The 72,089-nt window shown below is 40.8% G+C and overlaps 2 pseudogenes; one reads left to right on the top strand and one right to left on the bottom strand.

The window, feature by feature from the left end:
- Positions 1-31,721: 31,721 nt before the first annotated feature.
- Positions 31,722-35,353, top strand: LOC147456416 (uncharacterized; annotated as a pseudogene).
- Positions 35,354-55,161: 19,808 nt separating this feature from the next.
- On the bottom strand, positions 55,162-56,553 carry LOC147456415 (scarecrow-like protein 11; annotated as a pseudogene).
- Positions 56,554-72,089: the final 15,536 nt, after the last annotated feature.

Raw genomic sequence — 72,089 nt, 5'->3', positions numbered from 1 at the left:
ACTAAATCAAGTCCTCTCTGATGAGCCTTGTAATATCTGCCCTAGTGAGGGAGATGGAGGGTGCATCCAAAGAGTACTGAAACGGGGTAGCCAATCCATATTGAAGCCATGTAATTGAAACCAAGATTCCATCTCTGCATACCACCATGATCTATCTTCCTGCAATGCCAATTGTTGTGAAGGCTCTAGTGCTAATCAAGCATATCTTTCACTAGGGAGATCCCAATTGCCATGCATAAATGAAACTGAACGAGTGAGAAAGAGAGAGAAGGCCTTGTGAGAATCTTGTCGAGTTGAACCAAGACCGTGATTTCACCCTAAAGAAGTAGGCTCCAAGGAGAGAGAGAGAGAGAGAGAGAGAGAGAGAGAGAGAGAGAGAGAGAGAGAGAGCATTCATGGCAGGTACATGCATGCGTAGAACAACACCTCTACTTTTGCCCACCCCTCCACTTTTCATTTTCCCTTTTCATAAAAAAGCATCTAGCCAAGATTCCCCGTAGCAAAGCATATACTCCTCATCAGCTAGATCTTTAAGGTCTCTTGGGATGGTTTTCTAGGATGTTAAAACTCTCTTCTTCTTCTTCTTCTCACAAGTCATTAGCTAGTTCAACTTGAATACCCGTGTGCGGCCTAAGGTTTTGATCTTGAGTCATGGTAGGCATGCGCAAAAGTAGATAGCTAGAGAGAGAGAGAGAGAGAGAGAGAGAGAGAGAGAGAGAGAGAGAGAGAGAGAGAGAGAGAAGAAGGAGAGGTTTAACGTCCTAGGAAACTATCCCAAGAGACCTTAAAGATCTAACCGACAAGGAGTTGAACTCAAGACATGTTATTCAAGAGAAGAAGAAGAAGAAGAGAGAGAGTTTTAACATCGTAGGAAACTATCCTAAGAGACCTTAAAGATCTAGCCGATAAAGAGTTGAACTCAAGACATGTTATTCAAGAGGAAAATGGAATAACCAATCTACCACACTTGGGTGATAGAGTGAGAGAGAGATCTATCATTGCTACACAAAATTCAACCACCAAGCCCTCGTGCGTGAGAGAGAACTCCAAGGTTAGGAAGAGAGAATTCTCTTAGTGCTACACAAAATTCAACCATAAAATTTTGGATCCTATAGAGCTCTAGTGCAAGCCAATATGCTCTATTTTACCAATTTCTAGTGGAGCATTGTCAAAGATGTTGTACATTCACAAGCATGTATATGAAAGGGGTTCTTTTCCTTTGTACTTCTCCTTCACAAAGCATGGTTCCTTATTATAAATATAAGCTTAGATGCAGCCTTACATGGACAAACTTCTCAATTAAGTCCTTAATCACAAGAATGTTTTGTGCAAAAACATTTCTGGGGGGAATGGTGCATATGTTGCATTTATGTAAACGGAGGATATTTCCAGGCGAGCAATTTTTGGTGAGCGCTTTATAGGAATCAGGCGAGCAGATTCCTAAAAATATTCTCTCTTCCTCCTTCTCTATCTCTCTCGTGCAATTTTGCTAGTCTCCACTCCTTTTTCTTCTGTGTGTGTGTGTGTGTGTGTGTGTGAGAGAGAGAGAGAGAGAGAGAGAGAGAGAGAGAGAGAGAGAGTAGAGATAGGAAATGAGGTATTAGGGAGGTTGAGACATAGACAAAGATATGCAACATAAACAACGGAGACAAGGGTACTTGAAACAATAGAGACAAGGGTACTGTAAACAAGAACATCCATTAATCATAGAAAGTTACATTTTATTGCACTTGCATTACATAGGCAAGAAGCGTTCATCTTCTGGAAGGCCCAGTTTTAGGAGTATCTGTGCTAACCTCGTGTGGCAAAAGAAGATTCACCACGTTCCCTAGTTGTTACATCATTTACTCCTCATCCTCCTCTGTGAGATGGGCCCAATCTTCTTCTAGCAAGAAAAAGCGAATTGTTCCTTCTCGTTCAAGTTGAGCAAGGTTTGCATATTGAGTTCTGTGCGGCAATGATAGAGGCGATACACATTGACTATTGCTTTCAGAGCCTCCCTAAACCAGTTGGCTCCATACAACGCCTCTCCGTTGGGAATGGCTTCCATGGCATTCCATGCAGACTTGATTTTTTTCTCAAGACCGTCGAGCATCATGAAAAGTAAGAGAAGTGCGCTACGGTAGCTAGTGGATGCTTTCACAAAAAATAATTCAAGAATTGCCAATTTATAGAAATTTTGGGAATATTATATTATTAATTTATTAACGATGTGACACATAAACAACCACTTTCCAAATTTGAAAAAAACTACAAAACAATGTACCGAAATGTGGCCATCATAAGATAAAGTTAGAACCATGTTGACTTGTCCATTTTGTGAATTGATATACAAAAAGTGAGAAATGACAAATGCTATGCATCCATGCCTGGATAGGTCTTTGGCTCAGTGCCCTAAACATATCAGCATCTACCAGAATTGGTTGATGGATAAACATGTTCTCATTTTGGCTTAACCCTAGCACACGCAGATAAATAAAATACAAATGTTTACATGCAAGGTATTGTTTTTGCTTTGACACCCATTCCATGAAGTCTGGACATGTGCATGATGGCTGGTTGCAAATACAAACATTGTACAACCCGACATGGCCATCTTCACTTTTGGTATCTACTTTGAAGACCTCATTAACACCATCTCCCACACATATCTCTTCTATGACCTTGGCATTCAGCACTAGTGGTAAACTGATCTTGTGAGCTCCTCAGAAATGAAAGTCCAATATCGTGCATGCACACCATCTCGCACTGTGGCTCGTGCATTGCCTTAAGGAGTGGATGTATCTTTTAACTTGAAAGGAGAGTTGGCCATATTTTGTGCAGGAACTATGGGTGTTACATTAGAGATTCCTTCTTTCGTGAACTCCACTTGATACCCCCTTCATGCAATATTTGCACCTCATCCGTAGATAGGTTGGTGCCCACATGCACGGGCTAAGTGTGTGGTGGATGTTGAGGCTGCGGCTCAATGTTCTGGTCTACTATAGGCAATGCAAGACATGATCCGGACAAAACCAAAACCACTGGCACACCACACCATTTGGATGCTTTCGATATCTTTCAAAAAATGGGGCTGGTATACCAAGGCTTGAACCTGCAATACTGCTTCCACACTTCCACACCGTCATCCTCCTCTTGGCGTGCCTCTACACGTGACTCTACTACCTTGTGGAGTTCGGCGTATGGCTCACATTGCCTCATTGACCTTGCATTCCACTACATACTGCCCACCCAAACCTATACTTCATTTTGGGTTTTGTGATATCCCTTCTTGTGCAAAGTTGATCTTACGGGGTCTTCCACACTTCTTGCGATCTTTGGTGACCGATTTGTACTTAGGCCTATGCGATGCATCATCTTCCACATTGATAACCTCAATTGGCTTGCGTTTTTGCCTTGATGTCTCCTTACATTCTGTCAATGGAGTCGGTTGTTAATACATTGGAGTGCCCTCGGTAGCCTCATTCACTGCTCTTATTACTTGACTAGGGCGTTTTTCATGGCGTTCTGCAAGCTTCTGTATCGATGGACCCTTCCCAATGTGTTTTCCACGGCTGTATGAAATGGCCTTTGTGCTCTATAAGATGGAATTTTCAAGGTCGATTGTACATGCATCATATAATGAATGTGTTTATGAAAACCCTCCCCTGCTAGCCAGCTACCATGCTTGCTCTCCACAAGGTTTGTGCGTGGAGTGTTTGGTCCACCAGAGATTATTTCTACACATTCCATAATGCCACCTCAATGCGCAATACGAATTTCCCACCAACTAAGCCATGAATCCATACATGGAATGTTACGGTCTGTGCAATGACCATTACGCCACCATTGGCATATCAGATGAGCCTCTGTTGCTGCAGCCTCTTTTGTTGGTTCTTGCCTTCACTTCTCACACATTTCTTTGTGTGTGTGTTGAGAAGCTTGCACCACATACTACATTGTGTGTTGATTCAAGCTTTGCTTCCAATGGAAAAGGCAAGAACGCTCTCAACCGCTCATTGTATTGGTCTTGCCGCCAGCATTGAAAACAATTCGAATTGCTTTCCAATTTTCTTGAGCTTCATCCACCATGAAGCCAAAGAAAATAGCTTTGTCACACCCACATGATTGCATTACATCATTGAGGCACTCCCAAAATAGACATTGCGTTTCCATCTCTTCCTATTTCATTTCACAAGTTGTAATAGTCAAAAGGTCCTGCATACTGCAAACAAATTTTTAGAGAGAGAGTCAAAGGCAACCCACAATGTTGTCAAGGTGCGCCATGTACCTTGGATCATAGACATGACAAGCCATAGTCACCCAATCGTTAACACATCTGGTGTGATCAAACTGGATCCACGCACGTCGGAGATTGCCATCCCTATCTTGTCTCATTCGGTTTGCCAGGTCCACACCGGATGGTGGACCAATTGTGGGCATTTTGAAGACATAACATTTCTCCCCCTGCGTACCTTGACCAAGAAACTTGCTTCCATGCAAAAAGTCATATGTGCACTCTCGCTTCAGCTTTAGGAGTGCATCAATGCCAAAAGATTCTTTGTCAACCCCTCTTCGTAAACTAGATATTGACCTTTGAAACCTAACAAGGTTCATGGTGTTCAAAGAAAAAATAACTTAGCATAGAGTTTTGCATTGAAATTAGAATCTAGGAAATGCACATACCAATTATCTTGCACCAATGGCTCCAACTCCTTAGCGATTGCAAATAGCTCTTACTCGCCTAAAATTCCTTCGTTGGTGTTGTTGCGAAGAAGTGTTGTACTTATAATTTCTTTTACCGAACACATTTGAACCTTCCTGGCTCCTGCATGTGGGTCAACAGTCAAAATCCTTTGCACCATCACCTTGGTGTTGTACGTTAGTGTTTTGGATGTGCTGTTGCGCACATCATGTCTATGTGTGCCACGATCAATCATGACTTTGGTGGCGGTCTCATCAGATAGCATGACATAGTATACTACACAATCACATGTTGCAATACCGAAAGCAATTACCTTGCAAAAGTGGCATGTAAAGCTCTTATCTCCAATCTTACAATATTGTATGGGTGCAGTTGCCTTTTGTATGTACCCGTTGAAATGACTTGTATTGGGAATATGATAATTAGCCAAGCGGGCACACTGCTCATTTTCATGCACTTCAAAGATCCTATGCAATGACTAGGATGCACTACACCCGAGAAAACTATATTGGGCGTTTGTGGCTTTGACCACAAATGAGGATCATACTTATGCTCCATTGCATCCATATGGTGCAACCTCCCCATGGTAGGTGGAAATTCTAAAACAAGATCACCATTGTATACCCTGAGTTGTGCTAGGTGAGCCTACATAGTGTGCTTGATGGGACACGTTGACTTTGTATTTACATGAAAGCCGTTCATCCTGTACATAGATAAATACACCCAAATTATTGAGCGTCCTTTCAAGAGGCAAATTCATCTCAATATCACCAACTTTGATCTCTACATCTAAAGTTGTGTAAATTGCATTGAAGAAATTATTTCTAAAAGAAATGATTCATAAATTATAAATTTACCATTGTAAGAAGGATAAGAAAGCTCTTTATCAAGGAAAAATAAAGAACAAGCCATAATAATAAGCTAAACAAATAATTAAGCATAAGATCACATTATATAAGCTAACAAATTGTTTATATACTCACATTTAGTAATATAGCCGTTATAAATTTAAATTTAATAATATTTTAATATTTTAACAAATTTATTTAAAAAAATATTAAAACTATATTTTAAAATATATATATATATATATATATATATAATTTAATTTTTGTGTGTGACTGTGTGAGCACGCTATATAATTTAATTTTTGTGTGTGACTGTGTGAGCACACTAATATGTGGCATGTGACCGCTTCCCAATGCGCCAAGGGTCGATGGCAGCATGTGTTTGTGTAGTAGAGGGGACAGTGTGCGGGCGTCCGGGTGTGTGGACTGCCTTTAGGGTGGGCCCGAGTGTGCGACGCGGGGGTGGTGTGTGTTGGAGCTATATATGGCTCACTCTACTCACACTACAAGAGGCTATTCATATTAGCGACGCTCACACAGCGACGCTCAAAAAAACAATTCCCGGCGTCGCTATGAGCGTCGTAAATTTGCGACGCTCATAGCGACGCCAGCTGGGCTAAAAAAATAACAGAGAGCGCCCAAAAACTCAGATCTTAGATCTGAGTTTTTCGGCGCCCTCAAGCAAGGAGCAGGTAATGCTCTCCCTCTCTCCCTCTCTCTCTCTCTCTCTCTCTCTCTTTCTTCTCCACACACACACACACACACACACACGAGGAGAGGAAGGAGAGCCAGGTATGCTCCTTCCCTCTCCTCACTCTCATGTTCCCTTCCCCTCTTTCTCTCTCCCTCTCTCTCTCTCTCTCTCACACACACACACACACATAGTGTTTTTGAGAGAGAGAGAGAGAGAGAGAGAGAGAGAGAGAGAAAGAGTACAAACATAAACAAAAACGCACACACACATACATAAACAAAGAATGCACACACACATTGAGAGAGGAAAAGAGAGAGAGAGCATGCATAAACAAAAAACGCACACATTGAGAGAGGAAAAGAGAGAGAGAACATGCATAAACAAAAAACACACACATTGAGAGAGGAAAAGAGAGAGAAAACATGCATAAACAAAAAAACGCATACACATTGAGAGAGAAAGAGAGAGAAACTAATTTAACGTCGTAGGAAACTAATTAAAATGAAAAGACCTAAAGATCTAGCCGACGAGGAGTTGAACTCAAGACCTATTATTCAAGAGGGAAATGGCATAACCAATCTATCATACTTGGCATGGGTGATAGAAAGGTTATACCATTTATCTCTTTTTATTGGCACACACATCTACACACGCGCACACACACAAGAAGAAGAGAGTTATAACGTCGTAGGAAACTATCCTAAAAGACGTTAAAGATTAGGTTAGATGTAGACTTACGTTAAATTAGATTTAGGTTTATTTAAGTTAAATTAGATTAGATTTAGGTTTATTTTTAATTAGATTTATGTTTATTTACGTTAGATTTAAATTTACGTTATATTAGATTAGATTTAGGTCTCCATAGACTGCGATGCCTGCATGAAGCGGGTGAAGAAAGCCCTCAATGGAATATAGGGTATTGCTGCCTTCACTCATGGTGGGCTCCGTCGATCCAAAAGTACTGGTGAAATGTCTTCAGAAGATAGGGAAGCAGGTGGATCTTCAGGGCGGCAAGAGTCACTACATCCCCGACAATGACCATCTAGACAACCTCTAGTCATTCAACAGCAACTTCAAAGTTAGTAACAAGAACAAGAACGGTCCAAAGGGCCAATTGCTGTCGTCAAATGTGGATGGAGATGAGGCAGCATCACCGCCGGAAGTTAACTCTCACATCTTTAGTGATGAGAATGCCAACTCTTGCCGAGTTATGTGAAAAATTATGTGTTAAATCAGTTTTAAGGTTCTTATAATCCCTGTTAGTTTAGTTCTTTGTTTTTAATATAACATAATTTACGTTAGATTTAGATTTATGTTATATTAGATTAGACTTAGGTTTATTTAGGTTTACCCACACACACACACACACACACACACACACACACACACACACACACACACACACACACACAGAAGAAGAGAGTTTTAACGTCGTAGGAAACTATCCCAAAAGACGTTAAAGATTAGGTTAGATGTAGACTTACGTTAAATTAGATTTAGGTTTATTTTTAGTCAGATTTACGTTTATTTAGATTTACGCTTATTTACGTTAGATCGAGTCCACGCAAGAATTACTTACGGTTTAGGGTTTAGAGTTATACGAACAGTGAAAAGATCTACTGTGAAAAGATGTTAAGATGCTGTGAAGTGCTACAGCTAGAGAAGAGGCAAAGAGGTTTTGTCCACTACATGCAGTATCATGTAGATGTGGGTCTGTAGATTTCTTGTACCCACAAATATAGGTATTGACCAATAAAGACGAGATTATAACCCAGTGGTTCTGATCTCCGTGCACCTCTAGACCGAGGTGTGCGGGGATTGGACATGACTAGAGAATGTGAGGTAGAGAGAGAGAGAGAGAGAGAGAGAGATAAGACGAAGAATGCCAATAGAATATTAAATTTGTTGTCCAGGTTATAAGATTTTTATCCTTATTATGAGTAGTGACAAGGATGTGGGACCGTCCAACCGAAACACCTATCTCTCAACGAGGGTCTTATGTCCTTGTAATCAATGCAAGCATGCTGTGCGACGGACAAGACGTGTTTCTTTGCAGCACGTTCGCGAATTTGGCGAGTTCGATCCATCTATTATAGATCGAGTTGTTGCCAATTATAACTCGTCGGACTCTGACGCTGGCCAACAAGCAGCAATCTTGCAACCCAATAGACGTGTTCGCAGGCGCTTTGGTCAAGCAGCATATGTGAGGCCACAAGATGTAGCCTCTGACAGCTCGGGGGATGATCATGCAGAGCCCATTCCCAACGAGGCAATGTTTGAGCCCGAGATTGATGAAATGATCGAGACGATCATGGATTCAGAAAGGCTTATCTATGATGATATGAAAAGTGAATCCGATACACCATTGTATAATGGAGCACCTGTGTCTATATTGAAAGCACTCCTGGTTCTTCTCAACATGCAGGCAAAGTTTGGATGGAGTGACACTAGCGTCACAACGCTTTTCAGGTGATCTATTACAATTAGCTTACTTTAATAAAACTCTAAATGTATAATGATCTGATAGATTTTTACACAATTGTACCGTATTTTTATGTTGTGTAGATTGCTTAAAGAGCACATAGTACCAGCTGATAATGTGATGCCAGATTCCCGAGAGGAATCAAGAAAGATTTTGCGAAACTTGGGGATGGATTACAATTTGATCCACGCTTTTCCTAATGACTGCATTCTTTTCAGAGGGGAATACATAGACATGGAGAAGTGTCTGAAATGTGATTCCGAGAGATATCAAGTAGATCTCCACGGAACAGAAAATCCGCAAAAGGTTTTGCAAAATTTTCCTCTGCTTCCTCGCATCAAGAATTTCTTCAAATGTAAGTCCATGGCCGCCCTAGCATCATGGCATGAGGAGAATAAATCTTCGGATGGTGTGCTACGGATTCCCGCAGATTGTACAGCCTGGAAACATATAGATGGAACATGGTCGGATTTTGCCAGAGAAGCTCAAAATTTGCGCTTAGGCCTAGCTATGGATGGCGTAAATCCATTTGGTCAAAGATCAACATCTTACAGTGTATGGCCCGTTGTCATCATCAACTACAACATTCCCCCGTGGTTGACTACGAAGAAGGGGCACCTATGGATAAGCTTGATTGTGCCAGGGCGATATAAAGTGGAGAATATGGATGTGTATCTTCGTCCACTATTGGAAGAGCTACAACAATTGTGGATTGGCATAGAGGTGGTGGATATGAGCCGACGCACAGGACAACGGAATGCTTTGATCAGAGGCATTCTAATGTGAACCATGCATGACTATCCCGGGCTAACAGAATGCTCAGGTGATCTATTGACACTCCTCACTCAGACACTGTAAATATTGTTTTTTCCCATAGTTGATCTATTATCATGTGTATACATGTAGGGATTCAAACAAGCGGATACAGAGCATGTGTCACATGTGGACCTAGACTGAATACACGTAGGGCGCCCTCACTGAAGAAGCAAATCTACGAAGGTCATCAAGAGTATCTTCCAGAGAATCATGTGTTACGCGACGGCTTTTTGGGAAGAGAGCCACCAAGGATGTCTGCACAAGCATGGTTAGAGCAAAAGGAGATGTGCGATGACGGATTGCCTCCAGGGATGAAGAGACTATCTCTATGGTACGAGTTACCATACTGGCCCCGACTCATGATCAATCACTTGCTCGATCCAATGCACATATTCAAGAATGTGGGTAATCTACTATGGGACCATCTGACCGGCAAGAAAGATACTTTGGGAGCCAGAGTTGACCTTAGAAATGTGGATCGTATGGAGCAATATTGGCCACAAACAGCGTCTGATGGATCGATAAAACTCCCTAAAGCACCATGGATTTTAACAGGAGCCCAAGAACGCAAAGTAAAAGAGACCATTCGATCTTTGCGGACCCCCACTGGCGTAATGCACTCACTCCGAACGTGTTTTACTAAAGAAGGAAAGCTTACCGGTTTGAAGTCACATGATTGGCATAAAATGTGTCAGGTACGTTCATAGTGGACTTTAATATCATTGCATAAAATGTGGACTTTAATATCATTGTTGCACATACTTTACAGTTTATTTTACCGGTTGCCATTGAGGGATGTTTGTCTCTCGACATCCGTAACACAATCTACAAACTTGCAAAGCTGGTGCAATGGATCTCACAGAAGTAGATCAACGTAGACTCCATACCATTCGCCAAACTAAATGCTGCGGAGCTTGTGTGCATGTTTGAGAAACATTTTCCTACTACCATGCTAACCATTCAGGTGCATCTTCTTGTTCACATAGTTGATGAGGTGGAAATAGCTGGCACAGCTCATTCCAGATGGATGTTCTTCTTAGAACGTTTCATGAAAACGCTTAAGGGATATGTGCGTCAAAAGGCACGTCCGGAGGGTAGCATGGCAGAAGGTTGGTTGGTATCATAGTCCCTAGTGTACATTGGAGAGTGGCTAGATGGATTTGATAAAGCCCGGGACACGCTATGGCGAACCATAGATGATGAGCGCATATCTGGGATTGTCATGTGCAATCTCGGTGTTGAGAAGAAGATGACGGAAGATCTAGAGGCTAAAATCAACCGATTTTGCATGCTTCACAATCCAGTGATGCAAAAGTGGGTTTCACAGTATGAGGATGCAAAGCAAGAGCGAAAAAGGGCACGAATCGAGTGGAGACGGGGAAGACGACCACCGATGCACTATCCGACGGTTCTGGAGAGCCTACCAACATTCATGAGCTTAAGATGGTTGCACAACCAATTGAAAAGCGCACAACAATGCGGTGACGAAGTGACTGAGGAAGAGTGGGAGTACTCTCGGGGTTGCGCGACCAAGGTAGGTTTGCAATGTACGACTAGCTAGTGACTTTATTTCTAAACGTTACCCTCGGCCACTCATAATCTTTGTTCGTTGTAGTATAAGTCATACACAGCAGCATGGTGTAAAGGTCGACATTTTAGGGTGGAACGGATTGACAAAAATCATTTTACTCAAGATTGTGGAATCATGGCAAAATTTGAACAGTCTAGTCGACGACGTTTCTCTGATGCAGATCCTGTGGTGGCGGAACTCACTTACTTCGGCACGCTACAAGATATTTTGAGGATCGATTACAGAGGATTTTTTGTCGATTTGTTCGACGTGCAATGGTTCAAGATAATCATGGAGGGTCGCAACGCTACTGTGCGTAGAGGAGAGTCTGGTTTTCTTTAGGTGGATTCTACTAAGAAATGGACTGACCTAAGAGACACTTTCTTACTATCCGAGCATTGTGAACAAGTAAGTATGTAAATAGTTAACATCCCCCTTTTACAAGTTATGTGCTTGAAAGCTCTCATGTAAGTTATGTGGCTCTGGCAGGTAATATTTCATCCTACAAAGTCTACATCAAACTGGTGGTACGTCATAGAGGTAAACCCTTGTAGTGCAAGGACGTATGAAGGCTACCATGTGCCAATCACAACGGCATCAATGGAGGAGATCAGATAAGATGCTCAATCAGAAGCCGCTGCGGTGGTGCCAAACGAGCATCAAGATGCTACTACTCTATATGGGGTGCATGCAGAGGAGCTACAAAATGAAACAGAGGATATGTGTTTAAACGGAGAGCTCTATATAGATATAGGAAGTTATGCTGAGTTATGCGAGGATGAGAGAGAGATCTCTTAAAGCCACAAATATTGTATTTGAACAATTTTTCTCCGTGTTGTAAAAGCTCTGGCTCTCTAAGTACCTTCCATGGTGTATAACGCTCTTTTCTACTCGCGCTCACATCTTTTGATTGAAAATTCTGAGTTTTCGACTTGCCTCTTCTATCACTCAATTCATTGCGTCATTGTATTTATATGCGTCATTACGTCATTGTATTTAATGGTCTTTGCGTCATTGTCTACTCTATTCATTCAATATTAAGTTTAAATATTCGTGTGTTTAATGCAGGTATGGATGATGAGAAGTTTCTTTCTTCTTTGTCACCGTAGCAGAGACAGTGGTACGTGGAGCGTCATCGCTCTGGCGCATCATCGCGCGTTCCTACTCCATCCGCATCTCCCTCTCTTTCGGAGCATTCGGCGCGCTCCGAAGCTTCGGCGTCGACGAGACGAGCTTCACACTCGTCTAGACACCGGCGCTCTAGTGGTGGCGGTGGCGGTTGTTGTGGGGATTCCGCCGCCGATGCCTCCACACCGCCTTGTGTTCGACGAGGCTCTTTACCCTCCCCTTCTTTGTCCGCCCCCACACCAGCCATAGCATCGCCATCTACGCCAGGTTTTGCGCGGCTGACTGTTCCTAGCAGCTACACACCTCTACCTACTGCGCCAGGAGCCACCCCACTCGACACTCCTCGCTTCGAGGCCCAAACGCCGGTGGAGACACCTGACGTCCGTACCCCCATCGACACGCCGCTAGAGACCCCTGCCGGGACACCCAGGTTCACGCGTCACCGGCCAGAGGGCTTGCCTTACTCCATCGACTTCAGCGGCGGCATCATCATGGATGATGACGGCAAGAAGGTAATCTCGCGCATGCGTGGTCTTTGCTCTCAGCTGTTTAGACACTACATACTAAACAAATGGAGTGGTGATTTAAAAAACAGAGTCATCAGCATACTTCATGATGAGTTTCCCGTTCCAACACGGGATCAGCGCTTCAATGAAGACCTGATGAAGATTCGAATGCACGAATACTGCAAACACAAGCGTTCCGAAGTGCAAAAAGCAATCAAGCATGGGTGGAACAGGCCAAATTGGCTGGCCAAAGAAGATTGGAAGAATGCGAAGAAAGCAGCGCGCGAGAATCCTGACAAGTGGAAGCAACAAAAGGATGCAGCCAGAGCGCGAGTAGAGGCAGTGAGCTCGCACCACTTGGGGAGTGGTGGATGGGCATCATTTGAGGCCGATTTTGTAAGTGTTTTCGCATTGCTCTTTATGTTCGATAGTTTAGGGTTTATGAGTTTTTTAATTCTAACATAATGAAATCTTTGTATGTTTTGACAGTGGTCGATGACAGGACGTGATCCCACATCGTACGAGCGCGAGTACGTAGTCAGGAAGGGCTTAAACGTGCTGATGGACATTCTCAGTTCTCGCGGCGGCATGGTTAGTATTAGGGTATACTCTTTTCTATTTTTTGTATTGTTTTATAAATGTCGTTATATGTTTATACTTACTGAAAGCTGTCTTATTGTCTTTTTTTTGCAGAATCCGACAGATACGCCGCTTGGACGCGATGAGACGTCTAACTAGATGACGTCAGTTTATCCGTAGCTAGATAGCATTAGTTTAGGGTTTCTCATAGCTTATGCATCATGAGACGGATTTTATACGTCTTTTTGAACCATGTATATTATTACATTTGTCACCACAGTTCATTTTGCCAATCAATTCTTTATGCCTATGATGTTGTACAATTGTCATTATTACATTCGCCAATCAATTCATTTTGCCTATGATGTGTACAATTGTCAATTTTACGCTTGTCAATTTTGCAAACAATGCGTCTTGTGGGTGACTATTTTGGGTCTATTATCTACCCTTGCACTTTTTTTAAAAAGTGAATCAAGTACAATATGCTTGATGGGTGGCAGGGCATTCAATGCCCTGTCACCAAAAAAAAATTCTCTCGGGCGTCGCTATAATCGTCGCTATTTATGGCTCTGTAGCGTCGCTATAGACTTCTGTGTAAACGTCGCTATAACCGTCGCTATGATCGTCGCTATATACGTCGCAATGAGCGTCGCTATATAGCGACGCTTATAGCGATGCCTATAGCGACGCTATTAGCGACGGTTTTAGCGACGCCGGGGGTTATAAAAACCCAGTGTATTTCCGTCGCTAACAGCGTCACAAGAGCACACAACCTCTTGTAGTGTCAACTTGGTCTCACCTATATATTTGTATATTGTCCTCAATATGAATCAGTCTTTGGGAGCGTACATGGTGTGTCTCTTGTCTCGTCTATCTCTCTTTCTCTCTACATCTCAACATGGTATCAGAGCGGTAACGATCACGCGCCGATTCAATTCATGGTGACAAAACAGTATGTGTATGCGATTCGCATGTAAGATTCAAAATTGATACAAATTTTATTTTTGAGCGTTGATTCTTGTTAACTGTGGTTGTTTTGTGTTAAGAAGAATATGATTAGTGTTTTGTGTGGCGTTTATTGCTAATCAATCTAATCATTGATTACGTTTTCTTGTTGATGACACCCTGAACTTTATCTCAATTTTTCGCGGTGTTCAGCTCAAAATTTGGAGAAACAGGAAAAGCGCAACGAAAAGTTTCATCCAAAACTTGTTCATCTCCTCGAGCTCTTCGATTTGAGCTCTAGATTTGTGTCAATCACAGTTCGCAGCAAAAAGTTATGCTGTTTTTACTGTAATTGAGCTTGACGCAGCTTTCTTCGTCCTACTTCTTCGTGAAGCGTCCGCGATCGTTTTTTCTTATTTTGGCGTTAACTTTTTCGAGAAGATTTAGCTTTTTGCTATTCGTATTGTCGCCGTCAATCTTGCGTCTCACGCCACTCTATTTTGAGGACTCTTTTATTATTAACGTCTCCTTTACCCTGCCCTTTTGGGTGCCGTCTCTCACATCTTTGGACGTTCCTTGAGCATCCTTCTTACGTTGTCGAGAAATTTGCCATCTTGCCAGGAAAGCACCGGGCTTATGGCTGTGAGAGTTTGTGAGAGAACTCGACAAAAACTATATGAAGGAGTTAAACCATAGATGCCATGAAGACTAGGGTTTGGAAAGAAGTACAATCAAAGAAGCCCACCCATTCTCTCTTGCACTCACACGCACAAAGAAAGAACACAAAAGAAAATGTCAAAATAACACAAAGATGAAAACATCAAGGCTATGGTCATATCGTATCATGGGTAATATGAAAGGGTTAACAGATGAGTTAATGGCATTCAATCTTGGCTGCCTAAATAGGCTACGAATTGTTCTTTGGAATTGTAGTTTTGTGCTTACCATAATATATATATTTTGTCTAGTGATTGGGATTAATTGTGTGTACAAATCCTCTTGGTTCATAGCAAGATAACTACGCTTACGTCAAAAGAAAAGTTATAGTTTATGAGAGGTAGTATGATGGGATCCGGTGATAGAAGTATTTCATTGAGCCTTTCTGGGCCAAAGAGAAACACTATATGTTGTTGAAAGTGTATTTTACGGCTAATCCATACGTTAATTCTAATAGATCGTACAGAGTGAAAGCAATAGAAATTATCATCATGTGGGTTATTCATCTAGGATAGTATGTGAGAAATGTAGATATGAGAGAAGTGAAGAGATGAGAAGTTTCCCTCCCAAGCCCTATTCTTACCCGTAAGCAATAAGGATACTGCGGGGAGAGATGTACCTGTAGCAAAGAGAACCTAGAGAGGATGAATTACTAAGAATGAGAGGGATAGGTTTGATTAAGGAGATGAGATTAGATACATATATATATGTTGGATTAGAGATGAAAATGAAAACAACAAGAAATCAAGAAAACGTCAATGTAGAACACATCTTACTTGAAACCCTTCGGCACCATTATTGATGGGAGAGAGAAGAAGAGGGGAGAATTCAACGTTGATTGATACGCCAAGTACAACACCTTCTTTGATTAGAGTTGATCCTCCAAGGATGGCGTACAAGAATGGCTAGTTTTCCTCTAGGAGAAAGTGTAGGCTTGGGCTTATGTTAATGGGGCTAAGTACAATTAGGCATTACTACTCACTCCCCCAAGAATTCCTCTCATCAATGGCTTGAATGCTTGAGTTCCTTCCAAAGAAGAAGAGGTCCCCTTTTATAGGTGAAGGGAACCCACAAGGGTTTACACAAGAAGAGAGGAGCCAGTGTGAACAGGAATTGGAAAAGTTGGAAATGAGCTGTCCCTGCCTGATGTGGGCAGACTGGGGTCCAGTATTTTGATCATATCTCTTCAACCGTAGCTCCAAATAAAAAAGTAAAAATATGGGCAAAAACTTCAGCTCATTAGCTACGATTTTCATTTTAAAATCATTTTCCAATTCGGATTGAAACCTTGTGTAAAAAATTCATCAAAATAGGGTCCATTTCTGGCAGCAAAAGTCTTCATGTGGTCCCCTTAGCATAGACTTTCATTTGATTCCAAAGGACACCTCATGCCATATGAAAGCATGACATTGCTCCTTGACAAAGTTTTGTAATCATGCTTGCAATAATGCATTAAAATAAGTGTATCTTTGAAGTCATGCCACCTAGTGTCCCACTAGGATTTGATTCCCTCCTAGTAGCTATTTAAAAATAAATATAAGAAAAATATGAAAAATACATAGAATATATATAGATTGGAAATTACTCTAGATATAGGATCTAGATAGGGTGTGAGATAATAATGAGATGGTAGAAAGAAAGAATCAATGCTTTTTGCCCCAAGTTAAAGAGGTGGAGCTATTGACACTTTTCCCATAGTATTTTTTGATGGTAAAGTAAGAATACATTACCCTTGAGAGAAATAATAAGATGAGATAGAAAGATTATTTTTATACTTACATATGCATATGTACATTATAAGAAATATAATTGTATATCTAAAAAGTTACAAGATAACTCTTGTAGCATGTGTTCCCACTATGTACATGTCACAGCACGACATCCACCCCCTCTAAACCTGCACATCCTCCGGTATGTGCCAAATTATTTCTTTGTAAGATCAGCCCTCTTGTACATCTTCCTTGCTTTCATCTTCACTGGATGATTCCAAAGCTTCATTTTCACTTTGATCTTCACCTGTGTTTTGCTCTTCCTCCTCATCAACATTTTCTGGATCATTGTCTCCTCTTCTCTTAAACATTTTGATCCTTTTTCCTGCAATGGGAATCTTTACTTCTGTGCCATCTAGTTCAGACAAGCTGTAAGTAGCATTTTCATGCACATGTTTTACAACATATGGTCCAAACCATCTTTTTGAAAACTTACGCATGACTGTGTGTTGGTTATCAAGGCTACTATCATACACTAAAACCCAGTCACCTTTGTTAATTGCTTTGCTCTTGAGCCGATGTCGCTTATCAAAGTAGTCCTTGTTTTTCAATCTTGCATTTTTGAGTCGTTCTTTTGCAGCCTCAATGTCTCCAGGTCTTCTCTCTAGTTGCCTTATGCGCAATGCAAGGAGATCTTCCCTACTAAGCCCCTCTTGCCAAGGTAGTATATTCCATGTGGGAATTGTATCCTCAATCGGCATCACTGGCTTTTGACCATGCATTAGCTCCGCAGGCATGTAGCCAGTTACTGAGCTATGTGTTGTACGATCAGCCCATAAAGCGTATGGTAACAATTTTGGCCACTCACCAACTCTTCCTTCGCAAGCCTTGGCCAAAGCTTTGATGATAGGAGGGTGCCCTCTTTCACTCTTTCCATTGCCTTCAGGGTTGTAAGTTGTAGTAAGAGAAAGCTTGATTCCTAATCTAGAAAAGAACTCCCTTGCTTCTTCGGCATCCAGTTCACCTCTGTCTGCAGTGATCTTTCCCACACAACCATAACGGCAAATCACCTCATCAAGAAGGAATTTGCACACAGCTTCTGTGGTTTTAGATCTTAATGCTCTTTCTTCAACCTGATTAGTTAGGTCCTCTCGTGCAAGAACCAAGTACCTCATTTGCCAGAGTCCTAAAGGCATCGTGACTAGATCCACAACCCATTTATAGTGCATGGCTAGTGGATATGTAGGGTGTAATCCATCACGATGTCGAACATTTGAATACATTTGACAAGTTACACATGACTCTACAAACTGAGATACATCTTTATACATACCCTTCCACCAGTATTTTTCTTTCAACTTGGAGAAGGTTGCCCACACACCCCTGTGTCCAGCCCATAGACTCTCATGAAACTCTTGCATGAGCTTTACTTGAGTCTCTTTTTTACATATAACCCGTTGTGGTGTAGCACCCTTTTGCTTAGGATGCTTCCACAAGTAACCATCCCTTAAAAAGTACCCATATGCTTTCCTGCGTATCCTCTTGAATTCTTGTTCAGACCAATCATCCTGTTTTGTTAGAGTACTCAAGTACCTTCCAATAGAAAGCCAATCACCTTCATAAAGATCTTTCAAGAACAATTTAAGTGAATTAGTCATGCAGACATTGTTACCTTTGACATGAGAGATAGAATAGAATTTTGTGCCTACATCATCTCCCTCATCAATCATTTGTGACTCATCTTCATACCTTGCCCTTGATAGCATATCTGCCACTGTATTGTCTTTACCTGCAATGTGCTTAAACTCGGGATTTAAGGACTTAATGTAGGCAATCCACCGCAACATAGCAATGTCTGGTGTTGAGCAGCTTGTAATCATCCCAAGAAGTGGTAGACAATCTGTTTCTACAACCACACATGCACCAATTAGGTACTCTTTTCCACTTTTCAAGGCTGTAACCATACCCCATAGCTCTCTCTTTATCTGTGGATAGTTTCTTTGGCGAGCACTTAGTACCTTTGCTCCAAATCTTACCACATACCTGTGTCCTTCTTTGTCATCTTGCCCTATTGCCCATCCAATCCCTGTAGGACTGGTATCTACTGTCACAATCACTGGCCTTTGACACTCATAGTCTACCTTTCTCAAAGTCGTTGCTGACTGGAGTAACTCCTTTAGCTTTTTCATGGATTTTACATGTGCTTCTGTCCATTTAAACTTTTGATTCTTTCTAAGCAGCTGATAAAGAGGATCAACTACATGTGCATAATGTGGAATCCAAATAACATAGAAGACACATGCTCCCAGAAACCTTCTAACCTCAGTGATGCTAGTGCATGTTTCTTTCATTCTTTGGATGGCATCTACCTTTGATGGACAAGGTTTCCTACCATATGGCCCGCACATGTGCCCCACAATGAGCACTTCATTGACACCAAACATAGACTTTTTCCCTGACAATGTAAGATTCACTTCTTCCAACCTAGACAAAATTTTATCACAATCATTTATGTGATTTACCACAAACCTGCGACATCCCTTGAGATCCAAAGCTTCAACTTTGTCACTTTCTTCACATCCTTTGATAGGCAAATCATCAATGAAAGGCATTGTGATGTGAGGAATAAAGTCACGTAAGACCTTATTCATCCCATTCATCATATGTGCAACCGAGTTGGTTGCTCCCTGTGGCAAGGTACACATCCTTACCAAACCCAAAGGTGTCCTCATGGTTGTCAAGTCTCTGCTTTCGATTGCAAGCTAAAATTGATCATACCCTGAGTAGAGATCCCCCATTGAGTAGATTGCTCTCCCTGAAAACGCCTCTGCAAATTCATCCACAATTGGACCTGTACCTACATTTCTAATTTTCACCTTGTTCACTGGTTGCATATCTTGGATGAAGCGTAGAGAACCATTCTTCTTTGGAACTGTGAACCACCTGTTTGAGTATGGAGCACAAGAAGGCTCCAAGATTCCCATTTTGATTTTCTCATTCAGTAGCTCTACTAACTTTGGCAAATGAGCCTTTGGAACCGGAATAGGCCGCAGATTCCAAGGCACATGAGGTATTGTGAAAATTACCATAGGAGCTACAATATAAGGATCAACCCATCCTATCTCATGTGGCTCAAATGCAAAAGCCTTACCATGCTTTGAAAGCATTTCTTTGAAGCACTTTGTCTCCTCCTGTGTTAGAAACTCCTCGCAACCAATCTGCAACTCTTGAAAAGACTCCTTTGCGAAGGTATGCCCGATCTTTTTAGGATTCCGCAAACTTGGTTGTAAAGAAGCCTGTTCAATCTTTTCCCTGTTGTTGGGTGGTAAGGGTGAAGCTATTGGTTTCACCTTCTTTGCTACACTCTTGTATTTAGTTTCAACATGGACTTCTGGGCCTACTGTTTGGCTTTCTTTAAAGGCTTCTATTACTTGATACATTTCCATAGAGCAAACTTCCACAACTTCATTTTCAAGATGCAAACTAGACCTCATTATAGCATCAAGCTCACCCATAGTATCTACAAAAGAAACTTGTTCACACAAACCCAAAACATTTTCAGTAGGCTCTAGCAACCCACTCTTTTTCATGCTTATTTGTACATTATGCACATATTGCTTCTCACATCTCTTCAAATCTTCAAGTTTTGTAAAACATACTAATCCATTCTTTGTTACCAAGGATCTCGTTGAAAATGCTTCACCTATTTTTGGATCAGACGAGACCCTTTTTCTTTCTGTACCACCGCAATCCCGCTTTACAATGGTACTTGGCCAAAACCCATCATTTCTCTATGATCATGAAACTCTTTGCTCACCTTTGGTAGAGGATGTTCTCTAAGGTTGTCACAATTTCTTTCATGGTTTACACAAACTGTGAGAAATTGGACAGCACGTTTACCATCTTTGCTACGTATCCTAGCATATGCTGAACCATCGTCCATTACCTTTGTTTCCATTCGAACTCCCACAATGCAGGGCTGTCCAAGGATGAGATGATATGAAGATGTATCCTGTACAAAGAAGTTTTGGTCAATCTTTACATCACCTATTGTTACCTTCACACCTGGACATGCTGCATACAATTCACGGGATGAATTGCTTGCCACTTTTACCATCCAGCCATGATCTGTGTCCATCGGCCATTTGCACTTGTTGTAGAGACTCTTTGACATTATGTTTATTTCTGAACCATGGTCAATCAAGGCAACAAATGGCTCTTCAAGATCACCTACCTTGACCAAAGTTTCTGTAGTATCCCTTGCCCAATCACTTCGTGAATAGTAACTCCTAGGAATATCTTCAACTTCTTCATCATCATTTGAGGAATACACTTGCTTCACTCTCCCACTAGATTGGTAGCATCCTACCACAGCTCCATCATTCTCCTTATTTTGCAGTTGCATCCCTTGTGTCTTTGAGGTTTCCCCTTCAACTTGTGGACGAGAAACTTCAGCAAGGGTTTGCCTCTTTCTCTTGATGATGTCAATGATCTCCTCATGGAATTCACGCTTTGCAATGCCAAGAACTTCTCCCAGAGTAAACTCAATCTTGCTATTCAAGATCCTTTCCTCCAAGACTTTCTTTAAATCTGTAGCAACCTCAATATCAGATTGTAGTTTATAAGTTGGGCCTTTTGTCTTACCTTTCGTTGGCTCTTTCTTCTTTCCTGTTGTAGACTCCTCCATGAGTACTTCAGGTGGAGATGCTCCTTGTGTTGAGGGTGTTTGAGAAGGCATTGAGTCGCTTCTTCCCCCACTTCTAGAAGCTCTTTTTGATGGTCCTTCATCAGCATTCTCACGTCTGCGCTTCTCTTCTACAATTGCCTCATTTTGTTGGCATTTTGTAATGTAGGCATGCACTGACAATGAGTCCACTGGATCATTCCATCCTGTTTCTAGACGTATGCAATCACCTGCTTCATGTAGAATCTCTTTTGTAAGCTTTCCCTTTTTAGCTAATTGCATGACATTTGGCCAAATTTGACCATGATGGTCACTCGCTTCTTCATCACAAAAATGTTCAATTTTTACTCCATAAGTAGCTGCCTCAACTGAAGAGGTGGCATGCTTGGTTGCCATATCTTCAACTAAGGTTTGCATTCCCCCCTTCCCAAAGTTAGTTCTCAAGGGTAGACCTGTCTCTCTTAAGTGGATTTTACCATCCTTAAAAAAGACAACATCTTTTGATAAAGCATCACTAAAATCATCACAATCCCTTCTTACATGGTTTGTACTATCACACCAAATACATCTATTAACAAACCCTTCTTTGGGCTGTTGTCTTTGCCTAGGAAGTGGCCCTGATGGTTGGCCTTTTTCTTCAAGCTTTGCAAACTTCACCTTCAAGTCACGCATTCCCTTCACAAGCTCATCTAGCATGGACTCATCAAACTTAGGAGCGATAAAAGTAGGCTTTACCATTTTGTCAGAAGTTGAGGTGGAAGGACTTGTAGTGTTTACTACCATCTTGTCCCTTCTTCTTTGTCGTTTGGCAAGTAGTGAGACAGCACCTTCAACCTCATTCCAGTCGGTCTTTAGTCCTTGCTCAGCATCTTTATCTTCAAGAAGAAGCTCCAAATTTTCTTGAAACTCTTTACCTGCAGCTTGTAAGAAAAGATCTGTCTTCTCTGCATCTAGTGTGGCCCTTTCTGTCCTAGTGAGTTGTGCATAGCGCCGCTCAAATTCCCTAAGTAGCTCTGTTATTGATAGTCCTTGCTTTGGCTTGACTACCCATTCTAAGAATGTCCTTTTGGTCACTCTCTCAGAGTCCTCCATGAAATATTCCTCCTTTAAAGCTACTTTGAGTTCTTCCCAATTTCTCCCATGCCCATCTTTAATTGCCCTAACATGCTCCCTAATTTCTGGAGCAACAACTAGCTCAAAGCTTTGAATCATCTCACCTTCTGACACGCGATGCAGCTCCATCTCCTTCACATACTCGCGTAAGTACTTGGTTACATCTTTACCATTGAACTGATCCATTCTGTTGATGACCGCTTGTATGGCCTTCGTTGCTGAAATCTCCCTTCTTTCAGTAGCATGTTGTTGTTGCATGAACATTGCAAATGCATCAAACATTTGCATTGTTGCTGGGTCAAAATGCATACCCTGTTGCTCAACATGATCACCCATGGTTACCCACAAACTCTCACCCCAGCAGATTCGCGTCGGGTTCACCAAAAATATGTCGAGAAATTTGCGGTCTTGCCAGGAAAGCACCGGGCTTATGGCTGTGAGAGTTTGTGAGAGAACTCGACAAAAACTATATAAAGGAGTTAAACCATAGATTCCATGAAGACTAGGGTTTGGAAAGAAGTACAATCAAAGAAGCCCACCCATTCTCTCTTGCACTCACACGCACAAAGAAAGAACACAAAAGAAAAAGTCAAAATAACACAAAGATGAAAACATCAAGGCTATGGTCATATCGTATCATGGGTAATATGAAAGGGCTAACAGATGAGTTAATGGCATTCAATCTTGGCTGCTTAAATAGGCTACGAATTGTTCTTTGGAATTGTAGTTTTGTGCTTACCATAATATATATATTTTGTCTAGTGATTGGGATTAATTGTGTGTACAAATCCTCTTGGTTCATAGCAAGATAACTACGCTTACGTCAAAAGAAAAGTTATAGTCTATGAGAGGTAGTATGATGGGATCCGGTGATAGAAGTATTTCATTGAGCCTTTCTGGGCCAAAGAGAAACACTATACGTTGTTGAAAGTGTATTTTACGGCTAATCCATACGTTAATTCTAATAGATCGTACAGAGTGAAAGCAATAGAAATTATCATCATGTGGGTTATTCATCTAGGATAGTATGTGAGAAATGTAGATATGAGAGAAGTGAAGAGATGAGAAGTTTCCCTCCCAAGCCCTATTCTTGCCCGTAAGCAATAAGGATACTGCGGGGAGAGATGTACCTGTAGCAAAGAGAACCTAGAGAGGATGAATTACTAAGAATGAGAGAGATAGGTTTGGTTAAGGAGATGAGATTAGATACATATATATATGTTGGATTAGAGATGAAAATGAAAACAACAAGAAATCAAGAAAACATCAATGTAGAACACATCTTACTTGAAACCCTTCGGCACCATTATTGATGGGAGAGAGAAGAAGAGGGAAGAATTCAACGTTTATTGATACGCCAAGTACAACACCTTCTTTGATTAGAGTTGATCCTCCAAGGATAGCGTACAAGAATGGCTAGTTTTCCTCTAGGAGAAAGTGTAGGCTTGGGCTTATGTTAATGGGGCTAAGTACAATTAGGCATTACTACTCACTCCCTCAAGAATTCCTCTCATCAATGGCTTGAATGCTTGAATTCCTTCCAAGGAAGAAGAGGTCCCCTTTTATAGGTGAAGGGAACCCACAAGGGTTTACACAAGAAGAGAGGAGCCAGTGTGAATAGGAATTGGAAAAGTTGGAAATGAGCTGTCCCTGCCTGATGTGGGCAGACTGGGGTCCAGTATTTTGATCATATCTCTTCAACCCTAGCTCCAAATAAAAAAGTAAAAATATGGGCAGAAACGTCAGCTCATTAGCTACGATTTTCATTTTAAAATCATTTTCCAATTCGGATTGAAACCTTGTGTAAAAAATTCATCAAAATAGGATCCATTTCTGGCAGCAAAAGTCTTCATGTGGTCCCCTTAGCATAGACTTTCATTTGATTCCAAAGGACACCTCATGCCATATGAAAGCATGACATTGCTCCTTGACAAAGTTTTGTAATCATGCTTGCAATAATGCATTAAAATAAGTGTATCTTTGAAGTCATGCCACCTAGTGTCCCACTAGGATTTGATTCCCTCCTAGTAGCTATTTAAAAAGAAATATAAGAAAAATATGAAAAATACATAGAATATATATAGATTGGAAATTACTCTAGATATAGGATCTAGATAGGGTGTGAGATAATAATGAGATGGTAGAAAGAAAGAATCAATGCTTTTTGCCCCAAGTTAAAGAGGTGGAGCTATTGACACTTTTCCCATAGTATTTTTTGATGGTAAAGTAAGAATACATTACCCTTGAGATAAATAATAAGATGAGATAGAAAGATTATTTTTATACTTACATATGCATATGTACATTATAGGAAATATAATTGTATATCTAAAAAGTTACAAGATAACTCTTGTAGCATGTGTTCCCACTATGTACATGTCACAGCACGGATTGGCAACGACGTGATAAAGCAGCTCGTCGGTATATTCTTTCTGCTCTTACTGATTCCCTTTTGCTTGATATGTATGAACTGCCTACTTCCCACGATGTATGGAAGTACCTTATTGAAAACTTTCAGAAGAAATCTATTACAGAAATACTTTATTTGAGAGGGTTGCTCAACAAGTTACAATATGAAGTTGGTACTGCCATGACGGGACATATTGAATCTTTCAAATCTATTATTAATCAACTTGCTGTTGTCGGTGATCCTGTTCCACAAAAGCAACTGATTACACTTCTCCTTGATACAGTGAAGGACTCTTCTTATGATAACATTGTTACTATTCTCTCTAATAAAGATGGTCTTGATTTCGACCAAGCATGCATGTCTTTAATTGAATACTCTCAACGTCAAGAACGTCGTAATGCTGGTCACAATACAGCTATGATTTCACAAGAGGAGACTGAGTCACAACAGATGGAACGTTCTTTTTATGCTCGAAGGAGTCCATTTCAACGAGGAAACCGCAGAGGTGGCCGTCGCAGTAATATTTTCTCTCGTCTCAAATTTCCTAATAAGCAATGTTCTTACTGCAACAGATATGGCCATACTGAAGATGATTGTTGGGCATGTCAATATGATGAAGAACACAATATTACCACAAAGCAACCACGTTTATCTAGAGACTCTTCTTCTTCTTCTTGTGAATATTGTGGACGATCTGATCACCCCACTCATATGTGCTATAAGCGTCGATTTGACACAGATCGTAATAGAGCATATTCTATTGAACATCAAAACAACATTGTACCAGAAACAAGCTGCGTCCTATGTTCAGTTGCTCCAGACAGAATACTTCATGTACGTGATGGATCACTTTTTATTGTCGATTCTGGTGCTACAGAAAATATGACATATCAGTCTAAGTGGCTTCATAACTATCATCCACTGCCAGTTCAACGTGTTGTTTATCTTGCTGATGATACTACTTGTCAAGTAAAGAGTATTGGAGACTTATATCTTGGCACCTTATCTTCTTTCACTCGAATTTTGCGAGGAGTATTACATGTACCAGATCTCCAACGTAATCTTCTTTCAATTGCTAGACTTGTTGATCTTGGTCTGTTTGTTGGATTTGATCATACCAAACAGTCTAAGTGGCTTCATAAATATCATCCACTGCAAGTTCAACGTGTTGTTTATCTTGCTGATGATACTACTTGTCAAGTAAAGGGTATTGGAGACTTATATCTTGGCACCTTATCTTCTTCCGCTCGAATTTTGCGAGGAGTATTACATGTACCAAATCTTCAACGTAATCTTCTTTCAGTTGCTAGACTTGTTGATCTTGGTCTGTTTGTTGGATTTGATCATACCAAATGCCGAACTGAAAAAGATGGACAGACTATAGCCACTGCTCCTCGAAACGGTAACTTGTTTGAACTCTCTCTCAATGATGGTGTAGCAAATGTTGTCATTGCTCCAGGTGATCATGATTGCAAAGTATGGCATCACCGTTTTGTTCATGCTGATTTCTCAAAACTCCTTGATCTTCAACATCGTGATCTTGTTCATGGCATGGAACTTAAAGCCCATCCCCATATGGGAGTTTGTGAATTTTGTGCTATTGGGAAACACAATCGTAAACCGTTTCCTCTTTCAAATACAACTCATTCTCATGACATATTGGATCTTGTTCATACTGATATATGTGGACCTCTACCTTCTTCGAGATCACAATATCGCTACTTCATTACTTTCATTGATGATTTCTCAAGGTAAACGACTGTATTTCTACTTAGACAAAAATCTGAAGCCTTATCTGTTTTCAAACAATTCCACAAGGCTGCAGAACTTCAAATTGGTCGTCGCCTTAAGAAGCTTCGTAGTGACAATGGAGGCGAATATGTTTCTCGAGAGTTTGTGAGTTACTGTGCTGACATTGGAATTCATCATGAACACACTATTCCATATTCGCCTCAACAGAACGGTGTTGCTGAACGAAAGAATCGCACTATTATCAATGTTGTAAGATGTATGCTGATTCATTCTGGCTTATCTCGTGTTTTCTGGGTTGAAGCTACTTTGACAGCAGTATTTATTCAGAATCATCTTCCTACTACTGCACCCTCTGGTAAGATACCCATCACAGCATGGACGGGTGACATTCCTTCTGTATCTCATTTTCGAACCTTTGGATGTATTGCTTATATTCATGTTCCCAAAGAAACACGAACAAAGCTTGATGGTCCTGGTCTTAAAGTTATTTTTATTGGATATTCTGATACTTCCAAAGGCTACAAATTCTATGACCCTTCCTCCAAGAAAGTAATTGTGAATCGTGATGCTACTTTTAACGAACAGCTTATGGGAGGCTCATGGTCCATGGATGATTCTGATGATACTAAATCATTGCTTCAGGCTTTTCCATTTCTTTCAGAAGATGAAACTCTTCCTATAGAGCAACTTTCCTCTTCACAACCATCCATTCCGAATGTTGCCAATGATGATATTCATATTTTTGTTGATCTGCCTATTGATTTTGAACATGGCTCATGTCATATTTATGATGACAATATTGCTGATAATGCTTTTTCTACTTCTGAAGATCCCGTTACTTATGATGAAGCTATCTCTTCACCACAAAAGGATCAATAGCAAGAGGCTATGGAAGCAGAGTACGATTCTCTTATCTCTAAAGGTACATGGAAACTAACTGAATTACCTCCTAGTCGTACAGCTATTAAATGTACGTGGGTGTATAAGACAAAAGTAAAAGCAGATGGATCTTTTGACAAGTTCAAGGCGCGTTTAGTTGCAAAAGGTTACTCCCAAGTAGTTGGTGTTGATTATCAAGAGACTTTTTCACCAGTTGTTTGCATTACAAGTGTTCGAGTTTTATTGGCATTTGCTGTTCAATTTGATTTAGAAGCTCATCAAATGGATGTGCGAATGGCTTTTCTTAATGGTGACTTGGAAGAGAATTTATATGGAACAACCAAAAGGGTTTGTTATTCCAGGTAAAGAAGACCTTGTTGCTCAACTCCATAAGGCACTATATGGTCTCAAACAAGCTTCGCGAGCCTGGTATACAAAATTTGATCTTTTCCTCACCTCTAAAGGATTCATCTCTTGCTCGTCAGACCCCAACCTATACATAAAACGCTAAGGTAGCAGTTTTGTGATTCTTGCTCTTTATGTGGATGATACCATCCTTGTTTCCAATGATTTGGGATTTCTTCAGCAAGTGAAAAAGTTATTGTCTTCTGCATTTGATATGGTGGATCTTGGAGAGATTCACTCGTGTCTTGGCATTCAAATCCAACGGAACTATACAAAAGGTATTTTATTTCTTCGACAGTCAAAGTTTATTACAGATACTATTCAAAAATTTGGTATGGAATCTGCACATTCAGCGAACACACCTTGTCTTGCGAGCTCTACGAAGAACACTTCTGACAATGGCGGTCAACTTGTCATAAATCAACCTTATGCTAACTTGATTGGATGTCTTCAGTTTGTTGGCATGAACACTCGTCCTGATATTCTGTTTGCTGCTTATTATCTTGGACAACATCTTGCATGTCCTTCTCTTAAGCATTGGTCTGCTGCAAAGCGTGTATTGAAATACTTGAAAGGCACTACAGATTTTGGTTTAGTCTATCGACGACAACTCACATCGGATTCTATGCAATCTCTTTCTCTTTTGGGTTACACAGATGCAGACTGGCAAGCTCACATTTATCTATACGATCTACTAGTGGAAATTGCTTCTTTATAAATGGCTGTCTTGTTTCTTGGACCAGCAAGAAACAACGTTGTGTTGCAGTTTTTACGACTGAGTCAGAATATGTTGCGGCATCACTTGTAGCTCGTGAGTTGATTTGGCTTCGACAAATTCTGGTTGATATTGGTCACTCTCCTCTTTCTAGCACACCCTTGCGGTGTGACAACCAAAGTGCTATTAGTCTTGCAAAAGACTATGTTCAACATAATAAGTCAAAGCACATTGCTGTCCATTATCATTATGTCAGGTATGAAGTATGCAAAGGAACCATTATGGTTGAACACTGTCCAAGTGACCAGATGATTGCAAAAATTTTGACCAAAGGCCTCAACGAGTCACGTTTCATCCTCTTGCGCTCGGAGCTTGGAGTTGCTTCGGCCTCACTCTTTCTAAATTAGCTTCTTTGCTATTGTAATAGCTTTGTACATATGAAATTGTAATCTTTTAGGTACCATGCACTATGCACACTCCACATTTGCACATTGTGATCTCTAAGTCACTTGAACATTTGTACATAGATACACAATTCACTTTCACATCATCATCGCTGGTTCATATTTTCACATTGTATAGGGGCTTCGGTTTTTCCCTTGAACTCCCCAAGGGTTTTTTCATCCAAAGCTAGAGACCTTTGTTTGAGTGGGGGTGTTGGAGCTATATATGGCTCACTCTACTCAACTTGGTCTCACCTATATATTTGTATCTTGTCCTCAATATGAATAGTCTTTGGGAGCGTACATGGTGTGTCTCTTGTCTCGTCTCTCTCTCTTTCTCTCTACATCTCAACAGTGTGCAGACGGGAGAAGGGTGTGCAGGTGGTCGGTGTGGAGCGGGGTGGTGTGGGCGGCCTAGGGGGACGCCCGCGTGTGGAGCGGGGGAGGGGGGGCAGCATGCGGCTACCACACGCCGGCGTGTGTCCCGCGTGGCCAAGGGGGGGAGGGGGGGCAGCATGCGGTGGCCTCGCGCTGCCATGAGGCCGCCGCCGCGACAGACCACGTCGCCACGGAGCAGTCACGCAAGCCACCTCGTGGCCATGTGGTTTGCCATGTGAACCGTCGGTAGCGGACGGTACACATAGCATGCCATGTTGGCCACATGGTCTGTGGCCATGTGGCCACGTGGCATACCACGTGTACTGTCGCCCAACGATAGTACACGTTGATAGGAGTTTGTTGGTTTGAAGTTTGCCGGCTCATGTATATATGGTGTGCTCGCTTTTTCCACTTTTGAGTGTGATATGGTTGTTTGTACGATGCTGGGCAATGCCAGTTTTTGGATGTGTGCTCTTGGCTATGGTCTACAGCTTGCCATTTGACTAAGTTTGCAAAAGAATTGATGCACCGAGTGAGAGTCATTGTCTATGCCGACAAAGCTCGGGAGTATCCATGATTCAACATTATGTGCAATCCTCATATAAGGCCTTAATGGAGAGAATCCACCTCGGCATCCCACTCCATTGTTTATGTCCGCCCTTCCATCATCTTGTAGAGTTCACCAAGAGTTTCAAGGGATCATTTAGGTTTTCAAATTTCGACCTACATTGTTGTGCTTATGGGCATTGGCGCCTTCAGTGGAGCCAATGAAGTGAACTTGATGAACTTGTCAAAGGACAATGAGATTCCCACTCGATGCAGTTACGATGAGGAGCTCAGGCATCGGACCAAATAATAGCAATGCTTGGGTGGGAATCAAACCTTGCCTAAATGATTAAGGAAAAAGGTGATTTAGCTCTTAAAAAGGGGGTCGCAATAATTGGAGGATGGCTACACGTGAAGAGAGGCGGCGCCAGAGAAGAGGAACAGGCAGCATATTGGCCGGCATGGAAAGTGGAAGGGGGAAGGTAAAGAAAGAACATACAGAGCATGAGAGAGGGAAGTAGCAGGTGGGTGCTAAAATCCGAAGGGCAGCAACCAAGAGCTACAAGTGGCCATGCTCAAGCAAGAGGGGGAGTCGCCATGGCGTGAAGAGGAGGTGCACCAGAGTGGGCTGCAGGGCGAGCAGGTAGAGAAGGGGCTCTCAAAGCCTGCACGAGAAGGTCAAAGAAGTAAACAGGGGGGAGCAGCTGAGACAGAAGGGGCACCAAGCTGGTGCTTGGGAAGCCGAAAGCTGACGGCCAGAGGCCGGGTGGATTCGACTGCAAAGGGAGAGACAGAGCATGCCCTCCTGCAGCTGATAAAACAAGGGGGGGGTTTAGCTAAGAAGAGAGCGAAGGAGTCTTGATGTGCTAACTAGGGGGGTGAAGTCTCAAGACCGCACCCAACTCTAAATTAGCTCAAGCTGGTGCAAACTAGAGGAAAGGCCTAGAGGTGGCTTGGAGAAATTATAAGAGGGTAGGAGAAGGAATTGTCCCGAGGCTTGTGGAGGGTATAAGGCTGTGGATCAAGAGCCATTGAAGGGGCATTTGCAAGGCTAAGACAGGAGGGGTCTCTATGCTCAGGGGGCCGTTTTCCAAGACACACTACAAAAGTTAGCCCGAAAGAGAGGGCGGCTTGTTACACAAAGGAGAGGGAGCCGCTCAGGTGAGTAGAGGGAAGGAGGGGTGCTGCATGCAGAGGGAGGCCTCCTGTAGCAGAGAAGGGGTATTGGCTTGAGGTTTTGCATTGCCGAGCATACAAGAAGGCACAGGAGCAATGCAACAGGAGGAGGTTTTTGTCCAAAAGTAACCATCAGTGTACACTCTCTAAATGTATTTAATCTCATTGCATCATCATGGAATTTCTATATTTCTGGTGTTTAACTGAATATTCTACATCTCTTTCTTGCTCTCGTATCCGTTTGTTTACCATCATATATGTGTGTGAGTATGCTATGTGCAAAGGGTACCGGAGCTTGTGGATATCAGGTGTGTGCAAGTTTACAAGCTTGAATGTGTATATACTCGTGGGGACACACACTCTCATGTTCTCTCTAGACTCAAGTGCCCTCACTTTGCTTGAGAGGCAATACCTTACTCTACCATTTTTCTTGTCATCGATTTGGTCCCGCCACTGAGGATCATGTCGTTCAGTACCTTCAGTAATAAGAGCAGGTGTTTCGACTTTGAGCATCCGACATAGGCATCACAAACTTCTGGAAACATGGCAGCAATGGATGTATGCTTCTGTGGAAGGAGGGATGAGGATGTACAGGCATGGGTTATTCAAGAAGATATGTTGCTTTTAGAGCTTGATATATTTGATGATATAGAGAGGGCTGATTTCATGTACAAGAGGTTGTACGAGGACGCTTGGCATTTTTATGAATGCCTTCATGAGCATGTGCAATATAGTTTGAAACTCATGAAGTGTGCTATTCAGAGTCACTAGCAAGAGGTCATGCATATTTTTGTGGCATTGCAAGTGAATGCATACAGTCTTGGATAACACAAGTTGAGCATGAGATGATGCAATTTGCAATTGACAGTGACGTAGCAAAAGCTGCATATGCTTCACAAGGCTTGTCTCCTGATGCTTTTATGTTTTCGCATATGCTTCCGGACGAGTGGCATTACAGCTGGTCAACCTTGAAGGTCTCATTGCTAATGTGCTATTGGAGGTTGCCAAAGCCTCAAGATTCAATAGAGGACTCCCTTGTCACCACTTTTGAGTCACTACAAGGTGAGTTTTGGCTATGTTGTGGAGCTTCTTTGAGGGAGACACTTGGGAGTCGGGCTTGTATGACTTGCCCCTTATGGAGAGGTCAGTGGTTGACATGGTGGAAGATTCATCTATTAGAGAGCCTATGCATTACAATGATGAGGTTTTTGAAGATGGATATTGTAGCGATTTTGAGTCTGATACATCTAGTTTTTTGTGTGAGGATGATTTATGTGATAGTGCCTCGCTCGATGATGCATCTGTTGATGAAGAGTCTTCCTCCTGCAATAACTCAATGGTGTTTGACTTGGCTCCATCCATGAGGGACATCAGGTCATTGAAAGAAAGATGGCTGGTGGGATTTGAAAATGCTGAGAGAGAAAAGCAGACTTTGAAATTCCCTAGGGGGAGTGAAGATGTAAGCATAGGAGAGGGAGAGCAAAGACTTGTCTCTTGTGAGGAGTGTGTACAACCAGTAGAAGAGAAGAGTGAGGATGCTTCAATTGAAAAGGTTATGAGTTTTTGTGATGATGAGAGTATGTGTGAAGAAGTGGTGCAGGTGGAGAGTTTGTGTAATGGTGTAAGTGATGATATTGGTTTTTTTTTACAGCATCTTATCAGAAGCAATTGTTGAGGTATCCCATTCGTTTTCCTTTGGTACTGGTATGTTGGAAGATGTTACCTGTGAGTTTTTTGATCGGTTGCTTGATGAGAAAATGCCTCTTGAGATGGTCATAGATGCTCCAAAGAATGGTGATACTTGTGCAGATGTTGTGAATGTGTTTAAGGGATTTGTATGCCTCTTAAGGCCACAACTTCTTCTCATGATATTATTACAGGTGTTTCCCAGGCCTTGGAATACGGTGTGGTTTATATTGGCCCAATTAAAAGTTTTAGTGCAAAAGATTTAAACAAGGAGGGAAGTCTTATGATTCATATGCATGAGGATGATAGAGTTTATGATATGTTTTTTGGTGTGATGTTAATGCATGGAAAGCTTTTGAAATTTTCTTGGGATCCAGGTGGAGGTTTGGTTACTTATTTAATGCATGGAAGGCCAATTGTTTTTGTGTGGGATCCAGGTGGAGTGAGCATCTACTAGTGTAGCTGTTGAGCATAAATGCTCCAGCAGGCTAGGGGGTTTGGCAAACTATGATAGGAGTTTTTTGGTTTGAAGTTTTCCGGCTCATGTATATATGGTGTGCTCGCTTTTTCCACTTTTAAGTGTGTTATGGTTGTTTCTATAGTGATGGGCAATGCCAGTTTTTGGATGTGTGCTCTTGGCTATGGTCTGCAGCTCACCATTTGACTAAGTTTGCAAAACAATTGATGCACAGAGCGAGCGTCATTGTATATATCGACAAATCTGAGGAGTATCCATGATTCAACATTATGTGCAATCTTTGTATAAGGTCTCAATGGAGAGAATCCACCTCCACTGGACTATCTCTCTAGATGGGCAGAGGCTATAACAGTAAAACAAATCAATGCAAAGGATGTGGCAAAATTTGTGTATGATGAAATATTTTGCAAGTTTGGGGTGCCAGGAGAGCTACTTTTGGAAAATGGACCAAGATTTAGAGCTAAACTACTGGACTTCTTATGCGCGAAGACAAAGATTAGGCACCAGCATACCACTCCTTATTACCCACAATGTAATGGCTTAAATGAAAGATTCAATGGTGAGTCGGTACAAATTCTTTCAAACATGACAGAGCACCAAGGAAAGAATTGGGATTTGGAATTGCCTAGTGCATTATGGGCTTACCGTACTTCAATGAAGACAGGTACAAGGTTTACTCCATTTCATTTGGTATATGGAAAGGAAGCACTATTGCCTGTGGAAGTAGAGTTGCGTGCGGTCAAGATGTTAGAAAAGTTGCTTGGACAGGCCAGTGATGCATTCAAAGAGAGGCTCTTACAATTACAAGAGGTTCAACTGGATAGGATGAGCGCATTGGAACATTATGGGCAGATGCAAGATAAGGCTTTAGCAAAGATAAATGAAAAGGTCAAAAGTAAGGGTCTCAAGTAACATGACTTGGTTTTGCGGTACAATAGTAAGCTGGACAAGATATTCCAAAAGAAGTTTCAAATTAAGTGGAAAGGCCCTTTCAAGGTAGTGGAGTGTTTTCCGAATGGTACATATCAGTTGGCTAACCTGGATGGGATTCTACATAGGTCAACGGTAAATGGATTGCATCTTAAATTGTATCATGCTAGATTGATGATGGTGGAGCAAGATGAGCTATCTGCAGAACAAGTAATGTATGTGAGGGATGAGGAGACCTATGACGCGACGAGTCTCATATCTCTTTTTACTGCTGTTGATAATGAATGATCTAGCAGCATAGGGGATGGGCAAATTATGTTAGGTGGTTTTTTGGAAGAAGTGATTGCGCATATGTACATGCACATGCATGGTGCATCGAATAAAGGATTGTCCATGTTCCAAAGCCTGGTGGTTACATGGGGGTCCACATGTGTACAGTGTGTACATAGTACATCAATTTTCATTATCACCAGTACCATTGTGTTTTTTCTATAATAAGGAGGAGTTGGTAGCACATAAAAATTCTCAAGGAATCTATCCGCAGGCCGACAACATGAGATAAGGAGGTGCGTCAGATGGCATCTAGTGGAGTCAGGAGGTCGAATGGGGTCAATACTAGCACGTGGGTAAGCGAGGAAACAACGAGGGTGTTTCCTTGTGATGATTATGCAGAAAGGTCATCATGAGGACTATATTTGGGGGCCACTTCATGTGGTTGCAGGATGCATTATTGGAAAAAGTTGAGTGCCAGGTGTGCGGATGGATGTAGAAGGGTGACAAAAATGCATTGTGTGGCCAATTTTTGGCCTGTTCGGGGTCCATTTGAGGTCATCAAAAGGCCAAAGGTGCCCAAGGGATAAAGTGAAGTGTGGACACTGAAAACCCTGGGACAAAATAAATAAAAATGTGGAGAGAAGAGGAGGAACAGCCGCAACTGAGTTTTTGCTGTTTTTGGAGCCTGTTTTGGCCGTAAACTGCTCATCCAAGGTCAAATTCCTCACTTTTACCTACTGTTTTGGCTATGTAAGTTTCTCATGTGATGAGCGAAGCCTCTGTTCAAATTTGTGATTGTATCTGGAATATTTCATCCATATTGTGTGAGCTATTTGTCCCATTGGTGTTGGCCCAAGCTCAATTGTATCTAAACATCAAAAATTCTCCTCTTCTAAGCTGAGTTTTTTGGGTGTGTGTGTGTCTCTCTCTCTGTGTTGAGTGGGCAAATGGATAGTCTCTCTCCTCTCACTCCATTGGTGTGTTCCATGTCTCGGCCAGGTGGGCTGTGTAAGTTGAGTGGAACCCCATAGTGTCTGTGTGTGTATTACCCCAAGAGTGTGTGTCAGGTGATTATACATGCGTTGTGTGTGTTTCCATCCCGCTCACAGCGCTAAGGCTAGGATGTATGTGTGTGTAGTGTGCCACACACACGCCAGTGCGAGGTGTGTATGTGTTGTGTCACACACATACGCCAACGCGAGGTGTGTGTGTGTGTGTGTGCGTGTGTGTGTGTGTGTGTGTGTGTTTTGTGTCACAAACACACACACACATGGGTGTGTGTGTGTGTGGACGTGCACCCAGCATACACACACACACATCCACCATACACACACCACGCGTCCATCACACACACACACACACACACCCACCTCCAACACACACACACACACATCTTGAATATTTAAAAATAAATTAAAAATTATTCATTTTTTTAATTTGAAAACTTTATAAAGAGCTTTAGAAGCTCTTTTTCATATCACTCTTAACTCTTAGCTCTTCATATTTCTCCTCATCTCTACTTTCTTATCTTACACTAATTTCTCTGTCAAGCTTTCCTTTAATCCCACTTTTTTTCCCTCAAGCTCTTAACTTCAATTTATTGTAAGCCATACCTTTATCTATTTTCTCTATTTTTTTACGTAAACCATGAGAACAAGAAATCAATCCAAAAACAACGGTGTTGTGGATGAAGTTTATGTTAGTATGTCGCAAGAAGTCCCTCCGCAATGCACTCAAGAGAGCAAACAATCTTAAGCCTTAAGCTCTCTAGATCGGATTGTGTCCATTGTAACTGGTGTGGGTGGAACAACGCAATCAAGTGGAGAATTTAGCCATCGTGTGGAAACTGCTACCACAACAGAAGACATAGTAAATGAAGCATTTGGAAATGTGGTTGACTAGCATAGCATCATCAAGATTTGTGTTTTCAACCCTTCATTCCGCTCACATCGAGAGAGCAATTTAGTGGCCACCTACAATCCCACATCAAGAAGGATCCAAAGGTGCATCAAATGAGCCCAAGAGGTGCCTCGTTTTGAGGAGTTACCACGAAGACATTCCCCATTCGAGTTGGTAGAGTCTCTACTTGAGGTATTGCATGTGTGTACATTCCATTTACACAATCAAAAGCAAATACCATATCGGCAACAGTGTGGGGTCCTTGAGAGGTTTGGTTGGAACCCCATTAGGTGTCATTCTCCTCTTCTCTCTTTTTCTTTCCCTCTACGCATCTCTACAGCTCTCTCTCATTCCCTCTCTTCAAGGAAAGCCTTGCACATTGGATTGTACAAGCAGTTTTAAGATGTTGTTACACTACGGTGGGCATTTGACATGAGGTGCACATATTTTTTCCTTGAAGGAATCCAACGAGCTATTCGTTGCACCTATCGGATTCCCGGGTGGATAGATGTTGGATAGTTTCGCAAAAAAGTTTACCAAAGTCAAGTTTATTTAATGAATCAATTTTAGAAGTTTTTCTCCTACTTTTTCCCTACCTGAGCCTTCAAGAGTTTATAACCATCTGATTTGGCCTATAAATGGAGTAGAGCTTGTAGCAGTTGAGACAGAATTGAGGAGTGCCAGTACAAGACAAGCCCCAGTGTTTTGGCTCCCAGGTCAGCCCTACCATTTTTGCACCAAACCAGCCCCAACATTTTTGGTTTAAATCAATCAACGTTTGTGGTTTCTAGCCCTAGCACTTGCTATTTCTATAGATCAACCCTAATTTCAGCCCTTTTCTTGGTGGAACCAGATTGGATTTGCACTCGCTAGTCATCCCATTGCAACCCGGTACTTCAGCAGTCCAGCAAGCCTCTCCTCATCCATTCTCTTGCTGGCATCAAGTACTCCATTGCTATCCATCATCAGCATGATCAAGATCTGTGTTTTCAACCCTTCATTCCTCTCACATAGAGAGAGCAATTTAGTGGCACCCATAGCCCCCAATCGAGAAGGATAGGAAGGTGCATCAAATCCACCCCGGAGGTGCCTCGTCTCGAGGAGTTACCGCGACAACATTCCCCATTCGAGATAGTAGAGTCTGCACTTTAGATATTGCATGTGTGTACATTCTATTTATGCAATCAAAAGCAAACACCATATTGGCAATGGCATGTGGGGCCCTTGAGAGAGTTGCTTGGGACCCCATTGGGTGTCTCTTCTTCTCTCTCTTTTTCTCTCCCTCTACACATCTATACTACTCTCTCTCATTCCCTCTTTTCAGGGAAAGGTAAAAAGAATCATCGTTCAAGCTAAAAGCAATCACTAGCACAAGGAAAGAAGTAAATATTTGCTGAAGTATAAAACCTAGATCTTCACCATTTCAATTCCGCTTCACCTGAGAGGAAGGGAGAAATGCCCTATATCTAGTACATGGTGTGAGAACCATCAGAAAATCAATGCATACCATGTCTACTATGTGTCTTGCTCTGCCTTCGCTCTCGATGCTAGCCATACTCTATATGTGATGTGTTTTGATCTATCTTACTCACTTTGTGGATGAAATTGGTGGTTTGTTGAAGGAGGTCCAATGTATGGAAGACTGTAACCCTCATTTGACCAAGGTCAAATGTGAGCCTCCTCTCCTTGCAAAACTCCTCCAATGGAGTTATATGGCATTGTAGTCCCTCTTGATAGTTTGCAATAAGCCCAATTTCATTCCTATACAAGAGAATAGAAACTAAGGTCCTTGTAATAGAAGATCCACCTCCACTATCTCTCTCAATGGAATCCTCTATTTCATCTATGTATAACCCAGTTAGTGTAGGGGAGAGGGGACAACCTACTTTATCCCCGCAGTGGTGCTCAACTGCTTAGACATACCACCAAACACGGCACTCTAGCAATGACATGCTCATGTAGTGTCATGTCTTCTAAATCATCTTTTGATGAGATCCCAACGTCTATGGTCTCTATAGTAGTTTGGTGCGAGATACCATGTCGAATGTCTCAAGGTGCGCACACACACAACCACCCCAAACAAGCCCTTTATAAAAAAGGGAGCACTCCACCGTGATTAAGTTGCTCAAGTTAAGCACTTTTTAAAAACAAGAAGGTATCCTTATCTTACAAGTAGAATCTTTGCTCTCTCTTATATAGAACTCAAGAACGGGACTCGCCTACTTGAATCACACAAGTCTCATGAATGTTTAGTTGTTTTATATGTGATTTATTTTGTTTTCTTGTCGAGAATAAAAGGCTTTGACATGCAAGATTTTTCTTTGTTGATTTTTGTTATGTAGTCACTCCCTCTTACTTGTGATATTTCTTGCTTTGACAAAGGCTTTGAAGGCGTTTGTACTAATTTGAAATTTTGTGTTAATTAGTTTATATTGTGATTAATGTTCAGGTTTTAGATTGGAGGTTCTCTCTTATTTTTGCACACGAGTTTTTCCTTTTTTGTTGTTCGGAGATAGGTGTGACTATTCATGTGGACAAGTCTATCTTGAGAAAGTAAACTAGCTTTGGCCAGGCGATCTTTCTTACTGTCTATTTTTCTTACTGTCTATTTGGGAGCGAGTACTTTTGTAACACATTTGTAATTTGTCCCTTACTATTGATGTGTACATCCTACCAGGAAAGAAAGCTCGTTTCTTAGCCATTTAGAGATTGGTGTATTGTATTTTTTTTAATCTCACAAACTATATTTGTTTGGATCTTCTTGACTCATGGTTTTTTGTTCTCGTTGTCTTAGATTTGCTTTATGTACTGAGAAGCCAATTGGTGTATACTTTAACTATTGTCGTTGGAAATAAGAAGACAAGGATATTAAGTTGGTTTTCAAGTTTCAACTTTAACATGTATATTAAAGATTTTTGATTAAATGCATCTTATACTACATATTGGCACTTGCCTTAAAACAAAGATCAAACTTTATAACTTGATTGTATGAACATTCTTAGCTTTTGCTCATGAGACGGTATTAATAGGTGGATTGGTTATACGTTTACGTGAACTTATGGAAGGTTAGTTAGTTTGGAACTTCAAATCAAGTAGATTGTAGTTTTTTTCAATGGACTTTCTTTAAATACCAATATATATGGACTTTCTTTAAATACCAATATATATGTTGAGTGAAAATTCTTCAAATCAAGTAAAGTGTAGTTTTCTTCAATGGACTTTCTTTAAATACCATATATACTGAGGAAATGTCTTTCGGATGAGAGAATTTCTTCAAAACATATGAAGTTTAATCCTAAATTTCTTCAAAACATACGAAATTTAATCCTAGATTTTACTTGTTAGTAAGCTTCTTTGGATTCAGAAGGTCTTGACGCTTTGAATTGATGATGGATTTAAAATGAAAGGTTTTAAAAAGCTAAAAAATAACTAATCATATATTATGCTACAAGTGTGTTCACTGAGTCTAACTCACTTTTCATTAATTAATTAGTCCTGGAGATTCGTTCTGCCAGCCTTCCCAAATTAAGAGCAGAACTTTCTCCCCAGTTCCCGCGTCCCAGCCTGTCTAGCGTAGTGGCTCAATGCTGCTCTCGCCCATCGCAGGCTCTCTCTCTCTCTCTCTCTCTCTCTCTCTCTCACTCATGAAGCAGGGCACACATTGCCGATGGTCTCCCACACTCACGTCTGCATCTCAATTGTCTTCCACTCCCGACAGCGAGTCAGTCCAAAGCGAAGCATGCCAAAAAAAAACCAGTCTGACGACCGTCCTCCTCATTTCTCAGGGCAAAAAAAAAGCAGTGTGGCGACCATGGTCCTCATTTCTCAGCGCTGCGCATATGGCCCAAGTTTGCTCATGCTCATCTCGACACTCGTTTATGCTCATCGCCACAGTCCTTCAAGCTCCTCCCATCAACCTGAGTGCTCCAGCAGGCGCCTCCGCGGTCGCAAATAGAGAGAAGAGAGAGAGAGAGAGAGAGAGAGAGAGAGAGACCCAAAAAATTGCCACCCTTACACGCGGCATGCTTTTGCATTTGCCTTAAAAATATCCGTGTCCTAGGTTTCTTTTTCGCTTTCCCAAGCTCAGAGGTATCTCCCTATATTCCTGTCAAAACAAATGCAAAAACGATTGGGGCCACATACTAGCAACATGATTTGATAACTTTTGTTTTCTTATATTTTGATTTACATTTTCTATACATTAAGTAAATCATGTTTGTGGGACTTGATATAATTTTTTTCTAAAAATATTTGATCATTTGTACTTATGATTTTTATGTGAAGGTAGTGTAGTATCTCTTGCAACATTGTAAGAAATTTTCTATATAAATGAATATAAATTAAATATATACACATGTGTGTACTCTTGTAGACGATACACATAAATATGCATCAAAATATTTTTTCCCATAGAGTTAATGTGTACACGTCAAAAAATATTAACATTTTGGCAGACTTTACGAGAATATGCGTATTAGAATCGTGAGACTTTTAGGTATATATATATTATATATATATATATATATATATATATATATATATATATATATATATATATATAATATATATATTATATATATATGTATGTATGTATGTATGTATGCTACATGGTATATACATTCAATTAACAAGAAATTAAATATATTCAAAATTGGGAGTGGACAATTATATACATTCAATTAATAAGATATTAAATACATTCAATTTTGGAGTGGATAATTAAACTAGGAATATGTTACCATATACATGTGGTAGTGATGTGTGTGAACACACTAGGACCGCCGGGGCATTTTTTCCCTCTTTAGGAGGTTTTTTCCCCCGAGCATTGTATATACGCCCATCACTCTAGGGCTATCTATCTTTCCATTGCACACTAAGTTATACACTCTCTATTGTGTGCCTTGAGCTTTCTTCGTCTTCTCCAAGTTGTGTGTGTTTCTCTGCAACCCTAATTCCAACAATTGGTATTAGAGCCGGTTGCGTCCTCCCGAGCTTAGTCGCCAGCTACTCCAGTACTCGCCTACTCCCTTTCTCCGATTTCCGCTCAGATTTTTGATTTGGGCTCATTTCGGCCTCCGTTTCCACTACAGGCGGTACTACACGAGCTATTTCATCATTTTGTGCAAAATTTTTGCCAGTGCCGTTCTCTACAAGTGCCTTATAGTCTTCTACGGTTTGTGCTATATAGCACATGTTGTTCCCACTCCGTTTCTCCTATTTTCGGGCAGTTTTCACATCAGGTGCAGCATTTACCATGGCTGACAACAACAACACAGATGTGTTCAAGATGTTTGATGATGAGGAAAGGTTGGATGGGGACAACTACCCTATGTGGGCTTATATGATGCAACATGTTCTTGTGTCAAAGGGCGTCTGGAACATTGTGCAGGGCATTGATGTACGTCCTGGTTCTAAGGATGTAGGCGATGTTGAGGAAGTTGCAGGTCTTGTTGCAAGGATTGTTGTTGTTAGACTTGTTTTGCCTATGGCCGAACAAGCTCGTTGGGATGTAAAGGATGCGCAGGCTCATGCATTGATTGCGTTGTCTGTGAAGTGCACCATTGTTCCTCACATCCGTTCAGCAAAATCTGCAAAACAGGCTTGGGATATTCTGGCAGGTCTTTATGCAAGCCGCAATGAGGCTAAAATTGCTTTGTTGCGTAGAGAGTTGGAGTCGAAGATTATGCATGAGGAACATGATATGGACACTTTCCTTGCTAGTGTCAAGGATATCAATGAGCAACTTATTTCTGCAGGTGAAGTTATTTCAAACAGTTCCCTTGTGCAGACTATTCTTGATGCCGTACCAGATTCTTACCAAATGTTTGCTAGTACTTGGAGACTTATGACCCAAGGAAATCCTGAAGTTCTCAAGTTTGATGCATTATGCACATTGCTGTTGCAAGAGTCACTTTCCAGAAAAAACACGACTAGGCAGCGTGCAGTTGAATAGTCTTTTATTGCTTCTCAAAGAAAGGGTGGTAACCGCAATGCAGCCACTTCTTATGGTTCTGCAAGCGGCAAAAATATTGTTCCTAATGCTGTTGCTGGCAGCACTTTGTCTGGCAATTCTGGTGATAAGGGCAAAAAGAAGATGCGTTGCCATTATTGTAAAGCTAATGATCACTTGATCAATCAGTGTCCTTGGGCAATTACCTGTACTTCGTGACTTTCATTGATGATTACTCCAGGCATGCATGGGTATTTCCGCTTAAAGCGAAGTCCGAAGTTTTTATGTGCTTCAAACAATTTCTGACTATGGCTGAAAATGTCTCGAAATGTACTATGGGCACCCTTTGTTCCAATCGAGGGGGGCGAGTATATGTCTCATGAATTTAATGAATTTTTGACTAGTCGTGGGATAAAACACTAATGTACAGTTCCTTATACACCTCAGCAAAATGGTGTTGCTGAGAGGAAAAACAGGTCACTGACGAAAATGGCACGATGTATGGTCAAAAGTCAAGCTTTGCCGCATTCTTTTTGGCTTGAGGCCATCATGTGTGCCACTTATGTACTTAACAGGTGTCCTACGAAAGCTTTGCAGTCTATTACTCCATATGAAGCATCGCATGATAGAAAGCCTTCTATTGAGCACATGCATGTTTTTGGCTGTTTGGCATATGCTTTGGAGCCACAAACACAGCGCAGAAAATTGGATGATAAGGTTGTCAAATGTATTTTTGTTGGTTATAGTGCTGAAAGCAAAGGTTACAGGTTGTATCATCCTCAAAAAAAACGTCTTCTGGTTTCACAGGATGTAGTGTTTGTGGAAGATTCTGTTCAGCCCTTGTTGTCATGTACTAGAGACAGTAATGTAAGCTCACAGGACATTTATGACACTTTGTTGCCTCTTTTCAGTGGTGGAAATACGAATGTAATTTCCAATGAGGAAAATGTACAGCCTATGGGGGTTTCTGAAAATGTTATAGATCAGCTTATTACTGATGCAGATGTACATAAAATGAGCAGGTTAGAGGTATGCCAAAATGGCTGGTGCACACTTTGCGTGACACTAAATTGGATGCACCTTTGTCTAGTCGTACTCGTTCAGGCTCTCGCCATGCATCTTATGCATCAGATTGTTATGCTTTGGCTGTGTCTAGCCTACATGATGTTGAGGAGCCTCTGTGTTTTGATGAAGCACAGAATTCAGAAAATTGGATGGCTGCCATGCAATCAGAATATGATGCACTTATAGAAAATGACACATAGACTTTATGTGATTTGCCTCATGGAAAAAAGGCCATTGGTACGAAGTTGGTTTACAAGTTGAAACGCAAGCCGGATGGTGAGATCGATCGCCATAAGGCTTGACTTGTTGCAAAGGATTATGCACAGCAAAAAGGCATAGATTATGAAGAGACTTTTGCTCCCACTTGTCGTATGACTACTGTGTGTTTTCTATGTGCATTGGCAGCTCATGTAACATTTAATGGCCTAAAATCTTTTATGTAGCGGAAATTAGCATGAACATAGTGAGCATTTCATTAGAGTTGATTCCTAATGAGAATTACAAGAGTGCTTGGGTGGAGAGAGCAACAAAAAGCATAACACCTAGTTAGATAGCATCGACAATACTTTCAAAAGAGAGAGCAATTAAGCTATTGACAACAGTTGAGGACCGGATTTGCATGGAGCCGGTCCCCCCTCCAAAAGGCTTTGTATTATGGTTTCTCCCATCAAGAGAGACATTGTACAATACAATTCTTTGTGTTCCTTCAAGACGAGCTAGTGCAATGAAGATGGAAGCTTCATACACCAAGCAAAACACTTAATCAAACACAACTTGAATTATCCCCGTTCTCAGACCCAAGACCTCACACACCTTCGAAGATGGTGAGAGCTAGCAGGGTATGAGAGTAGATTGAGAGGAAAAAGAAGTATCTTACGAGAAAGAAGTACATCTCCTCACATAATCACTCATATTAGCATAGCTTAGCTTAGTAATTAGCTTGGTAGAGAAGATGAGCATGCATTGAAGCTTGGCTCTTGGTTGGATTTGCATCCACATGCCAAGAGAGTGTTGATGTAGGCTTCTATCTCACAAGCTTGGAGTAGGTGATGAGCTCTCCATTAAAGCTTGGGAGGAGATAGAGTATTTTCCCTTCACACATGGTCAAGTGTGAGAATGTGAGAGTGAATGCCAAGCAAAAATCAGCCCCCCCTCTCTCTTGGGCGAGCCCTAGCTGCTAAGTTAGGCTGGCTTTTTCCTCATTGGACCTCCCCAGGTCAAGCCAATAGGGATTAAGCAGCATAAGTGATAGCCTTCTGACATGTGTCCCCCTTTCCCCTTTTGTGAGAGCTTTAGGTAATTAAATAATTAAACTAAACTCTCATTGGACCCCTTTGCCTCCTGGCCAATAGGAATCAGGCAAGCCATGGGGCTCCTGAATGCTCATTGGACCCCTTGGGAGACTGCCCAATAGTCTTCTAGGACACTTAATTCTTATTGGTTTCTTTTATTAAATGTTTTTAAATTAATTAAACTAGATTTACTCTAGCTTAATTCTCATTGGTCCACTTCAAGGGTCTTCCAATAGGAATTGGGCACACCTTGTGGGCATCTGGCCTAGGGAGCTGACATGTGTCCCTCATTCCCTTTGTGTAAAGGGAGCCTGTGTGTGTGTGTGTGTGGTTTTCTCTCTCATCCCCTAGCTTTGGGGCTCGCCCCCTCCCATGTAGGGATGCAGAAAGACTTTTTGGGCACACACTAAGCATCCAATTTTCCCTAAGGTTGACCTTTGGACACAACCTTTGAATTTTGGAACCTTAGCATTTTGGAAGTCTTAATGGGCTGAACCTTAGGGTCTTTTTAGCCCGTTGTTTCACATGGCTCTTTTGCAGATGGCCCCCCCTTTGGATCCCTATTTTCCCTCCTTTGGATCCCTACTGTGGCCGGTCTGCTAACTTAACCAATATTCTAGCTTTTTCTCCCTTGGCACTTCCCCACATTAAATGATCAGTTTAATATGAGAAAATCATTTAGGAGAATTAGATATTGATTATTATGACATTACCTCTCTCTTGAAATCATAGTCGTCCTCGACTATGGTGTAGAGAAGATAAAGCATATGCATGAGTCCTTTTCTTAGCGGGTAGAGGATCCCTATGTTACCCTACGACATCATTCCATAATGGATGACTAGTCCATTTGGCGCTTGAGAGCCTGAGGCTGCCGCAAGCATGTCTGCACATTAGTCCTATCAGTCTTCCATAGTAGAGTGACAAGCTCTACTTGGTGTTCGGGAGACGTCGTCTCCGCAAACTTGATCTAAGCATGCATACTACTTCATTTTTGTGCACAAATAAAGAAAAAGAGAGTCTTATAAGACAAAAATTTTTGTTCATTTTTAACATTTTGTACATTTGCTTACTCTTGGGAAGCATTGTAAGCATTGACAAGGTTTAGGTTATCCTTTAATTGTATGCCTTGCATCCATCTAGCATCTTCAAAAGGATAATTCTTAAACTTAATAAGATATCGTCGGATAGTCTTACCGCCTCTTAATACCTTGTCTTCATGTCGGAGAATGGACTCGGGCTGCAGCACCTCCTCGTGGTCCTCGATCTCCGGTGGGTCTTCAATAGTTGGTTCTTGAGGTGGCTCTCCTTTGTAAGGCTTAAGAGGCTCACATGAAAAGCATTGTGTATGAGCCAATGATTGGGCAACTTAAGTTGATAGGCCATCTCATTGATTGGCCTAAGAATCTGGAAGGGACCATAGTACCTTTTTGCTAGTTTAGCATAGTACTTTTGGTGGCCCGTAGGATTCTTGCCCGTCGTGTGCCTTAATCGAGCCTTGGGAAACTTTAACAAGACCCAATCGTTTTCTTTAAAGGCTTGGGCTCTTCTGTGCTTGTCAGCAGCAGCCTTTTGCCTTTGCTGTGAGATAGAGATAGCATCCTTAATCTTTTGGAAAGATTCTTGTAGGTCTCGGCTATACTCATCTGCAGCGAAGATCTTCCCATGTACCTTAAGTAGCAAGGGACTTTTTGATCTTCCCTCAATTACCTCGAAAGGTGCTTTTCCTGTAGAAGTATGTACAGTGTTATTGTAAGCATACTCTACTAAGGGTAAGTACTTCTCCCATTGGGATCTTTGATCTACTTCCGTTACATAGGCTTTTAGTAGATCGAGAATAGTTAGGTTAGCTATTTCACTTTGGCCATCAGTTTGTGGATGATAGGCCGAAGAGAAGTTTAGCCTTGTTCCTAAATTCTCAAAGAGACCCTTCCAGAAATTACTGGTCATTCTAGGATCTCTATCCGACACTATGGACATTGGCAAGCCATGGTACTTGAAAATTTGTGAAATGAAGAGGGTTGCCATTTGATGGGCTTTGATAGTCTTTTTGACAGGTATAAAATGAGCTTGTTTACTGAACCTGTCTACTATCGTCCATATTCCCGTATTCCCATGGATAGACTTAGGCAATCCAAAGATAAAATCCATGGATATGCTCTCCCACGGTGAATTAGGGATTGGCAAGGGTTGAAGCAATCCAAGTTGCTTCCCTCTATCAAATTTTGTCTTTTGACATACCACACATTTGGAAACATACTCATGTATGTTCACTTTCATGGTAGGGCAATAGAAATATGTTTCAATTCCCTTTAGGGTAGACTGAATCCCTCTATGCCCCGCATATGGGGGAGCATGAGATTCATACATTACTTTCTCACGTAGTGAGTTAGTAACGCATAGTCTATTGCCATAGAGAAGATAACCATCTTGTAAAGTAAATGGTTCTTCTTTCTTCCCTAATGCAAGGGCTGAAATCACATCTCTAAAATCGGGATCAATAGCATACTCATCTATCATTGAAGATAGATCATTGTGAGTTGCTATGGAAACCGCATTCACTCTCGGTCGTCTTGAGAGTGCATCGGCTACTTGATTATGCTTGCCAGCAATGTGAGCAATATGAAAATGAAATTGCGAAAGGAAATTTGCCCACCTCATTTGTTTGTCGGAGAGCTTGGTCTGCGTCATGAAGTACTTAAGACTTTGGTGATCCGTTCGCAGAATAAAAGGAGTCCCCAATAAATAGTGCTTCCATGAGTCTAAGGCATGTAGAACTGCAAGGAGTTCTTTTTCATATATGCCTAGAGCTTGCTCAACAGGGTCGAGCCTTCGACTCTCATAGCCTATGGCGTGCCCTTCTTGGAGCAAAACAGCCCCAAGGCAATCACCACAAGCATCACATTGGACCTCAAATGGTTTTGAGAGATCCGGTAGTGTAAGCACAGGTTGAGAGATAAGCTTTTCTTTAAGCTTTTCGAAAGCATTGTTCTCCTTAGCAGACCACGTATACCTAACATTTTTCTTTGTTAGGTCATGTAATGGTCCCGCAATTTGTGAGAATTTTTCTATGAAGCGTCTATAGTATGCACACATACCTATAAAGCTTCTTAGTTCATGAAGATTCCTTGGTTTAGGCCATCCTTTTATTACCTCTAACTTGGATGGATCCATTTGGATTCCATCTTGAGAGATAATGTGACCTAAATATTGAATCTCTTGCAAGAAAAATTCACTTTTCTTTCGATTAACATAAAGTTTATTCTCTCTTAAAACTTGAAATATTACCTGGAGGTGTTGCTTGTGTTCCCCTAATGAATTAGAGTAGATGATAATATCATCAAAGAACACTCCAGTGAAGGTTCGATGAGGTCTGAACAGCTTCTCCATCAAGCGGTTAAATGTGGCTGGTGCATTAGTCAAGCCAAAAGGCATGACAATGTATTCGTAAAGACCAAATGTAGTACGAAATGCGGTCTTTACAATGTCTTGATCAACTATCCTTATTTGATGATAGCCACTTTTTAGGTCAATCCTACTGAAGTAGGTCGATCCTTGTAGCTTATCAAATAGGTCTTCTACCCGTGGAACGGGAAACCTATTCTTGATAGTGATCCTATTTAGTGCTCTATAGTCGACACACATACGATATGTGCCGTCTTTCTTTTGCACTAATAGCACAGGTGAGCAAAATGGAGATGAGCTAGGCCTAACCATGCCCTTCTCAATTAACTCATGCACTTGCCGCATAATCTCCTCTTGTTGAGCTTGAGAAACTCTATAAGGAGGTTTGTTAGGCGGTGAACTTCCTGGAAGAAGTTCAATTGCATGGTCGTCATTACCTCGTTTAGGAGGTAAGCTCACAAGGGATGTCGTCAATAAAGACATCTTGAAACCCCTTGAGAAAATTGGATAACTCTAATTCCTTTTGGTTGCTTTTATTTTCTTTTGCTAAAGCATTAGGTTCATTTTGAGAATCTTTAACAAAAATCATGTACACGGAAATAGAGCTCTTTATTGACTTGTTGAAAGCTGGTGTATGTACAATGGGGATGGTGTTACCCATCTCCCTAGCATCTATATACATGTCCTTTTCCCTGAACTTAAAGGAGATTCTCCTTTCAGGAAATTTAACATGGGCAGCCAAACGGTCAAACCATGGTGCCCCTAGGATTACATCCTCATGCTTGAGAGGAGAGATAAAAAATCCTCTTTGTCCACATAGCCTTGGACATGAAGCCTCAATTTCCCGATTAAGGGAGTGACTGAAGCTTCTTGCCCCTTGAAGGCACTGTCTGCGGGTAGGATATCTCCCATCTCGTAGGATTGTATGCCTAGCTTGGTGGCTAACTCCATAGATATGAAATTGTGAGTAGAACCAGGGTCAAAGAGAATAAAAGCATCATGTTCTCTTACCTTTCCCCAAGCATGGCATAGAGGAGATCCTTTGTGGTGAGTTTGGTGAATCTCCTCCTCTTGGATTTCAACCAAAGAAGCTCTAGGAGGATCTTGGCGGTTGTTCTTTTGGGGACAAGCGCGGTACGCATGCCCTTGTTCGCCGCACTTGAAACACCGGTTATCTTTACGATAACGCTCAAGCTCTTCAGGAGAGAGTTTATTCTTTCCTTTGTAAACTCCCTTCTCTTTAGCTTTGTTGGAATTGCCCTTAGGAGACTTTTGGACATTGTCCTTCCCCTTAGGCTCATTGGTACCTTTGTTTTCCGGGGGCTTATTATTTCTTTTACCCCCCGTTTGGAAATTGATTCGCGAGGCCACCATAGTATGGTGTATTACCGCCGATATGGTACGTGGCCTTTGGGAGTTGACATACTCCGCCATTTCTTCGGTTAAGCCCGCACAAAATTGTTGCTTTTGCTCTCCAAAATCCAACTTTTTGAAGACAGTGGCTTTGAGTTGTAGGTCCCAAAACTTGTCTACATATTTGTGGATGGATTCATTGGGAGAGAGCTTTAAGCTTCGCCATTCGGTGAGTACTTTGTCTTTGGCATCGGTGGCCAAAAACTGCTTCATAATGGAAGCTCTTAAAGCCTTCCATGTTTGTGGAGCTTCACCGTTGGCTCGTAGGCTAGACCACCATTGTCTGGCGGACTTTTGAAAGTGCATAGCTACATGGCGTAGCTTAGAGGACTCCGTGAAGCCCTCATCTCCAAACGCCGCATCGAATTGCTGGATAAAGGCCAAAACTTTGTCTGTAGCACCGAAGGTGCCATCATAGGTAAGGAAAGAGATGCTCTTCCCTCCCTCTTTGAATTTCTTCAGCTTGGACGACCTCTTCCATGCGGCATAGGATTTCCTATGGCCTCTTCTTTTTGATGGTTCAAAAGTTGCACCATCACTTTCTTCAGAAGATGAAGAATTTGAAGAAGGTGGAGAAGAGGGTGACCTCTTTCTCGCCTTTTTTTTGTCTTGATCTTTGTCGTCTTCACCATAGCTTTCATAAGAGGAAGAGGATGAAGAAGATGGAGAAGAGGGTGTCCTCTTTCTCGCCTTTTTCTTCTCTTGCTTTTTATCATCCCTCTTTAAATTATGACGTGGAGAAGAGTGTGATGGTCTTCTCCGCTTTGGTGGTGATGGAGAGCGTTTAGCCCGCCGTCTTCGTGGAGCCATCTCCGCCGAGGTGGCGGGAGACTCGCTTCTTTCTCGTTCCTTCGGTGGAGGCTCTTGAGTTCTCCTTTGGGAAGGAGATGCATCATCAAGAAGTAAGTTCTTGAGCCCTTCATATGGATTCTCTTCTTCTTCCCGAATCGGAGAGAGACCTCTTTTGGTAGTCTCACAAGGAGGCTTCCTAGGTGTTCTCTCGTCATGGTGATGAGCTTGGAGAATCCCGTGAGCACGGAGCTGCCGTTGCACTTCACTTTGGAGAGATGGATTGCCCATGGCTTGTTGAAGCCTAGAAACAAGATAATTAACAAGCATTGAAGCATCATTAGTAGCTTGCTCATGAGCAAAATCAAAGTTATCAACATTAATTTCACTCTCTTTAATATTGTCAGCCATTCTAACAACTTTTAGGTGTAAACTTTTTAGGTGTACTTTGGCACTTCAAGCCCTAGTTGCTACTCCTCTTTACCCCTTTAGAAAAAGCACTCAAGCTACTGTACCCGCGGCTCGAATACCATTAATTGCAAGGAATAGAAGAGAGGGTCTTTCGACACCAAAACAGCACCGGCTCCTGTCAAGCTTCTAATAGCTCAATAGTGGTTAAGCCGTAGGCAAGCCCCGTAGGACTCCACTATTAAGACCATAGCTCTCGACGGTGATGCCCCGTTAACTGCACAAAGGCAGGCGCACTGAAAGGCTGAAAAATCCCTATTCTACTTACTCACAGGCAATTAATAATACCAACCATTTGTAGCTAGCTTGAGGACCTCCCTTCTTGAGCAAGAAAAGAGAAACCTTGAGCTCTGATACCAATGTAACATTTAATGGCCTAAAATCTTTTATGTAGCGGAAATTAGCATGAACATAGTGAGCATTTCATTAGAGTTGATTCCTAATGAGAATTACAAGAGTGCTTGGGTGGAGAGAGCAACAAAAAGCATAACACCTAGTTAGATAGCATCGACAATACTTTCAAAAGAGAGAGCAATTAAGCTATTGACAACAGTTGAGGACCGGATTTGCATGGAGCCGGTCCCCCCTCCAAAAGGCTTTGTATTATGGTTTCTCCCATCAAGAGAGACATTGTACAATACAATTCTTTGTGTTCCTTCAAGACGAGCTAGTGCAATGAAGATGGAAGCTTCATACACCAAGCAAAACACTTAATCAAACACAACTTGAATTATCCCCGTTCTCAGACCCAAGACCTCACACACCTTCGAAGATGGTGAGAGCTAGCAGGGTATGAGAGTAGATTGAGAGGAAAAAGAAGTATCTTACGAGAAAGAAGTACATCTCCTCACATAATCACTCATATTAGCATAGCTTAGCTTAGTAATTAGCTTGGTAGAGAAGATGAGCATGCATTGAAGCTTGGCTCTTGGTTGGATTTGCATCCACATGCCAAGAGAGTGTTGATGTAGGCTTCTATCTCACAAGCTTGGAGTAGGTAATGAGCTCTCCATTAAAGCTTGGGAGGAGATAGAGTATTTTCCCTTCACACATGGTCAAGTGTGAGAATGTGAGAGTGAATGCCAAGCAAAAATCAGCCCCCCCTCTCTCTTGGGCGAGCCCTAGCTGCTAAGTTAGGCTGGCTTTTTCCTCATTGGACCTCCCCAGGTCAAGCCAATAGGGATTAAGCAGCATAAGTGATAGCCTTCTGACATGTGTCCCCCTTTCCCCTTTTGTGAGAGCTTTAGGTAATTAAATAATTAAACTAAACTCTCATTGGACCCCTTTGCCTCCTGGCCAATAGGAATCAGGCAAGCCATGGGGCTCCTGAATGCTCATTGGACCCCTTGGGAGACTGCCCAATAGTCTTCTAGGACACTTAATTCTTATTGGTTTCTTTTATTAAATGTTTTTAAATTAATTAAACTAGATTTACTCTAGCTTAATTCTCATTGGTCCACTTCAAGGGTCTTCCAATAGGAATTGGGCACACCTTGTGGGCATCTGGCCTAGGGAGCTGACATGTGTCCCTCATTCCCTTTGTGTAAAGGGAGTCTGTGTGTGTGTGTGTGGTTTTCTCTCTCATCCCCTAGCTTTGGGGATCGCCCCCTCCCATGTAGGGATGCAGAAAGACTTTTTGGGCACACACTAAGCATCCAATTTTCCCTAAGGTTGACCTTTGGACACAACCTTTGAATTTTGGAACCTTAGCATTTTGGAAGTCTTAATGGGCTGAACCTTAGGGTCTTTTTAGCCCGTTGTTTCACATGGCTCTTTTGCAGATGGCCCCCCCTTTGGATCCCTATTTTCCCTCCTTTGGATCCCTACTGTGGCCGGTCTGCTAACTTAACCAATATTCTAGCTTTTTCTCCCTTGGCACTTCCCCACATTAAATGATCAGTTTAATATGAGAAAATCATTTAGGAGAATTAGATATTGATTATTATGACAGCTCATTTTGGTTGGGATGTACATCAATCAGACATTGTTACTGCTTTCTTGAATGGTGACATATTTGAGGAAGTTTATGTAACACAGCCTCACGGTTTTGTCATAAAAGGACAAGAGGACAAAGTGTGCAGATGTCAGAAGGCTTTGTATGGGTTGAAGCAATCTCCTCGTGCTTGGTATGAGACAGCTGACACTCATTTGGTCAAACAAGGCTTTCGTAACAGTCCAACAGAAAGCACATTGTATGTAAAGCGTGAGGGTGATGTACTTCTCATTGTGGTTCGTTATGTTGATGATTTGTTGATCACTGGACCAAATGAGAGACATATTGCTGAATTTAAGGCTGATTTGAATGCTACTTTCAAGATGAAAGATTTGGGGCTGTTGCATCACTACTTGGGTATACAGTTTAAGCAGTGTGATGGTGGTATTGCCTTGTGTCAAAAAAGTTACATAGAGACATTGCTATGTAAATTTGGACTCGAGGATTGCAAACCTATTACCACTCCCATGGAAACAGGTTTGAAGTTGAGTCTACATGATGCTAGCGATCCTGCTGATGTCACTCTTTATCAAACTGATGTTGGTTACCTTATTTTTATATGCAACACAAGGCCAGATATTCAGTTTGCAGTCTCATAGGTCAGCAGATTTATGCATAGCCCATGGTCTAAGCATTGGCAGGCTGTCAAGAGGATTTTCCGCTACCTTAGTGGCACTTTACATCTTGGCTTGTTTTATCCCAAGGGGGGATCATTGCCGCCAGACTTACATGCTTTTTCGGACTGAGATTGGGCTGGTTGTTTTGACACGAGAGTGTCCACAAGTGGTTTTTGTTTCATGCTTGGCAGTTCATGTATATCATGGTTGAGCAAGAAGAAACCTACTGTGGCCACTTCGAGTTGTGAGGCTGAGTACAGGGCAGTCTTCACAGCTACGGTTGAGTGTGTATGGCTCAGACGCCTTATGACAAATTTGGGTGTTGGACAGGACACTGCCAACACTATCTACACTGACAGTCAAAGCGCATTGGCAGTTGCGCGGAACCCAGTTTTTCATGCTCGCACAAAGCACATTGAGGTGCATTACCACTATGTCAACGAGAGGCTCTCAGCAAGAGAGATCATCTTGGCTTATGTGCCAACACACGACAACCTTGCAGATCTTTTTACAAAGGCATTGTCTCGTGAGAAGCTTGAAGCTTTCCGCAAAGCTTTGGGCTTACTCCTCTTTGTGGACTGATCATGTCCTTAGGGCATGGCACTTCCCTTTACTCATGTGCCAGCTCTCGTTCACCGCATCACTCTAGGGGGGGTTTGTTATCATATACATGTGGTAGTGATGTGTGTGAACACACTAGGACCGCCGGGGCATTTTTTCCCTCTGTAGGAGGTTTTTTCCCCCGAGCATTGTATATATGCTCATCACTCTAGGGCTATCTATCTTTCCATTGCACACTAAGTTATACACTCTCTATTGTGTGCCTTGAGCTTCCTACGTCTTCTCCAAGCTATGTGTGTTTCTCTGCAACCCTAATTCCAACAAAATATTCATGTTTCTATCTGGATAAAGACTAAGTTATGAAAGTTTTGCAGCATTGTGAATCTCACTTTTCAAGCATAGGAATCTTGTAAAAGTATCATTGAAAGTGAACATTTTCATCTTAAAAGTTTTCACGTGTAGAAAATGAGCATTGTAATGTTAGAATGACATCTCTTAAAGTACACATTCTTACCTTAGGAAATATTTTTCATGATTGGAAAGTGAAATATCTTATCATGGAATTATTTTAACATCTTAAATTAAGCCTATTACTCACATTTCCTTGGTTGTAAAGTCTAAAGATAAGATTGTAACTTAAGTACACTATAAAGTAATCTTTTGAAGGTGATAAATATCATCAAGAAGTTTTCCATCATTAGAACATCGCTAAAACTTCTGGTATAATGGCTCAATTTTGTTTAGTACGACTTGACAATGAATGAGTTTTCTTCTTGAAATCACAATGGGCTAGTTTTGGTGCAGAGTAATCACATCCAATACCAGAAGAAACAAGTTTGAACGTACAAAATGTCACTTTGACATTCTAAAACAGAAGAACCCATATGGGGCACCTCATGTAGGCATTTTCAAACAATTAAAATGTGAAAGTAGTCAATGTGGCCCTTCTTAACATGCCAAAGTTAAATTTTTAAACCACAGTCCTCACAAACCAACTTTAGATCATTTGCCTGATAACTAATAAGCATTGAAGTATATTTGACCATAATCATGTTAGCAAAGTTGCACCTGTACATATATTTTATGAAGAGCCCGGATGTATCTTCTCTCTTCTTAATGCACAGAGCAATATATAGTTATCATCTGTGTATGTTAGAACTGGGCTTCTACCCAGCGATAGTCATCATGGCGCGCCTCTTCCAGCCCAACAACATGCATCCATTTGCATCATCATGCACAATAAAATCTTTATGAAAGTGCTTCTTTACATGGGACCTTGATTTGGACAAAATAACTGGGCATTGGCAGCAGTTCAAACCTGCCCTTTTTATGAGTGCATCCCATTGCATGTACGTCTCAGGTCTCTCCACTCTCTCATCCCCCTCACAAGCCACAATATTTACAACACTGCAGGCACACAACGTCGTTTCGCCAATGAGCCACAGACGGTGTCCAGCATATTCATCAGGTTGGAGTAATAGACAAGAGCTTCTCGAAAGCGAGTTACAAAAAAGGGTGAATTGCATGCTAAACTTAGCCCCGCTGTGAGTAGAAGACACGGGTTAGGGCTGCGCATGTTCATCAGCAGCTTTTCGCAAGGGTTAATGGTCAAATTAATAGAATCGACAGTAATCTCATCTGCATGACGGCTGAGGCCTTTCACGGCGCAATTAATGACCAGGACCTCCCCTTTCTGAAGATAGAGAGAGGCCGGATCAATACCTTCCCATTGACTGGAGACCATGACATGGAATTGGAAGGGCACATTACAAGTCTTTGTATATGCCGCCAGCCGCCTCCCATTCTCTTCTAGCCATTCCAAAGAATTTAGGCCTGGCTTTGAACAGTTTATGCCTGTTATGACCAGCAAAGGAGGCCCCCCTTTGCGATCGGCCAAGGCATTTATAAGGCACGGCCATTGCATTCCATAAGAAATCCCATAATTTAAAATATGCAGCCTCCAAGAGCCCTCTGCTGCCTTTAAAATATTCTGGATTGCAAAGTAATGCATTATCTTCATGCATGGAGTCATCTCAAACAAAATCCTTGCGGACTCCGACCTCAGATAAAATTCTATATTGGTACCCTCCCATCCCTCCCATTCAAGAAAACAGAGCATTACAGAAGTAGTGGGCAGTGCGCTGCAAGCTATTCCCATTTACAGATACACCATGAAATCACTTGCCTTTTTCACATCTCCAATTGCCATAGCCAGTGCACAACTCACAAGCTCCTCATTTAAATCCACAAATTCGCCCATTTTAGCACTAATTACGCTCCCAGAAGATTGTCTTTTTTGGACAATTTCATTTTCTCCCCATTTAGACTCCTAGCTCTACCATTACTCGCCGATGTATCCAAAGGACGTGCAGGCTTTCCAACATACAGATCTGCATAGCGAACCCTAATTTTAAACTGCTCCAGTGATATGTCTATGCTCCTTGGCTTCGTGGAAAACTCGTAAATTAAAGGTAAAACTCGTCGTCCTCGTCTCGCTCCTCCATCAATACCCCGTTGAGGTCATCTAATTAGAAGGGATCAACCATAAGCCTATCCATATCATCGGAAGAATTCGGGCTACTGCTTAGCTCCGAGTAACGGCCACTACTCAGATGCTCAAGATGCTTCCATGTCAAGTGACAGAGAAGAGGGTGTGAAAGGGGGGTTCAAGCCCTGCTCTTGAACGAGCGTGCTGCTGTAACCCTGATTGGGGAATTGTAAGTGGGTATTTGCAAAAGATATAGGACTGAGATACAATGATGAAGCCAGAAAGGCGTCCCCGTGCCTCGTCACTAATTGACACCTCCCTAGGGAAGTGGAATCAATGGCCCCCAGTAGGCATCGCGAGGCGGATACAATTCGGGCCGTCCGATTGTCATTTGAACTAGGTGTGAACTAAGAGTAAACTCCGAGGTATGTGTACCACACCAAATTTGGTGTGAACTTGGTGCGAACTGGGGAGGGTCTGCACACCACACCAAATTTGGTGTGAACTCAATGCAAGCTCGGTGTGAACTAGATGAAAACTTGTTCGCGACACCATGATCTATAAAGTTACCACACACACACATTTCAACGAGCGTGCACTAGCCTAGTGGTTAGAGTCAATTCCGTGGGGAGAGGGTAGCGGGTTCAAGTCCCGGATCCGAGGAAGTGGGATTCTTTTGCATTCCATAGACAATCCAACGGTCACAATCAATCGGTGATCGTGAGCCATTGATCATTTGTATAAATCTGTTCAACGTACGGTCAAAAGTTGTCCTCGTCGATAAGAGCCGAGTCCCCCTTGACTAATGTTTTAGCGACATTAAGCATTAAGAAGGAAAGTAATATGGTCTCACATAAATGGTGGAAATAAAAGTTAAACAAGTGATAAAATCACAAGGCCTGCCAAATAAAGGAAACTAATAAAGAACATGAAAGTGAAACAAAAAACTACTAGGATGGTAATCATATTGATCCATAGAGAAAGTGATTTACAGATTACATCATAAATGTTGACCGCGATGAAGGATTGAAGAGTATCAAAGTGGTATTTTGATAGGATAAACACAAACATAATGTGTGGAATCATGCCAGGCCTGATGAAATTTTCTTCTTGAGATGCAATTTTTCAAGTACCCTTTCATATGCTTTTGTGTAATGCAATCAATTTATATAATTTTCCATATATACCGTTAACTTAAAGATATAAACACAAAAAATGATAGGCAATTTTGAGATTCTAGCATATCAAATGACATGAGGTTTTTTTAAATCACTTGTTTTGATAGGCAAAATAGACCTTGACCAAAAAAAGCGTCAATTTTAGGCCTTGATCTGAGGCTAGATCCCACTTTACAATCTCTACGACTCTAAGCTTTTAAAAAAAACATAAGCATAGTGAATTGAATTAAAAAATCACCCTTAAGCTCTACACCCTAAGCTTTAGATCCCTATGCTCTAAACCCCACTTTAAAAATTCTACATTTTTAAGCTCTAGAGCGCCTTTTACAAATTAAAAATGTAGATCCCTAAGTTGTAAATCCCACTTTAAAAGCTTTAACACTAGGTTGGTAACCTAACAGGACATAAAAGTGTCCTTTCAGGGTTTTGAAAAAAACCTCCAAAACCATAGTAGATCCACTCATTTTGTAAAATCCTTTCATGAGGTTATAGTTCAAGGCCTACTACACATGGAAAAAATAAGAAACTTGTAAAATTTCTCATCTTTTGGTCACACCAAGCCTCCAAAGTTGATGGACCAGTACATTTTCATCAAAACAGTCATTTCTTACGTTTTGTTGCATAAAAATAAGATTAGGGATTTTTGTAGGACTTGAGATAAATTCCCTAGTTGACTTCAATGGGTTGGTGATCAGAACATATGATTGCTTCTCACTCACTATTTTTTGTTTTGCCAAAAGAAATAGGTACAAAAAGTTGAATTTTTACCATTCTGCAAACCTATCATCAAAGTTTCTATAGCCACGCTCAATACAAATAATATATGCATGTTTTCTTAGTTCCTTATTGTCCTTTAGGTTCATAAGGAGCCATGGAGCATGTCAAAAGAATAATACATCTCTTACCAAGGGGAATCTTGGGGACAAAGATGAAGTACTAAATATAGCAAACATGAAAAAATTGGGTTCAACATTATGAATTGTAGAATCCCATAGAAAGTATTCAATATCTAGCCAAATTTGATCCTTATGACTAGATATGGTTACTACCTACAAAATGCATGTAGTTGTCACAAGAAACTAACAATATTGAAAAAGCTATACTTGATATACTAGAATGTTTCGTTTTCTTCTATAATTGAAAAAATCAACCATCGTTGTCTACTATGCAAAATAGGGTATTAGGTGTCCCAAAACTCAAGGAATATTAGCTTTATGTTACAATATGAGACATAGAAAATCAAAACTGCATTTGGATATCATGAAAGCCACCAAAAAAATCATAGAAGAGCTAAAATTGGCTAAAAAACACGGTTTGATAATTTTTGTAATTTGGTCATAACTTACAACTTTAACATTTATTTCTCCCTAGAAGCATCAGAACATGTTGAGGACTACTAACGACAGTTCTCTAGCATTATAGACCTCACAAACATGAATTCTAGAGTGGTATAGTTGCAAAAAGTTGAAAAAAGCCAAAAACAGGACCCGTTTTTTCACACAGTTTATGTTGTGAAATGTTTTGCAAGGACAAGGTTAAAGATGGAATTGATATTCCAAAAAAATGTCGAGTTTTTTTCAGCTCATGAGACAACTTTCTAGACAGATAGCACCTCAAAATCCATTTTGAAACTCTTGACATAATTCAAGGAAAATGGTCACTTAACAGGACATAAAAGTGTCCCATTACCAACCTAGTGTTAAAGCTCTAAGTTAATAAGCCCTAAAACTCTAATGTCTCGGGGTGACCCTCCCCCTACCTGTGGATCCATGTAACATTTTCACTTTCTTTAATTCAAATTTTACCTTCTAATAAAAAAAAACTATAGTTCCTCATTGGATTAGCTTTAAAATCTCAAAAAAAAAATCTTTAAAGATTAAAGCTCTAAAGGATAAATTCCTTCCATAAAGTTTTAACCAACAAAAATGACAACTTTAGTTATTACCTAGCCCTTGACAAAAAAAAAACGTCAATTTTAAGCCTTGATATGAGGCTAGATCCCACTTTAAAATCTCTACAACTCTAAGCTTTTTAAAAAAACATAAGCATAGTGAATTGAATTAAAAAAGCACCCTTAAGCTCTACACCCTAAGCTTTAGATCCCTATGCTCTACACCCCACTTTAAAAATTCTACATTTTTAAGCTCTAGAGCGCTTTTTACAAATTAAAATTTTAGATCCCTAAGTTGTAAATCCCACTTTAAAAGCTTTAAAGCTCTAAGTTAATAAGCCCTAAAACTCTAACGTCTCGGGGTGACCCTCCCCCTACCTGTGGATCCATGTAACATTTTCACTTTCTTTAATTCAAATTTTACCTTCTAATAAAAAAAACTCTAGTTCCTCATTGGATTAGCTTTAAAATCTCAAAAAAAAATATCTTTAAAGATTAAAGCTCTAAAGGATAAATTCCTTCCATAAAATTTTAACCAACAAAAATGACAACTTTAGTTATTACCTAGCCCTTGAAAAAAAAAACGTCAATTTTAGGCCTTGATATGAGGCTAGATCCCACTTTAAAATCTCTACGACTCTAAGCTTTAAAAGAAAACATAAGCATAGTGAATTGAATTAAAAAAGCACTCTTAAGCTCTACACCCTAAACTTTAGATCCCTATGCTCTACACCCCACTTTTAAAATTCTATATTTTTAAGCTCTAGAGCGCCTTTTACAAATTAAAACTGTAGATCCCTAAGTTGTAAATCCCACTTTAAAAGCTTTAAAGTTCTAAGTTAGTAAGTCCTAAAAATTTAACGTCTCGGGGTGACCCTCCCCCTACCTGTGGATCCATGTAACATTTTCACTTTCTTTAATTCAAATTTTTACCTTCTAATTAAAAAAAACTCTAGTTCCTCATTGGATTAGCTTTAAAATCTCAAAAAAAAATATCTTTAAAGATTAAAGCTCTAAAGGATAAATTCCTTCCATAAAGTTTTAACCAACAAAAATGACAACTTTAGTTATTACCTCAAGTTTAAACCGTGAATGAAAATTCTCAAAATGAAAATATGGATAAAAGAACTTCTCAAATTTCAAAATGAAAAAGTGACTCTTGGGATTTGTGGAGGCTCTAAGCTTTATCATTTACCATATAAGGCTGTCAACTATCATTTACCATATAAGGCTGTCAACGGTTCATGCTTTCTAAGGCATTGGACAACACAAAATCTTTTCTTTGATATATGAGCTTCATTTCATTTTTCAAAACTCAAGACATGTCCATCATTAGATTTACACACTCTTTATTTCAATGAGTGCCCACTATCTTATTTCAACCAATCAACATTTTAAGTCTATCAAAAAATGTTTGAAAATACAACTCAATTTTATTCCTATTTTAGTCAGCAAAAAGAGAAGTGATCTCTATAGCCTTTGCCCTTTGGGCAGGCCAAAAAAGAAACTTACTTCATATAGTTAAATCGTGATTACGCACGTGTGAATCTTTCAAATCCATTTTTCTCCTACCTTTTCCCCCTTTCTCTACCTCATCACTATCTCACACTCGCACGGGTAGGAGGGGATATGGTGGAGGACCAAAACGGAGGGCATGTTGATCATGGATTGTAGGATTTGACGGTGTAAGGTGATCCAAATTTATAAATGCCCTCACATTTACTGTATGACGTACTCAAAGCCCCTATTTTACAATGAATGCAAGAAGGCGTAGTGGTTATTGCACATGGCTCGTAATGGGGAGGTCGTGTGTTCGAGACATGGGGTGCGGCCCGCCTCAAATTTACTAGCCCACCCAAATTTACTTTTCTTGCCGAATTCAGCATATGCCCCGAATTTACAAATGTGCATCGGATGGCCTGAATCACTTTAGTCGTCGATCCCCTCCTGCCCATGCCCGTGTGAGATAGTGTGGAGTGAGGAGGAGTGCAAAGCATAAACTTGGAGGCCAAGTGGATATGCTAGGACCAAGGAGCAACTCTGTTGAGCAGCAATCATCAATGCATGTGAATAGGATAGAAACATAGGAAGCTGGAGCGGGAAGCATTAAAATTGCATGACAGGACTAGGGAGTCGGGACTTGTCGTGGAGAGAGAGAGAGAGAGAGAGAGAGAGAGAGAGAGAGAGAGAGAGAGCGTGCACGGTGATATGAAAAGCAGTAGTAGTCGAGTTGGATACAGCTAGAGGTAACACATGTAAAGAGTATCCACTTTTCCATTATATGATAGATTTTGATTCAGGTTTTCAATGTTTAGAACGAGAATTTTTTATAATAATAAAACTGGGTTTACAATGCCCTACCCACCATGCTTTATGGGGGCTCAAACCAATGAGAGAGCGCGCCGCTGCGGAAGAGGTTTTCGAGGGTGGAAAAGTGTAGGAAGAGGTTGTTGTGAGATACAGGCAGTCTGAATGCAGCCTAAGGCTACATTTTTGGTAGATATGCCAAACAAAGTAATGGAGGGCACAAAGTTCATCTTGAACTCATGTCTTCAAGATGCAAGAATAGTTTGTTGCATCTACATCATAGACGCCATTATAGTATGTTCAACAAATGCAACTCAAAGCTTATTTCATCCACCCATGTTGGAGTGCAGTCCACGATACATTATAGTTTACATACACATGGACCAACATGTTCCATAAGTGTCAACCCTCACTGCACATTCATCCAATGCTTCTTGTTCTTGCGCTTGTCCTTTATTGGGCAAGTTATGCAAAAATTACGTTTCAACTGACAAAACTATGGATTGGACCTCCTAAAAACTCTTTTATACTTTAAGCGCCAATGACATAGATGTGAACCAAAGCATTTCTAGTAAGTGATAAGACTAAGTGAGTTGGCAACACAAGGGAGCATTGCTTGGTGGAACAAACCAAAAGAGGGGCTCAAACAGCATCTGCACACAAAATTGAACCTATCAAACATTACATTGTCAGAGTTAATTATTAGTGAACAAAAGTGGTGATGCACAACTAAATTAATTCTCTCTCTCTCTCTCTCTCTCTCTCTCTCTCTCTCTCTCTCTCTCTCTCTCTCTCTCTCTCTCTCTCTCTCTCTCTCTCATACATGATGGCTTGTGTGTTCTTCAAGTATGGCATCCAAAATGAAATTATTCTCACACACAAACAATAATCCCATTACTTAGAGACATATATTATGCGGGTTGTGTATTCCTAAGTATGCCATTAACAATGGACTTATTCTCTAAATACAACGCGCGCACACACACAAAATTATTTGAATTGGGTATATGCTTGATAAAGCTCACAAAAATAACTACATGGTAAGAGACAATTCTCTAAATTGGATATATGCCTAATAAAGATCACAAAAATAACAACATGGTAAGAGACAACTCTCTGAATTGGGTATATGCTTGATAAAGATCACAAAAAGAACCACATGGTAATCCTCTCTCTCACACACACATTCACGCGTGTGCGTACACACACACACACACACACAATAATGTCCTAAAGAAAATCAGATGGCTAGTACATGTCAAGTCCATAGCGGGGATATTATACGTGTGAGCTTCTATTTTTGAGCTTTTGCAATTAAAACATTATTTTTGAGCTTCTCTATGCTTTTATTGCACTAACGATATCTTTAAATATTAGTGTGGCATAAGAAAATCTACATTAAATTGTTCATTTCTTCAATCACCAAACAATCAAATATAACATGCATGCATGTCTCTGCTTGTGGAAATATATGCTCTTGTACATCTTTTATTAGCCTCAAATGTAGCTACAAAACAACACCATTTCTAATTAATTTTGATTTAACATCATATTCTAAAGAATACCAAACAACACACCTACCATACTCTCAAAGTAACCTAGCAAACCAACTCAAGAAACCTCAAACCAAAACTAGACACCAATTAGCAATATAATATGCATACCATACCACATACCAAACCTCCAATCACATACCATTATGATGCCATGTCCAAGTCATGCATCCATGATGTACATAAAACATGAAAATCTAAACATCAAAATGAAATATCTATAGAGTTTCCTAAAGAAAGCAGGCTCCCCTGCATCAACATGTCACTGGTCCCCATGCCATGCTAGATAGACAGCTCTCATAGAGCACGTCGTCTAGCTTTAGACACATGTGCAATGCCTCACATCCTCTTCATGATCTCAATCCAAGCAACCACACCCCACAAACACATCCAAAACATGGTCGTAACACTTAGTAAATGTAGCCAACCACCACCTTGTCATATAAAGGTTGTGACTTCTAGTGTAATATTATATCTAAACTAGAAGCCAACTTGTAAAAGAGCAATGAAATCCACTTGTGTGACATTTATCCCCTTTGAAATGGGCCAATGCATGATTAGGTGGTAGAGATGTTTGCTTTATATTGGATCTATGTATGCAACAAGAATATTCCAACCAAATACATGAAGCAACCAATCCAACATAGCAATTTTGCAAAGCGTTGTTGAAACTTTTTCCACTCTACCAGCTTCCCTTCCCTAAAAATAGGATTCAAAAACAAATTCCAACTTCACACAAGATTAGAAGATATACAGATGATTTCATTGTCTTGATTACTCTCATATCTTTCTCAAAATGCCCTGTCCACCCTCAAAGGTCAACCATGCAAGTGTACTGCTCTTTGTATGATATTATGCCACATTTTCTATCAATGTTTTTTTGACTCTCATCCAATAGACCTTATAATTTACAATGCTTTGAGAACTCTAAATAAAGTGATTGTAGTTTGGGGAGTTCCCTGTTGTTACATCCAATAAAAACAATGCAAGGCTTCCTCGACAATGTGCAATTTGGCATACATGTCATCTAAGGGCCATCCAACACAATAAGTGTCTACACCATCCCTAGACTAGAAACCTCGTTGTGGATTCTCTTGTCCATGTAGACAAGTTTGCACAATCCCTCATGCTTCAAGGTGCAGACCTAGATGGCTACATCTAGAAAAAAACTTCAAGTTTGCATTTGTTTATAATAGCCCAAAACTTCCTTTTGACAACCATGTTGTGCAAGCATATGTGATTTCATTTGGAGAAAGGCCCTCTTTTTGCTTCCTTGACGTAGCCAAAGCATTGCCAACTCAATTTTTTTCTCTAATAGCCTTGTAGTTAGTGAGTGTAAGGAGACAACATCCCAAAGAGAACCCTCCTCAAGCACTATGTGTGCTTTCTGATGTACACCACATTTGACATACAATTCGTCCAAGGCATTGCACACCACATGGTTTCTTTTCAACACCCCTAGCTAACCATAACATTATGGATTCTTAGGCCCATATCACCATCGTGCCTAATGCTACATGCCATCAAGATACAAGCACAGGTAACTTCATTTGGAGAGATGCCCTCCCTTGTCATCCGTTGAAAATAGCCAAGAGCTTATTAGCCCTTTTAGGAATACCCTGCAATCAATGCATTCCAAGGGAGGCAATCCTTGAGAGGAACCTCCTCAAGAACACCACACTTGGCATACATGTCAACCCTGGCAATACATAAACTTTAGCATTAGCATTGCAAGATGCTTATAAGATACAAGTGTAGGTGATTGCATTTGGAGAGTTGTCAATGCCTAAAAATAGCCCAGAGCTCTTAGCTTTATTCATGATGATCTGAGAAAAAAGGGGGGCTCCCCATTATCCACGTGCGTGGGGATGGTGGGAGGACCTCAACCCCCCCCCCCCCCTTCTCTTTCAAATGGGCATCTTGCTTAATGCCACAAGCCTATAGGAGACAATTAGGGAGGTCTTTAATGTCCAGAGAACTGATATCTATCTCATTGGCCCCAAAAGTGAAGTGACAGCTCTTCTAAGCAGTTGAAAGAAAGAGCTTTGAAAAAGACACTCTTCTCAGCAATCGAAAGCATGTCCTTCACAAAATAAGCTAAATGATGCAATACTTTGTAGAGAACTTCTTTGTGCATCTGGAGGGTTGGAGCCCCCCATTTTTTGTGTGCATACAAATGATGGGGTGGGCTCCAACCCCACCTTTTTTTCCAGATCGACACATGCTGGAATCGTTCACCTATGTCAGCTACCCACATGGAGCCTCTTGCAGGTTCGCATGGTGCATAGCTAGCTACATACATCACTACTCAATGGATAGAGATACATTTTGCCCCACATTCAAGCCTCTTATAGCTGGTTCTCATGGTCTACTAGTCCCATCAATAGTGCACTGCCGCTCAATATTAGATAGAGCTATATTTTTTCGATTATAAACTTAGAATTTGAGTTGTTGCCAATTTGGGGCTCTAGGTATTGCCAATTTAGGGATTGAGGGTGGCATTTAAGCCCTTCCAGTTGGGGCTAAAACATTGATGATTGTTGGGGCTACAACATTCTATTCATGATGTCAATCAAGAATACTTGTCTGATCACTAGAACTAGGGACCCCCTATAAGAATAGTCAAGTTGTATGCTAACAACCTAGCAGCTACATGCCAAGAGCTTATGTATATCTTGAAATATCTTTATTGAAAACAAAGGGTCAATTGTGCATGTCTTTCAATAGACCTCACACATAATCATCAATGCCCATCCGATTCAAGTTATAATGGTTGCTATAGTAGACTTCTCTGCTTAGATATTGAAGCTTCTTGAGGTGTTCTACCCCGGAGCTTAGGTCAAGGCCGATATTGAGCTCCCACCCACTAGATAAGATGCATTTCTACAAATTGACGTTTCTAATGCCACCTTTCTCAATTTTCTTCTCAGCAATCCTTCCAACGAGTTAAGTTTTTGGAGTAGGAGAGGTCCACTAGTTGAAAGCTCGCAACAAATGTGGGTAGATCTGGTGATATGATGATGGGAGTTGGGGAGAATGAGATGTTGAAGCTTTAGGTCCCATATCGTATTGCTCCGCTTCCCTTTGCGTTTCCTACGATTCTCCACCTTGCTACCCACCGCCACATCGCCTTGCATAAACTCTCTCTCTCTCTATCTTCTGTTGTGGGGGAATTTACTTTCAAAGAAACTGTGTGTGTGTGTGTGTGTGTGTGTGTGTGTGTGTGTGTGTGTGTGTGTGTGTGTGTGTGTGTGTGTGTGTGAGAGTGAGAGTGAGAGAGAGAGAGGGAGGGAGAGCCAGAGATAAGGGCAAGCTAAAGAAACTAAATGTTGCACTTAATTTTTTTTGTAGTTCTTTGAAGGCCAATACAAGGTAGAATATATGACTTGCAATCTATTTCAAGCTCTTTAGGCCTAGAATGATGGATTTATGTGCATATAACTACAGACTTCGGTCTATCTCAGATATTCACTTTCAAGTATTTCTTTTCAAATATTTTGGTGGATGACACAAGCTAACATGGCTCGATTGGAATTTCATCTTCTCTCTTTTGCACCATGGAAAACCTTAAGTGAATTTTTTGTGATATGTTTAAGTAGTAAAAGAAATTTCTTAAAACATATTTGTCGAATGATTTTTTTTATTTGTAGACATGTATCTTGAGCATTTGTATTATAATTGCAAGGATGAACCTCTGGCTATTTTCAGACAATAGTAGTGAATAGTAGTGACTTTTGTCTTTTTGGTTAATTCGATCAGAATTGTTAGATGGCACAAGCCATTTTATTTTATTTCATCACTTGGAACAAACCTTTTGATCTTGTAGACATGAATGTGGATTCTCAATGAAATGTACCAAGTTATATGATCCTATACAATCAGTTTGTTGTTGTGTTACATGCATGACTAGAGCTAAGATATCTCTTTCTTGAGACTCCTTGCCTCAAGACAGACATATTTTAAATCTTGTGACTTTTTAAATTTTACAATTTTTAATACCACACAAATCTTTCCATGCAATGAGCAATGTCAAGAATTATAAGATCTTATTCAATCACATTTTATTCATTTTGATATTGTGTCTATGTGAGAGAGTGAGAGAGAGAGAGAGAGAGAGAGAGATATATTTATATCTGAGCTAAATATAATGTACAATACTTATAGTTTTTAAGTATTATATACCATGTTTAAAATGTAAACTTAAGTGAAGAACTTAAGTCAAAATGGAAAGTACTTATAACGAAAAGGATAGCTAAGTTCTATGATATTTTAGTTGAAATTTTTTTCTCATGTGAAACCCTAAGATTGTTCTATCTAATTTTCATGAACTTGGAAAAAAAAAGACCTTGTATAATACATTTCCATGTAAAAATATTACATTTCCATGTGGAAAACATATAGCTCCATGTGAAACTAATGAATTTTCAAACCTAGATTTTCATGTATGTTTTTTGTCCGAAATGAAGGGCATAAAATTTCCACGCGAAAACAAGTTTCCATGTACATGGAAATTTCCATGTGCAAATGTACATGTACGTTTCCATGTAGAAATAAAGGTGTTCTTACTTGAAAAATGTTTGAAAAGTGAAAAAGGTATCTCCGTGTTGAAAGAATACATTTCTAGTTAGAATATATATTATCATAAGGAGAACTTCTTTTCCAAATGGAATAAATATACATTCTCTAAAGGTAATAGCTTTTTCCAACTTAAAGAAATGTGTATTACATATTGGATTTGGTTTTTTTTTTTGGCAAAACTCACAATTGTGAGTGATTGTGTTATATAGTCGTCCCAGAAGATATACAAATCAGCCTCAAGCTCAGGACGAGCCTTGAGATACACAGGGTTACAACTGAGCTTAGTTGGATTTGGTTTTATTTTATGACAATGATGAAGGAATATTTTCTCCAGATCTAAATTTCACCAAGGAAAAGTTATGAAGTTCTTGTGGTGCTAGGAGGGTAGCCCTTGAAAAGGTCCATAGTCTTGTTAGCACACTTCTAAAGATTGAGAAGGAGGCTCTTAGAAAAGTACAAATGCTAGTTGCTCATCAACAATTGTTATTCAAATATTTAACTAAAGAAGATGATTTGGAAGCCACTAATGTTGAGCTTAATCATTTTCTTGAAGAAATGATGCTACTTGTTTAGAATAGGGGATTCAAAGGAATTGTGCCACACGGGAAAGCTAAATAAGTTCAGGTCATTAATGATGGATAAACCAATGTACTAATGTTCCAAAGCGTTACGTTTTCCATTCCTCCACGGAAGTCGTTTTCCTAGTTAGGGTGGACTCAAGGATAAATGTTATTTGTTCAAAATGTCCACCAAAGGATCTGCTTTAGGAGTTGAACTAGTCAATCCAATGAGGTGAGGAGGGATAGGAGATTTTTGATGTGCATGGGTGCAGAGGATGGGCAACTATGTCATGTTTGGTTTACAATCGTACAACAAATATGTTAAGTAAAGAGGAAGACAAAGAGACAAAGAGCCGCAAATCTTGTTTTTGAGAAATTTAAATGTAGTGATGGAGGGATGCGGCCATGAACCACTAAACTTTGTTGGATTCATGTCTGCTGACAAAGTTGGAGCTAATTGGTTAGCAATATAGGTTTTTCATATCTTGCTGTTCATATCTTGATAGACTTTCAAGATCAAAATTAGGATTGTTGAAAGCTTATGCATGTTTTTTGATGTGTATCGTATGTATAATGGCTATTTTTTTGGCTAACTATTTTGTATAGTTAGTAAAAGCTCCAAATTCAAAGTTAAAAAAAAATAGTAAAATTGGTTTTCATTGCAAAAGTTCAAAATTAGCAGCTCGCAAGCAAAACACACTTCTCCAAAGCCAACACTCTATTGATGTTACTTCATCATTTAATTCTTGCACACTCAAAGAAATGAAATGAAAGGTTCTTTGATATCCATTGACAAAGTTTTTGGGGGATTTTAAACTAGTTTGGTAGCTTAAAAATGCTAAGTTGAGCTAGGACTGCTACACCAAGTTCTAGTCTACGATGGCGTAAAACAACCTGAGAGCAGGTGTGCGATGGCATAAATAGAGAAAGCCTCAGACACAAGTAGGAGAATGGGATCACTTAGGTATGCGTTGGCATAAACAGATTATAGCAAAAATAAAGCTTTGAATTTTGGAATCCCTCGCCTTCTAAGGTCGAGGTGTTCGTGTTGCTCGCAAGCCTCCACATTGTATGCCTAAGGTGCCTTAGGTGCCATTTGGCTTTACAAGACGCCTTCTTGTGTCAAGCTTCCCCTTGGTTCATTGGTAGAGATCGAAGATGTGAATCTCCTTCACTTGACATTGATCGCGATCCATTGTCAGAACCGATCGCAATCCATTGCAAAGTTTTATGATTTTCTACACTATTCATGCACCCTTTGGATAGGAAGCTTACCCTCATCCGCTCCACGCTCACAGTATCACGAGTTTACCGTGTTTGTGGATCTCGATCCATCATACTTTAGATCGCGATCGATTGGCCTTCAACTTAAAGTTGCAATAGCGGGTGATGAGTCCCATTGACTTGGTGACTTTTGCTTGCTAGCTTAGTGGAGGTGGGCCTCATAAAGTGAGGAGAGGATTGTGATCCATTTCCTACTCTTAGAGTTGTTAAAAGAGAGAGAGAGAGAGAGAGAGAGAGAGAGAGAGAGAGAGAGAGAGAGAGAGAGAGAGAGAGAGAGAAAAGAAAAACAGGTTCATAGGGTTTGCTCTTAATATTGATCAAAACCATAGAAGCAAATGGATACAGCACATAACGCCTCATATGCGGACGTAGTGATGGGATGCCGAGATGAGGCAAAGGATTCCTCATCCGATGGTAAAACTAAAGGTCCGGATTCAGCAGAGGGAGGTCAGTGTGGAGGAGGTAGTAGCCTAGAAGCCACAGGGGGTAGTCAGAACGGTATCTCGGGGCTAAGTAAAGAGGAACTGAAAGGGAGAAAGTCTCAGATTGAAAAAGAACTGGCTCAGATTTTGAGTGCCCTTTCTCTAAAAAAAGACATTGGAAGAAGCTGGGACACTCATCGGATCTCAAGATGCCACCAAGGGGGACATGGATTACAAAGCCTTCAAAAAAGCACTCCCGCAAAGTGTGGAAGTGGAGGACGGACTCACCATCACAGTTCCTCTGCTCTTATTAAGAAACAACTTGCCAAACTTGCTAAATCCACATTGGTCTTTGGGTTCATGGGCAGGGTGCCTGCCAGAGCTGAGCTTATCTATTGGCTCCACAGTCCCTATGTCTTAAATCAAGGAGGTTTTGTTCTTAATGCTCAATACTTGGAAAAATGTTTTTTTTTTGTGTAATTTAGTGACGAAACAACCGTCGTGAAGGTCTTATCCAAGACCCATTTATTTGTCAATCGATTGCCAATATACGTGCTTCCTTGGGATCCATCCTTTGAGTCACGTGATGCTTTTCAAGATATGTGTCGATTATGGGAAGAGTTTGTTAACCTCCTGATGTCGCTAAGAAGCAATATAAAATACCTAGAAGTAGCCCTAGGTACCCCTCTCTTTGTACCATCTAATAGAGCAATGGGCACTACAGCCAATAAGGTGTGTATATGGTGGGATCACAGAAAGGCTCAACCCAAGAATCTCATAGGGAATGTGGGGGCTGGTCTAAAGGTCATTCCATTGAACTTTGGCACCTTATTTGGGGCATGTTTTAAGTGGAACAAATTTGGACATTTTGATAGGGCGTGTCCATCCGCTACAGTAGAGATCCCAGGCTCTATTGCAAGTGATAAAGTCAAATCTGCTACGTGACATATGGAAACTGAAGAGAAGACTCCACAGGAAGGTACAGTGAAGACACAAGAACATAAGCAGCTAAACTCCGACCTAGCGGCCATAAAGGTAATGTAGAGGAACCCATCAAGGCCCAATCTAGCAACAATAAGGCCACCCCGAATTATCATTTCACTCTACTGCACAGAAAAAATCGTCATCTCCTTTCATACAGAAGATTGTTCTGTCTCCCATATTTAGGAAGCAAGAAGAAGGTTGGCATCAAGTTTCTAACATTTCTTGCAAGTGCTTTAAATCCCCGGTGCACGCAGTGGGATAACTGAAAGAAGCCCCACCAGACACTCCAAAACCCCCCTTCCTATATGATAACATCTTTGAGATTCTTCGGAAGGATAACCCTGAAAACTTCAAGGTCATGGAGGGGCATGGGATGGAGCTGAGAGAAGAGAATATCAAGAAAGAGGGCACCAAAGATGAGTCCCTTGAAGTTGAGGAGTTTGTACACCTCTCTCAATAATGGAAGAGTTGATCTGCCATTCTTGAAACATGAAAGGGATCAAAACCCAAAAGAAGAGCTCACTCTTTTGGGAGGAAGTTAGAAGATGTAAGGAAATCAACTTCTGAGCTATCCAAGATCATAACCTAGATGCCACAAGAAAAAGAAAACAAACTTTTGTAAGAAATTGTCCTTTTATGGAGAGGGTGCCGATGGATTCAGTGGTGTCCTCTCTATTGTGGACAGGGCTCTTGAGCCAAAGGTAGTCTTCAATCATCGATGTGGGAGGTCTCTGAGAATCAAGATCAAATGGGCTCATATTGTCACTAATCAACATGCATGGGCCCTGTGCAGCAAAGGAAAGGCCAAAGTATGGGATCACCTAAAAAATATCCATGTTGAAGGATATT

This window comes from Adiantum capillus-veneris, chromosome 6, assembly GCF_014529385.1.
Source record: "Adiantum capillus-veneris isolate H3 chromosome 6, ASM1452938v2, whole genome shotgun sequence".
NCBI classification, from domain to species: domain Eukaryota; kingdom Viridiplantae; phylum Streptophyta; class Polypodiopsida; order Polypodiales; family Pteridaceae; genus Adiantum; species Adiantum capillus-veneris.
This window is presented reverse-complemented; position numbering and strand designations above follow the sequence as displayed.